Source organism: Triturus cristatus, chromosome 12 (assembly GCF_964204655.1).
Source record: "Triturus cristatus chromosome 12, aTriCri1.1, whole genome shotgun sequence".
NCBI lineage: Eukaryota > Metazoa > Chordata > Amphibia > Caudata > Salamandridae > Triturus > Triturus cristatus.
Genome location: NC_140595.1, coordinates 30,119,541 through 30,191,629, shown reverse-complemented (window position 1 = coordinate 30,191,629; position 72,089 = coordinate 30,119,541). Strand labels below are relative to the sequence as shown.

Genomic DNA, 72,089 nt, shown 5'->3' with positions numbered 1-72,089 from the left:
GGATTTCAAAACTTTTCAAACTGCATTTTTAGCGAAACAGGGGAGCTACTGGATCCTGCCCAGCCAAGACTACACAGCGGTCTGGCTCGGACTTGAGAGAGCCATGCTAAACAACCTTGAACCATTAGCTCTCCTAACAGCTAACAAACCGATTCTAGCAGCAAACCCAATACTCAAAAACACGAGAAATGCCCTACTAAAAGTAGATCAAAGGATGGAACACAGCATAAAAAACTCAAGATGGGAATCACTGTGGGCAAACGCAAGGATAAAATACAGAGGCAAACCGCTATCTATTTACTCATGGAAAAAAATAGGTATCTCCCACCCTGTCCAGCTTGAAGAGGGAGGGAAGCCCTCCACTTTCAGCATGCTAAAAAACAAACATAACTTACCAGACATAGAACTATACAACTTCCTTAAAATCAAAACAGCCCTGACCAAAGCGAAACTCTCTAATGTCAAGCCCTCAATTATCCAATACATGACTAACCTCAACAGAAAAGGCCACCAGGTATCACACCTTTATAGACTACTACGACCCAGCTCAACCAAACTTAATGAAAAGACACTCACTAACTGGGAGTCTCAACTCGGAGGCACACTCAGCGAGAAAGGGATCCAGATGCTTTGGACCTCCCCTACGCAAAACAAAATATCCCCGGTACTAGCTCAGACAAAGTTCTGGATATTACACAAAACCTACTGGACCCCGGCTCGCCTGGCAACCCTGGGCCTGAAGAACAATGATCAGTGCTGGAATTGCAATAAGGGAAAGGGGGACCTGGCACACCTTATATATCACTGTCCCAAAGTAAAAACATTCTGGGAGAAGATATTCACTTTCCTAAACAAAATGTTAGGTTGCACTCTAAAAACTGAATTTGCCACCCTGGTAACTGCTTTTATTAAGACAGAGGTAGACTCACAACAAGACTGAGACCTAATGGATCTCCTCCTAACAGCGGGAGTCAAAATGATACTCACTAAATGGAAAGACACCTCCAAGGCAACGTTCAAGGGATGGCTCAATTGGGTGACGTATCTCAGAGGCGCTGACACAGTTGCCCTACGCGACTCTCCATGGAGACAGCCCTGAAGGCGGATGTGGGCATCCCTGGACAAGTTCTTAGACCCATATGAGCCGCCATGTATAGGACTAGCAGAAAGACCCGGAAAGCAAACCCTCATGAGACACTAGCGAGAAAATAGAACTTCTGCCATGCTATATCTCTTTCTCTCTCTATCCTATTTCCGATCATTACCCCATTCTCTCTCTTGCCCATACGAGGACAGTGGATGGGGGGCAGTCAAGTTACCGGAATTGTACTACAGCTAACCCAGCCAGTTTTGGGCTGCCCTGTAACAACAAAGCGATGCAGAATATATGTTATATGATATATGCTAAATGTCATATGTTGTAAAAAAACAATAAAAAGCATATAGAAATAAAAAAAAAGAACTTTTCCCAGTGTTAACGGGTAAAAATGGCAAAATAATGAAGTAATACTGTCACAAAATGTGCCTCTTTACACCACCCAGTTTGCCTTTTCTTTCCACATAATTCTAGTGGCCTGAACCCCGAACAATGATACATGAATGCATCATTGAAGGTACCGGTCATCAAGTCCCACGTATAGGCAGAGATGAAAGAAAGAAAAGGGGCAAGCCACTAGTGTTAAAACCCTGCTGAAAGCATGAGACAAGCCATGGGTCTGACAGAAAATAAAGGCCTGTATTAGTGAAACCTCATCAAAGACTTGGCGGTGTGAGTGCGGACCCGAAGGGAAACAGCCAAGTGATGTCATTCTCGAAGAACTTGCCACCCGCAGTTCTTCGCACCACAATTAATGGTAATGAGCACTATGTAAACACATAATTTGAAGTCCAGCCTGATCCAGGGAATGCGTTTCCGGGTTGCGTCATTTCCGTTATGAGGATTAAGCCGCGGACAGTCTTGCGTATCCTCAGTAAAAATAGACATGGCGACAGTTAATAACCCAGATATGTTTTTTAGGGCACATCTTGCTCATTTTGCATGCCCATCGCTTCTGCCCTGCCTGCTTTCGGCGCCAATAAGCAGCTAATGAGAAGGGCCTGGATTGATGTGCATTGACATCCATTCCGCCCACCTGAGCTCCAGTCCTGGGATAAAGCCTTTGAGAATACCCATGCATTAGCTCCGTTGACATAATGTGCAGGTTTCATACATTCCCTGACATGCAAACCTGCAAAATTCCGTGTCAGTCTTTAAATCTTCGCCCCAAGCCTTTCAGATACATATTGTGAAAAACGTAATTTACAGCGATGTACAGTGCATCACTTGTGGTAGACTCCATCGTGTGAATTAGCACAGAAGGGGGCACAGGAACCTCGTTAAAATTAGGATAGAAACTCTTATTAGAGTGTCCAGAGAACAGACACGTTCAAGCTTTGAAAGCGAATGCATGTCTATAACAAGAAGCGTGAGCAAAAAAAGGAGACGGAGAGGGCAGAGCCAGGGAGTGGCTGAGACGTGTGGGCGAGGAGAGAGGCACGTGCGCGCGCTTTGGAGAGCAGTCTTCACTTTTCAAGCACTGCACTCGTGCTTGTGGCGCGCCGCTGCTCGCTCCCGCAAGGTGGATGCCGCCACAAGCATGAGTGCAGTGCTTGGAAAGTAAAGACCAATGGCTAAAGGCCCTCCTAGAGCAGCACATGTGCGCTGCCTAGGCGAGACCTAAAAAATTAGAATTAAAAAAGGGATATTAGAAAAGATAAAATGGAAGAAAAAAGAAACAAGTTAAACAAAGAACTAAAAAGCAAAAGGGGGTAAAAAAACAGGAAGGGGTGAAAGGAGAGGAAGAAAGGAAAGTTAGAAAAAGGTAAGACTGAAACAAATGTAAAAAGAACAATTGAGGGATAGAATGCTGCACAATGTCAAACATTCACCCCAGTACACATTCCATCAATTTGAATATTTTTATTTGGCACCCCAGTACACAGCTCTAGGCCTAATTCCATTGTTTTGTTTGTTCCCCTGCTCCCCATGCCTTTCGAGTTCAGACCCAGCCATATGCAAATCAGCCTAGACTGGGTTAAGACTGATTTACATTTGGCTGGGTTCAAACTGGAAGGGCATGGTGAGCAAAACAACAATGGATTTAGGCCCAGATCTTTGTACTGGGGTGAATGTATGACATTGTTCTGCATTCTGTCCGTCAATTGTTCTTTTTGCATTTGTCAAATTGACAAAGCCTTTGAAAGGAAGCAGAAAAAAAAAGTAACAAAACATAGATGGACGGAAGAAAAAGAAAAGTAGCCAAAGAAGAAAACAAATAAGTGAAAAAAAACATTTTCAAAAGACTATGGTCTACAGTGTCCTGCATTTTCAACTTTCCAGGGTCCGTTAAAAGCAGTGTGCTGTGTTTTACAGTGTTGCCTTAGCATTTTGGCAGCTGTATATTTCAAACCTGGTGTTGTGTGAGAGCTATTGTGCTTGAGAGCCACAGGTAACTCGCGATTGACCTGCTGAAAACCCCTGCACTATGGCATAAGCAATGGTGCATGTGGTGATATAGGCCCTGCAGAACCACTGAGAAAATGTGGTGAAACCAGTTGTTTAATAACAGATGAAGATAAAATAAATAACTATTATCTTCTGATAAAGATCAAAGGTAGCCTGAAATGCATTCAGGATAGCATTGTCTTGTTGCTCATCACAGTTACTCGTGATTGAAATGTAGATAGGATACAGAGTACAAACCATAATACAAGGTGCATTCATGAGTGCCAAAACAGTCACTCTGCACACCAGCCTCATCCTCAAGGAACTCTGTACCAAAAAAAAAAATCAACAAACAAAAAAAAAACTAAGTGAGCCTTGTACCAGCTCTCTCCTAAGAAAGTGGGACAGTTTCTTCCAGAAAGTGACTTCAGAACTGGTGTTTGAGCACTCATGTATCGAGATCATGGGTACTCACAAACGTTTTCCCGGGGCCGCAAAGTTGGTCTTTGGTGTGACTGAGGCCCACTTATGCCAGCGGCAGGGTGTAAAGTCGGTGTAGGGGAAGCAAAGCATGTATATTTAGTGGCTGAACTCAATTGCACAATGTGAAACCAGAAAACCTGGAATGAATCCTGGCTTCACGTGACCAAATTGTGTGACCTTGGGCAATTTGTTTATTTCAATTTCCATCCTTTTTCTTCATTAAAACATATAAGAGTAACTCGAAATACATGACTGTGAGAGTCCAAGCGAGCCGGCAAGCAGGAAGTGTAGAGGAACGGTCCGAGACGCCGAAGGAAGAGCGGAAGAACACAGCCGTCTAGTTCTGCGAGCCCGCCTCGCTGAGAAACTGCCGATGTCATCAGGGGTCCACCAACAAGAATGGCGGAGCGCAGGCGAGGAGGCGGAGCATGACAGGAGAGAGGCAGAGACGGTAGCGGGGAGAAGAAGCGGAAGGAGGATCGGAGCAAGGAGGAGCGGTAGCGGGAGGACCGGAGCACGGAAAGACCAAAGAGGAGCCCAGCAGTGAAGGACAAAGAACCCCTGCAGCAGAATACACCGCGGCAAAACCCGGCGGCCCGGAGATAGCAGAGGACGCCCCGGGTCCCAGCGCCACGGCCCGGGTCCTGGACCATGGCTCAAGGCAAGTGGCCTTAAGGGGATCGTTCTGGTGGTGGTGTGGCAGGGGTAGCATGGGGATGTAAACATGAACATACGTATTTTTTTTCTTTATGCACCTTCCCAGCCACAGCCCCTACACGTGACTTCCCCGCCCCTCTTTTAGCACGCGTTTCCCTGGTGGTGGTACCACTAAACAAATGCCATAACAACGACATTTTCCTAACCCCGGCTATTCTGTTGTGTTTGTTTTCCCTCCCTTCTATGTGGATTTCCTGGGGCCCGGGATGATGCCAAGAACCTCGCTGAGAGAAAAGCACTGGAAGCCGTTTTTTTGTTCAACCCCTGGGAAAGACGGCCTAGAAAGCAGAAGAGGCTCTCTAATTGTTGTGTTTGTTTTCCCTCCCTTATTGGTTGTATATTCTGCAAGAAAGAAAGAAACAAGATACATAGTATATGGAAAAGAAAGGACAAAATAAAGAAAGCAACGACTTCTTTAAATATTGGAAAAATCAAGAGACGAGTTTTTGTTTCTGTTTTTTCCTTTTCCCCTCACTTCTGCTATTCACCTGGCGAGCGTTTTCCCTTCTAATATCCACCTGGGCCAGTGGGATACCACAAAGTGGTGTCAGAAGTGGGATATATCTCCTGTCTAGACGTGTCGCATCATGACACAACCCGTGCCCATGGAGAACAATATTTCCCAGTTGGCAGAAGGCCAACGGCACCTGCAGCTGGTATTAGAACAACAGATACAAACAGCCCAGGTGGACAGGGAAAACCTACAAGGGGTCCTTGAAGAACATGCCGCCCTCATCGCTACCAACCAACAGGTGAAGGATACGGCCATCTTACGGCTAACTGACGCCATAGTGAACACTCGGGTATGCCCAAACGTCCCTGGAACGGTTCTCCAGAAATACCAAGAAGGGGAGGACCCCGATTGTTTCTTTTTGAATTTTGAGAGGGTGGCAACCACGGCAGCCTGGCCCAAGGAACGGTGGGGCCTCTCCTCTCAGGCAAACTACAAGCCGCCTATCAATCAGCAAACCCTACCGGTACAAACCCCTATGACGACGTGAAGAGGGCCATCCTTGAGAGGATAGGATTTGACCAGGAGCACTACAGAAACAAATTCCGAAAGGAAAGTGGTCTGTAGGGGACAACCCTCGAGCCCTATACTACTGGATAAGGGACATGGGTAATCGATGGTTAACCCCTCATGTCTCCACCATGGAGGAAGTAGTAGAAAAAATATACTTGGAACAGTTCCTGGATGCCCTACCACCTAGCACACGGTCTTGGGGCAAGCAACACCCAAAGCTCACCTCCACGGCGGCAGTGGAACTCGCCTGTGCCTTCCATAGGGCTCCTGACTTCAAGGCTGGCATTGCACGCTCCCAGTGTAACTCCACCCCGACTCGTCTCCAGAATATCACTCCCCCGAGAAGTATAGGCCGGTCAGATAGCAAGCCCTTCATACGACCCCATCCTGTCCCTAGACAGCCCATCCCAGCGGCAGGACCAAGTGCACATGGCCCACAGTGTTATAACTGTGCGGAGTGGGGACATATCGCTAGACAGTGTCCCCACCGTACCACAACAGTGGAGCCAATGGAGGTGGGATATAGCCATGGCAGGGTTTTCTTAGCAAAAACAGGTCCTCACCAGTATAAAAAGGAGGTGTTCTTAAATGGCAAGAAAAGACCGGCTTTGCTAGACACTGGGTGTCACATCATGGTGGTGGATGGTTCCTTGATTCCCCTTCCCCAGATACAAGATACCGAACAAGTAAGGGTAACCTGCGTCCATGGGGATACCAAGACCTATCCAGTGGCAGAAGTCCTTCTGGAGGTAGACAATGACCCCCACCTGCGGAAAGTAAGAGTTATACCTTCCCTACCAGAAGCAGTCATAATAGGGTCCGATCATCCTAAATTCGGACAGTATATGGAGGGGTCAAAACCAAAAGCCCGGACTTGGTTATAAGACGCCCCCTTTAACGGAACAGATTTAGAAACTCCAGACGTCAGGGTCAAGAAAAGCAAACGGGAGAAAAGACGAGAGAAAAAGAACTATACACAGGCGTATCTGTCACGTATTGCCTTTCCTCTCTCCCTCACAGGCCCCGATGGAACAAAGCCGTGCAGTTTCCGGACAGCCCAACAAGAGGATAAGGCACTCACGTATGCGTGGTAACAGACGCAGGAACAAGCACTCGGACAGGTTGGACCTTATTTTACAATAAAAAGGGGTTATTATATAGCGTGGTAAAGGGGCTTTCATTAACCAACTGCTTGTGCCAACCACATTTAGAGAACATGTTCTGCTGTTGGCCCACAACAAAGTAGGGGGAGGGCATTGTCGCAGAGAGAAAACATTACAATACCTCCTGGAATGATTTTATTGGCCAGGCGTGTATAAGGACGTAGCTAGACACTGTGCTGCCTGTGTCCGATGCCAATACACCTGCCCCGAGACCCCAATAAAAGCCCCGTTACAACCCCTACCTATCATTGACGTTCCTTTCAAAAGGGTTGGTATGGACCTGGTAGGACCTTTGACTCCCTCGGCCAGAAGACACCGTTATATCCTGGTTATCATAGATTATGCTAGCCATTACCCTGAGTCTTTTCCCCTGTCAACCATGACCACCTCCGCGGTAGCCCAAGCCATGATTACACTTTTATCTAGAGGAGGGATTCCCTCCGAAATCCTCACAGACCAATGAACATCGTTCATGTCCCGTTTAATGATGCAGGTCTGCACCATACTGGGAATAGACAAGCTAAGAACATCTGTGTATCACCCACAAACAGATGGCCTTGTGGAGCGATACAACAAAACAATCAAACACCTGCTCCGCAAAGTCATCTCTGAGACTGGGAGGGATTGGGATCGACAGTTGCCTCTAGTTCTTTTCGCCCTGAGAACACATGAACAGAAGTCTACTGGGTATTTACCTTTTGAATTGTTTGGGCGGAAACCCAGGACTCTCCTGGACATGGCGACAGAACAATGGGAGGAGGAGGAGGAGGAAGGCAAGCCCCATTACAATATGCCACAGACCTGAAGGCCTCCTTGTTTCATATATGGGGTTTAGTGCACGACAACCTGAAACAGGCCCAAGAAACACAGAAGAGGCACTACGACCATAACAGCCGGCTAAGGGAGTTCAGACCAGGGAAGAAGGTGCTCCTGTTATTTCCCTCCACGGAGGACAAATTACTGAAGAAGTGCCAGGGACCATATGTGATAGAAAGGAGGGTAACCCTCGTTACCTATAGCGTGCTGCTGCCCCATCGCACTGGTGGCAAGCAGATATACCACGTAAACTTACTAAAAAAGTGGGAGGAAAAACAGCCAACACTCTTAGCAACTACACCCTCCTACCTCGTCCGTACTGATGAACAAGTAGACATACCCCTCCCGCCTAAACAGGGAACAACCCCTGATCCAGTACCTATGGGGGAGGTCTTGTCAGCCTCACAAAGAGCACAGTTAGGAGCTCTGTTGAACCACTTCCCCCGGCCTCTTTTCAACTACCCCTGGCCTAACCACTTTGGTACAGCATGAGATAGTATCCTTAGAAAAAACGGTCATAAAACAGAAACCATACCGCATTCCGGCAGCACGTAGGGAAGCCGTGGAGAAAGAAGTAACCGACATCATTGAACCGTCCCAGAGCAATTGGTGTTCCCCGGTGGTAATTGTGCCAAAACCCGACGGTAACCTACGTTTTTGTATAGACTTCCGACAAGTGAACGCCATAACTACGTTCGATACATATCCCATGCCCAAAATAGACGAAATGATAGAACGGTTGGGAAAAGCCAGGTTTATTTCCACCCTTGACCTTACAAAGGGGTATTGGCAGATCCCTTTATCCCCTCAATCCAAAGAAAAGACCGCGTTTGCAGCCCCTTCGGGCCTCTATCAGTTTAAAGTGCTTCCCTTTGGCTTGCATGGGGCACCAGCTACGTTCCAAAGACTAATAGATAACATTTTAAAACCACACGGAGCGTATGCCGCAGCTTATCTTGATGACATAGTCATTTTCAGCCCAACCTGGGGGGACCACCTGTGTCACCTAGAAACCGTTTTTTCAGCAATCCAGGCAGCAGGACTCACTATTAACCCAAAGAAGTCCCTACTGGGTACCAATACGATTCAGTATTTGGGCTACACGATCCAGGAAGGCTGTAGAAAACCCCAAATAAACAAAATAGAAGCCATCAAAAGCATCCCGAGACCAACCACGAAACGTGACATCCGTTCCTTCCTGGGCTTCATAGGGTATTATCGTAGATTCATACCCGGGTTCTCCTCCTTGGCTAGCCCCCTAACTGATCTATTGACAAAGACACACTCATCACGCATACAAGTCTGGACTCGGGAGCATGAGAAAAGCTTTAATGCATTGAAACACGCTATCTGCACAGCCCCAGTATTAGGTTGTCCTGATTTTAACCAAACATTTGTCCTCCAAACCGACGCTTCAGGCCTCGGCCTGGGGGCCGTGCTATGCCAGCCAGATTCCCATGATGACTTGAGACCTTTGTTATACATCAGCAGGAAGCTCTTTCCCCGTGAAACCCACTATTCCACCATTGAGAAGGAATGTCTGGCGATAAAATGGGCAGTGGAGGCCCTGCAATACTACCTATTGGGAAGAAAGTTCATCATTTTAACAGACCATGCCCCCCTTACCTGGCTTGCTAATAACAAAGAAACCAATCCACGTATCCTATGATGGTTCCTCGCTTTACAACCTTTTTCATTTCAGACAATCCACATTCCGGGTACAAAACAAGTCAGTGCCGACTACCTATCCCGACACCCATCATCAGAATGGCCCCAACGTCCTTTCTTGAGGGAGGAGCTGTGTGAGAGTCCAAACGAGCCGGCAAGCAGGAAGTGTAGAGGAACGGACCGAGACGCCGAAGGAAGAGCGGAAGAACACAGCCGTCTAGTTGTGCGAGCCCGCCTCGCCGAGAAACTACCAATGTCATCAGGGGTCCACCAACAAGAATGGCGGAGCGCAGACGAGGAGGCGGAGCATGACAGGAGAGAGGCAGAGACGGTAGCGGGAGAAGCGGAGCGGGGAGAAGAAGCGGAAGGAGGATCGGAGCAAGGAGGAGCGGTAGCGGGAGGACGGGAGCATGGAAAGACCAAAGAGGAGCCCAGCAGTGAAGGACAAAGAACCCCTGCAGCAGAATACACCGCGGCAAAACCCGGCGGCCCGGAGATAACAGAGGACGCCCCGGGTCCCAGCGCCACGGCCCGGGTCCTGGGCCGTGGCTCAAGGCAAGTGGCCTTAAGGGGATCGTTCTGGTGGTGGTGTGGCAGGGGTAGCATGGAGATGTAAACACACGCATACGTATTTTTTTTTTTTTTATGCACCCTCCCAGCCACAGCCCCTACACGTGACTTCCCCGTCCCTCTTTTAGCACGCGTTTCCCTGGTGGTGGTAGCACTAAACAAATGCCATAACAACGACATTTTCCTAACCTCGGCTATTCTGTTGTGTTTGTTTACCCTCCCTTCTATGTGGACTTCCTGGGGCCCGGGATGACGCCAAGAACCTCGCTGAGAGAAAAGCACTGGAAGCCGTTTTTTTGTTTAACCCCTGGGATAGACGACCTCGAAAGCAGAAGAGGCTCTCTAATTGTTTATTTGTTTTCCCTCCCTTATTGGTTGTATATTCTGCAAGAAAGAAAGAAAGAAACAAGATACATAGTATATGGAAAAGAAAGGACAAAATAAAGAAAGCAACGACTTCTTTAAATATTGGAAAAATCAAGAGATGAGTTGTTTTTTTGTTTTTTTCCCTCACTTCTGCTATTCACCTGGCGAGCGTTTTCCCATCTAATATCCACCTGGGCCAGTGGGATACCACAATGACTTTTCAAAACCATTTCCTGTGCTTAGATGTAATCATTAATGGCACTGTTGTCAAGTTGGGGGTTGGAGCATGAACGTTTCTAAATTCATGTTTGAAAGCCATCACTTTAAGCAAAATGATTCTGATTGCACTGCTATAAATTAGATTTTCTACGGTGAAATGGTTCTACAGGTCAATAAAATATACTTTTTAAATTTTGAAAAGACTCACATTTGCTGTCTTTAAAAATGAAAGTGTTCCTAAAGTTAAGGGCCTAGTTATTTCCTACCCTAACTACAATTAACCTTACAATAAGTCTTTGTGTATATTTAAAATTTTCAATCATGTTATTGCTGAATCGAGTAAACAGCAGCCCAGTGCTGCTGATGCCCAGGGGGCCACATGGTACTATAACCGAGACCACGCCAACAGTTAAACAGAAAAACAATGCCTTGTATTTGTAGAGACACTACAACATAAATCCCCCTCGTGGATGGTTCTCTGACACTTTGCAAACTACCTTAATCGTCTCACAAGGCTGTGACATGTAATTGCGTTTATATATACTACCCCTTACGAGGCGTTGAAGTGCTTTTTCGGTTCATGGTGGTTTGTTCGTTGTTTAGGTCTCGCCTACGTAGCGCGTATGCGCTGCATGGGAGGGGACCTCTTGGAATCTATTTGCTTTTTCGCCCAAAAAAGTGCATGCTTTGCATTGCTTTCAATGGCAACACGTGCACGTTTTGCGATTCCCTTGTGGGAGCGAGCTTTGGCGACATCTGTTTGTAATTAACTTGCAAACCGATGGTGCCACTGCTCGTTCCCGCAAGGGAAACGCTGTGTGTGTGTGTGTGTGTGTCTGGCAGGCCATGTCAGTTTCCTTTCCTTGTGCTGTTTACCTCTGCGAGTGAAAAGGAGTGAAGTCATCTTTAGGCACAAAGAAGGAACACTGACTAATTGCGCATTTCCCACAAGACGGCAGACAGCCCAATCTCTAAAGAATAAACAAACAACATTACAGATATTACTGTTTGCTGCTGTGCCTTGTTTTTCAATTGCAGGCTACCAGCGCCTGTTTTTTCACTACAGCCTCTCAATATAATGTACTGTGCACAACGATGCTCCTCTGATTTGTGTCCGGGTGTTATTTGTACTCTGGGTGCACGTGAAGCACACGCTCTCCACATCCTGTAGAAACCCTCAACATCCTGTTGTCCTGGGCAAAATAGTTAATCTCCGCGTGCCTAACAAAATCAATGTTCCGGCTGTAACGCCACTGGTGCTCATGTAAAGCGCTCACATACTTTTGGTCGAGTCCGCGCTATATAAACAAGCATTTGCAATGCAATAGGTCTCGCATTACTAAAGGTTTGAGCAATTGGCGTTACATTATTATTTGCAATGCCAATAGCTCAAACGTTTAGTAATGCGAGACCTATTGCATTGCAAATGCTTGCTAAAACTCAAATTTCAACGTAGCATAAACACTGTTTCTTCAGCCCCTAATGACTTCAGTGCTGAAAAGAAGCTGAAAAAGCCTAGACTTTTTTTTTTAACATCAATCTTGTCTTACAACACCAAAGGGATTTGCTTTGTATTGGGGGCTTTATGAAGTCAAATGAGCATGCTTAAAGAATTAAAACCCACCGAGAGAGGACTGCAAAAGAACACAGGTGTTCTGTTAATAACATTGCGCCTAGTTATTTATTGCTTCTTAAGGCTGTAAACAAATACAAACTTCTCAGTGACACTTTGCCAATCACAGACTCAGATTAGAAGCCTTCCATGACTGAATCCAAACGTCTGGCTGTCCTTCACTGAATGCTACACCTCCTTTGCACTTAACCTGGACATTCACCTTTTCAGATATAAACTTTCTAGCGGTTGTCCTCTCACATAAGTGTACATGGAGCACTGATACTCTGCCCGAAAAAAGAGTGATGGCGGAACCAGAGAGATAAAATGGAATGCAGAAAGAAGCCAACGTGGCTGAGGAAACCATGTGAAGTAGAGGCTGAGTAAAGACAACTCTATCTTAGCCAAGATGTGCATTTCCATTTCGTCCATTTCCTGCTACTTCCAATACGACATCCTGTTTAACTCTCCTCCATGGACACAGTAAGTCAGCCACCAGAAGTGTTATCAGTGCAGAGGTTCGTGGATAGAAGCTAAAAGTAGAAAAAAACTGTAAACTTTTAACTTACCTGCCCGCTGCTGGCTCCTCTGGAGGCACGGAACAGACACCCCATGGCTTCAAAGTACAGACCCAAGTATGTAAGTATCCTGGGTCTGTGCTCCCTGCTCCACAGAACAGCTTTTTGTTACTTTATCTGTACGGAAAAGTGCCCCCAGGCCTCTTCATTCTTCGGCGCACAGGGAAAGATGTGTGTGAGCAAAGGCCCTGGAAGGAGTCAACAGCAGCTGCAATGGTACTGGGTTCGGGGGCTCGGTCTTGTAGGGCTAACTCTCACCCAGCTGTTAGTCTTAGAAAGTGCGCAGTCTGATTTGATGCGCGAAAGACGTACAGTGGCACAAAATGGATCGGCAGCGCCGCTGCTGCTTTTTAAAGGTGAACGTGGCGCCCACGTACATAACACTTATGTGTGTGCAGTGGTAGGAAATGGATCGGCAGCGCTGCTGCTGTTTTTTTTAACGGTGAACGCAGCGCCCACGTACATAAAAGACGTGTATGCAGTGGCAGGAAGTGGATCGCGGCACTGCTGTATTTAATTTTTGGGGGGTGAAACGCGAGAGATTGAATGAAAGTGGGTGCTGCTCTGAAACAAAGAGCGGAGACCCGTATATAAAACGTGTGTGCAGTGGTAGAAAATGGATCGGCATAAAACGTGCATGGCTGCGAGTGAAGCCGGAGCCATATTAATGAGCAAGCTAATGATAAAGTCCGGTTGCCAGGCTGCTTTAAAAAAACAAGCGAGACGCGGCGGAGCGTGGCGCGCGCGCTTGGCGGGGAGCGCATTCCAGGAGGGGGAGCGGACCCTTTGAAGTATGATGCCGAGGGTGCCAGTGGGCTGAAGCGCTTCCCCAAACGGATTGCATGGTGGCACGATGCACGTGATTGTGCGCGTGCTCCCCGTGCAATCCACTTTTGGGACCACTTTGAAATGCCCCTCTTACTAGAGTCTTGCATAGCGATTGCGTAAACGCAATAGCTAGGCTTGACCTAAAAACTCCTGAAAAAAATAATAAACACCAGTGACATTGTTACTTATTTGCATCGTCCCCAGTGTCATTTGGACATTTGAATGTAAAATTCACTGTTAAAGTCACATGGAATCAAGCACAAGCTGACTGCACACCAAGCTGGGAAGAATGGGGCAGGTTTTTAACACGGTGCTTCTTACTGTGGATTCCACTGGAAAATGTTTTAATGAAATCTTGTAAAAACACCAGATGCCCAGCACAGCTTCGTAGGGCTATAGTTTATACATTACAAAGACCTTGTTGTGGTTTAGGATGGATATATACAGCATGAGTTCTTGTGATTAACGGGTCCTGCTGGGCCTACCCACAGCACCAGGATGTGGCCTAATGGCTAGAGCGGTGGACCTTGAAGTTGGGGGACATAGGCAAAGTCAATATCTCTGGCTAAACACTTATAAGGTCCCAAAGGCGAGACCTACTGGCTATGCCAATGCTTGTTTTCATTTGTAGCAAGTGTTTTGCAGATATTCTGTTTACATTGCTATTAATTTGAACGGCTGGCATCACCGTCTCAGTTTTTATACCTGCCCATATTAAATAGGGTGACCAACCGTCCGTAAATTTCACGGACAGTCCGTAATTTCGGCCGTCTGTCCGTTGTCCGTGAAGGATTCTTTAACGGACGCCATTTGTCCGTAATTTTAACCGGGCACCGGTCGCACCACCCTAAAGCCGGCACAGCTTCCAACCACCTCCCTGCTGGACTCCGATGCTGTTGAGGTCGGGTGTAACAGACTCCGATACAGCACCAAAGCTCAGATACCCAGCAGCACTGGAGAGGCACAGCGGGATGGCAACCCTCACACCTTCAGCCGTTGATGAGCTGTTAAGAGGTGCTTGAAGGTGGCTGAGAGGGAGGGGCTGCAGCTTCAGGCGCAGGGGCATCTATTCAGATGCAAACAGCCCTGAATGCTCAAGTCTCTGCAATTTAGAGGGGCCTCACACATTCCCTTCCAGCCCAGGGCCCCAAAAATCGTAGAACCGGCCCTGATTACCCCCAGGCAGCACATGGTTCTCTTCACTGAGCTTAATTAGTCACTAAATTGTAAGCAAACCTCGGTTCTTCTAACATGCAGTCTATAATGGAATAAAATAAAGAAATGGCACAATCGCACCCACACTGATTAACAAAGTCTGGAGGACAATCAGTTAAATCAGTTCTCTTGGAGTATCGCCTTTAAGTACTGTACATCACAGTGGGGGATGGCAAAACTAACATTTTGGAAAGAGCCTGTCTTCTCGTTGTCTTGTTCAGGAGGGGTGAGGAGCCCTACCCCACCCTGGAGGGGCCAAGATCATACTTTAATACTGCATGCCCACCCCTGTGCCCACCCTGGTGGATCCTGTTCCCCCTCCTGTGATGGCTCCTGCCCCCCCCCCCCCCAGTGATGGCTCCTGTCCCCCCCTGTGGTGGATCCTGTCCCCCCCCCCCCCTCCACCTGTGATGGCTCCTGTCCCCCCCTGTGGTGGATCCTGTCTCCGCCCTGGGTGGCTTCTGTCCCAGTCCTGGAATGGCTCCTGCAGCGAGGGTGAAGTTCTTGATGGGCCTCTTCTCAAAAAGTCTCAGCTCAAAATTAATATGAAAAGGTGTGCGAGTGAGTAAGTGAATGGATGGGAGGATGGCTAGATGAATTAGTGAAAGGGTGAATGGATGAATGAAAGATGGAATAGATGGATAATGAGAGGATGGATGGATTGATGAGTGAGTGTAAGGATGGACGAGAGAAACGGTAAATAGATGGATGTATGGGTAGAAGGGAAGCTGGATGGGTAAACAAGTGGATTGATGAGTGAAAGGATGGATGAGTGAAAAGGTGGATGGTGAGTGAGTGGGTGGATGGATGAGTGAAATGATGGATGGATTGATGAATTAGTGAAAGGGTGACTGGACGAATGAAAGATTGAATAGATGGATAATGAGAGAGGATGGGTGGATTGATGAGTGAGTGGAAGGATGAATGAGAGAAATGGTAAATAGCTGGATGTATGGGTGCAAGGGAAGCTGAATGGGTAAAAGGGTGGATTGATGAGTGAAAGGATGGATGAGTGAAAAGGTGGATGGTGAGTGAGTGGGTGGATGGATGAGTGAAATGATGGATGGATTGATAAATACAAGGGTGAATGGATGGACGGATGAGTGAAAGGGTGGATGTAAGGATGGATGAGTGAGTGAAAGGGTGGGTAGATGGACAAAAGGATGAATAGATGAGTGAAGGATAAATGGATGAGAGAAAGGATGGATGAGTGATAGGGTCAATGGATGGATTCATGAGTGGATGAGTAGATGGATGGGTGGATGGAAGGAAGGATGGCTAAGTGAAAGGGTCGATGGAGAGAGAAAGGGAGGATGGATGACTGAAAGGGTGGATGGGCGGACGGATGAGTGACTGGGTGGATGAGTAAGTGAATGATGGCTGGATGGGTGAAAGGGTAAATGGATGTATGGATGAATGAATGTATGGTTGGTAGGAGAGTGGATGGATGAGTGTACAGCTGGATAGGGTGAAAGGGTGGATGGATGGATAGATGAGTGAAAGGATAGATGGAAGGATACATGATGGATAGTTTTGCAAATGGTTGAATATGTTTGGATATGGCTGGGCTTACTTATATACTATTGCGCGACCTCCTCTGATGTGTCTGTAAAACGTACCTATTGTCCTGAAGCTTTGTCCTGAATTTTGACCTCCTGTCCTGAATTTGTGTCCTGAATTTTGACCCTTTGTCCTGAATTTTTACACTCACCGTCCTGAATTTGCACCAATGCCAGTTGGTCACCCTAATATTAAATGACAATAAAACGGGTGTGAAAATGAGCTGCGAGGCATCGGAAATCCAACTGGCCCTGGCTGGCACTGAAAGGCTGGTTGGCAAACAGCTTAACATCTCACCAGAAGCGACGCTCGCTCCCTGGCTACGTCACTGTGGTACACCGGAAGTGGCCTGGACAGCTTGTCAACTAAGCCGTACGGAAGTGACGTGTCCCCTCGACCGGCAGGCTGGCAGTGCCGCTGTGGCACCGCAGCGGAAGTGACGGGTTGCTGTGCCCCCTCGGTAGGCACTGCGGCGCCCGCTCCCCTGCCCGACTATGGCGGCCGCCGAGGGCCCGTCCCTACGAGACGGCGCGCGCGTGGCGCTGCTCTGCCTGCTCTGGTACACGCTAAGCGCCGGCGGCAACGTGGTGAACAAGGTGCTGCTTACCTCCTTCCCGTACCCGGTCACCGTCTCCCTCTTCCACATCATGGCCATCTGCACCCTACTGCCGCCGCTGCTGCGGGCCTGGGCCGTGCCCGCCGCCGAGCTGCCGCCGCGCATCTACCGCTGGAGCATCCTGCCGCTGGCCTTCGGCAAGTATTTCAGCTCCGTGTCCGCGCACTTCAGCATCTGGAGGGTGCCCGTCAGCTACGCGCACACCGGTGAGGACCCGGGGGCACAGGGTGGGCAGGGTAGAGAACCGGGATGGACCAGAGAGACCGGGCTCAAGACGCCAACATCTCCCTAGTAAGGGAGCGGGGGGGGAGGAAGTCCAGGGTAAGCATCTGCAGGGTGCCTCCGACCTACGCGCACAAGGGGGTGGGCGCGGACTGGAACAGGGTAGAGACCAGGGGACACACGGTAGGGGCCCATGGGCACAGGGAAGAGACCAGAAGTTAACATGAGAAACCATGTGGGCACAAGGGGAAGACCAGAAGCTACAGGGAAATCATGACCAACACTACAATATTTTAGAGAGGATCCAAGGGCACAGGTAGACCAGGGTCAGCACTTCAGCATCTGGAGGGTGCTCGCCGGTCACGCGTACAGCGGTGAGGGCACAGTCGACTTTGGGGGGAGCGGGGGTGGGATGAGGGAGAGAGCAGGGGGCACGGGAGCCCAGGGTCAGTGTAGCATCTGAAGGGTGCATATGAGGTACGTGCACACCTGTGAGGGCCTGAGGAAGATGGGGGGGGGGGGGCAGAAGTCATGAAAGTCAGGGGACGGGCGGGCCCCTGTGAGTACAGGGGAGAAACCGGGAGGGACCATGGGGATCCCTTTATCATCTGGAGGGTGCCCGTCAGAAGACACCCAGAGGAACATTTCAGCAACTGGAAGGGTACCTGTGATATATGCGTACACTATTGGGGTGGATGTACACCTGTAGAAAAAAACCTTTTTAAATTCTCTTCTAAATAAATGTGGCATTCAAATCTTTCTTGACACACTTTAATTTTCAAAGAGGTGGCAGATATTTGCCTTACAGCAAAAATGCAACCCCAGTGGTTGTTGAGCCCTCTTTACGAGCGACCATCAACCACAGCACCAGTAATTGCCACCTGACAGCACCATTGAACTTCACCCCCTGTAGATGCAGTAAATACTCCCATGCCCATCAAGGGCACCTGTGCGTACCTATTACATTAGTACATTGAGTTCTCTGAAAGTATGCTTACGCTTCATGCATGTAAATCATTTCACATCATACATAACATGTACATACAAGCCTATGTATACACTCTGCAGCTTAAAATATAACCAGTAGAATGTGCATAGTGGTGAGAGCCGGAGAGAAGCCAAGGGGACACAAGGGAGATTAGACCAGAGGCAGCTTTTAGAGGGTGCTTTTGAGCCATACACATGCTAAAGAGAAAATTAGACCTGGGGCAGAATCTGAGTGTTATCTCTCTGCTACGTGGACATATCAGTGAGCGCCCGGCTATGGCTGCATGGGGGCGGGTAGTGGAATGAGAAGGAACAGGTGAACAGGATGCAGCACCTGGGTGGGGGAGGGGAGCTCCGTGAATGAAGCGGGGGAGAATTTCATTATTGTGCTTTGAAAACATATCTTGTATGTTTGTGGAATTCGTATATGCCAATCCTAACCCATGCTAAAGAGAAAAGTAGAACTGGGGCAGAATATGAGTGTTATCTCTGTGCTGCGTGGACATATCAGTGAGCGCCCGGCTATGGCTGCATGGGGGCGGGTAGTGGAATGAGAAGGAACAAGTGAACAGGATGCAGCACCTGGGTGGGGGAGGGGAGCTCCGTGAATGAAGCTGGGGAGAATTTCATTTTTGTGCTTTGAAAACATATCTTGTATGTTTGTGGTATTCGTATATGGCAATCCTAACCCAACGGCGGTAGGGCACACTGCAGGGTCAATGGTGATAGTAATTGAGCAAGCTTCGTTCTGAGAGTGTGGGTTTACTATTAATTCGTGATGCAGTGTACTTTTTGAGAGTGCCTTTTTTAGGTCTCGCCTGACCCAGCGCATGCGCTGGTCTGGCGAGACTTATTGAGAGGTCTCCAAAAAGTGCTACCAGGCCAGCCTAGAGCTACAGTGCATGTGCGCGGGCGCGCGCGCTGTGCTTGACCGCGATTACTGCACGGCCGCTTTGATGTTTGCTCGCCATCACTTTCGCGGCCGCTTGGCATAGCCAATAGGTCTCGCTTTTGGGGCCTTATAAGTATTTAGTTATGCAACTGTTGCATGGCTAAATACTTATAAGGTCCCAAAGGCGAGACCTATTGGCTATGCCAATGCTTGTTTTTTTTTTTGTTTTGATTTGCCTTTCTCCGTCTCTAGGCCCTGACTGGAAGTTTATAATTCAGATCGACAGGTTTACCAGTCGGGTGTTTGGATGCTGGGAATCTGTTTGGTCCGAATGAGAAGCCGGCATGGTTTAAGGCATTGGAGTGGGGTAGAATTTAATGGAGACCTGTGTGGCATCAGCAAACTGCTGGATTTTCTTGTCGTTGTCAGTGAGTAGATCCCCAAGAGGCTCCATGTAGAAGATAATGGAGGACAGAATGGAACCCAGGGGTAGTCCGCTTGGTATGGGGATTTTCTATCTTGATGTGTGCATTTGAGCAAACTGGATTTGGTCCAATGGACATGAGGAGAACCACTGAAGGATATTGCCAGTGTATCTTGTAGCAGGTGCAGGTCCTGTTGGGGCAGATATAAAGTTCAGAACTTGAGGAAACAAGTGAAATGTGACCGTGGTGAGTTTAAGATTCTTGGGACTGAGCGAATGACTTCTCTAATGTGATCACACATGAGAATATTAACTGAATAGACTTAAAAAAATGTTAGGTCGAAGCCGCCCAGACAGCACAGCTGGCTGGTTTGCTAATGACTTCTTGGGGACATTTAGAAAGCTTCTCTGGGAATGCATTCTGCAGGTTGCTTGCTATTGGCTTTGTGGTTTGTAACTCACATTTGATCGCTTTTGCTGACTCAATTTCTTTGTCTGTCCAGTTTGAGTTTGTCCCTTCTTTTGACCAAACCTTATTTACTGTGTTCTTAAACCAGTGCCGGCTTTCTGTAAACAGACCTTTAAATCTTGTTCTTATCTTGACACATTTGCTGTGCAATTATGCTGGCTACTGGTGGTGGGGGGATGTGGAGGCACCGGGTCTGGTAACTTAGTGGACTAATACATCCACTCTAGGGGCCTGTGTTCGACCTCATGGTCAAAGGTTCAAAACCTGGTTTGTCCACGCAGCCCTTCGGCCTTCTGAGGTCGATAAAATGAGTACCATTGAGTTGGGTAACAAGAAAAACATCTGTTATTCAGCACCAAGATACCCTTGTGGGTGAACGTGCACTTTACAAATGCACGTTATGCTTGAGGAAGGCTGTGCAATCTTTTTTTTTTTTCCTCATGTCTCACACAACATTTAAATGAAAAACAAACACTTGGAACAACGGCAGACTGAACAGATAGCACCTCTTTTACAGAGTGTACAAAGTTAGTAACGTTCCGTGCACTACTTATCCGGTACCTGCAGCTGTTAGCTACCATTGACCAGCAGTATGTAAAGATGAAAGCAAATTGAGAGGTGCACACATTTAGCAGGGTAAATGTAAAGTGAGTATAGATAGTTTCATCCAATGTCAAATGGGCTAACAAAAACCCAGTATATGTAGCATCCTCAATCTCGCAGTCACGCAGTACTGAATATATTTTAACGTACAGTCGCCACAGGAACCTTGATAAGTATCCATATGGTCCGTAAATACGGTCCAGTTAGCTGGATCGTATTTACGCACCGTGTGGAACGATCTATACTCACTTTACATTTATCCTCATACATTTTTATTCTACATTATTAAGCGCTGATGAAGTTCTAAAGTTTTTTTGGAACGAAACGTGTTGGCTGGATCTTGTTATACATTTGGATTTGAAAAGAAATAATAAACACTCAGTGTTTGGCTATACAAATTGGACTCGCACCGGTGCACCTCTCAATTTGCTTTCATCACACAACATTTAATTGTCTGTAAATGAACTGCGGATATTACAGAACGCATCAGAATTCGAAAAACACAATTGAAGCACTTTTTTTCTGTAATTCTAAAGTGTGGTGGAAACATATTTTAAGACGATGAAATCAATACACTAGGTGGTGTCATTTTCACACATTATCGCCTGTGCGGTGTATACTTTCATGAGTGAAACTGCATTTTTGTGAAAATATAATGGTCATTTTAATTGAAGGTGTGTTGTCTGTACTAGCACTCTGCTAAAACACCATCATACTTCACTTTGCCACACTACACTCTACCCTGCTCCACTCTATGCCACTCCAAGCTACACTGCGTCATTGCACTAAGCTCTATGCCACTTCACTCATCTCTACACCACTCTATGCCAACAGACTCTACCCTATACTACTCTATGCCACTCCACTCTGCCCTGTATGCGAATGCGCTCTATACCAATGCACTCTACTGTGTACCACTCCATTCTACGCTAGTGCACTCTATGCCAATCCACTATACGCCACTGTACTCTATCCTGCTCCACTCCCCTCCCCGCCATTGTATTCTACACCATTTTAATCAAAGCCAATGCATGCGTCAATCTACTCTGCACCACTATACACCGCTACAGTCTACGCCATTGTACTCTTCGCCACTCTATTCTACTTTGTACCATGTTTCTCTAGGGCACTCTACTGTGCACCATTCTAAGCCACTGCACTCCCCACCAATGCACTCTATGCCACTCTAATATACACCATGGAACTCAGGGCAACACTGTACTCTTTGCCACTGAACCGTATATAACTCTACGCCTCTGCACCATTCTATGCCACTCTACTTGGCAATACTGCGCAGTCTGCACCACTGCGCTGCACCACTCTACCCCCAATACACTCCATAACACTCAACTTTGACACGCCACTTTCCTTTACCCCACAAACTTTTAGCCATGCTGTATAGTAGCAAAGTGGCTAGAACATATTGACAAAGTCAATGGCTGTTGCATAGGCGAGCCCTATTGGCTTTGCCAAGGCTTGTTTGGCTTTGCCAAGGCTTGTTTGTCTTGAGGTTTGCAGACTAAAATATCAAATTAAGTGAAAAGTAACATTTAACAAAATGAGTTAACCTGCGTTCCAGTTTATTGGCCAATTGCATGTTCTTGATACGAGGAGCTGCAGCTAAGTTTGTATTTTTAATAAGTAAAATTCTGCTGGAGGATCCATGCTGTGGTGCTTTCACACCCTCGCACATAGCAGTGATTTGTTCCTTGTATCAGCAAGAGCTGCAGTTTTTCAAGCCCCAGTACTCCCAAGAAGTCAGCATCTCTGAATGTCAGCAGGGGTTACTGTACTTAACGCTTAGGGTGTTGGATTACAGCATGAGATAAAATGACATGTCTGTGATGTAGTGTTGTCCTTTTCCTGCTGCATGATGCATCCCACACACATATTAGCAACCTATGCCTATGTATGTCACTCACAAACCAAATCCTATTAAATGAGTTTGCAAATTAAACTATTCATGCAGAATTTTTGCAAATGCATTGTTTGCTTGCCCCTACCAGATTCAGTGAAAAATATTTTCCTCGAAAGATGTTGCTCCTGCTCACCTCAAGGAGACAAGTTATAACAATCAAATAAAACGTGTGCATTTAATGTACGTCACCACTGTGCTAAGTTACTGTACCAAATGCGGACATTTCCTACGGTTTGCTTTCCTTGTATTTTGGTATAGGTTGGGGAGACCAGGTACAGTGGTGTGTAGATTACAAAGGTCTTTTAGGTAGTGCTGTTTGAATCTCATTTTAAAGGCAGGCTGTCAGATATATGCTGATAGAGCACTCCAGATCTTTGATGCATTGCCACTGTATGATTGTTTGAGGGCGGAGCCCCTCTTAAATCTCAATGTGTTCAGCTTGAGCAGGGCTTGTTTTTTAGGTGGAGCCTAGGCAGCGCATGCAATTCTCTGCAAGGCATGCTGTAATCTAGAATGTGGCTTGAAGCACCTCCCATCATTTCCATTTGTTCCTGGCCTTCATAAATGCCTGCTTTTGTCTGATCCACATGCCTAACTAGTCCCACCTTTTTAGTTTTTTGGACCCTCCCAGCAGACTGCCCCTTTGACACATGGTCTTACTCTTTTTTAGGTCTCGGCCTGGCGTAAGCAGCGCATGCGTTGCTCTGCCATGCGGAGGCTTTTTGGAATCGATACGATTCCAGAAGTTGTCGTGGCTCCACCTACAATTGTGATTGGTGCGCGTAGTTTTGCATCATGGTTGATGCAAAACACAGTGTAATGATTGCACCGGAGGCAATCCTTACACTGAGGGTTGCCACCCTGTCCCCTTTTGGCCCCGCCCACTGGGATTTGATCTTTTACTTGCGGCAGGAGACAGTGTCTCCTAATTAGCCGCTAGGCACTTTTTACCCTGTCCGCTTTTCGGACAGCCCCTACGGACACGATGGCCTTAACTAACTTTCTTATCAGTGGAGGTGTGTTTTATTACTTTGTTTACTACTCCGGCCAGGCACAGGTCTCACAGGCGCAGGGGGGTCACTGGGAGGACAGGGGGATCCCGGCAGACTCTGTAGTCTTATAACAATCCAAATTCTCTCCCTCCCCTCGCTACTCTACCTCCACCTCACTCTCTCTGCTGTTCCTCCCCCTCCCTCGAGTGCTATGTGGAGTGTGCTTACATCTCAGACAGATTTTTATTTCAAACTGCATTAAACGTGTGTTTGGGCGCTAGTGGTGCCAAGCATGGAGAGACACAATGTTCCGCTCGTTAGGCCACATCCTAAAGCCACGCGCGATCTGAGGACCCATAAGTATACACTTCCATTGAGGCGCACTGGCATCTTTAATTAATAGGAGGCAGGCACTTTTTACAGCCCCACCCACACACACATGTCAGCTGCACTGCGCTGGACCCTTTGAGACAGCGCTCAGCCGCGCTGTATTCAACCTCTCTACTTCCAGGCACTAGCGCTGCAGTGCAACAGACGCAGCATTACAAATGCATAGTACGGGAGCCGGCCTGACCTGTCCCTGCTCTTATGTACAGCCCAGTACCTGTGCTGCGGGAGGTATGCTGCAAAGGGGACCACGTCGTTCACAGCCCCCCAACACTACGGCGCAGCACGGAGGCCACGGGCCCTGGTGAGGCCAAGGAACACGAGCCCTGTGACTGCTGCTGGTGCAGTAAAATATAGCAACTACCAGACTTCAATGAGCTCTTCCGGGCTCTGGGGCCCGCCCGCCTCCACTCCACCTGCTGCAACAAAAAGGAAAGCTCCCCCTCCCCCGGCACAACACCACCTCTAGGTCTAGGGTGCAAGATAATTCTTGAGGAAAAATACGCACCATGAATTCACATACCGACTTAGCAACGAGTCTCAGGTGTCACCCTGGGCAGAGTCACGCTGTCTTCAAGGACCATAGTTCTGTCAGCATATCCCCCCACCCCCCAAGCAGACACCTCTCTGCTGCTATGTGGATGCTGAGCAGTAGTGCGGACCCCGCCCACACCCTACAAGCCTCTACAGTTTTTAGAAGTAGCTGGTTTCCATTAACTACAAGCAATAACATAGCACACCGCATGTTTTTAACACTTAACAGAAAGCGCCTACCGAAACTGCCGACTGCCCCAATGGATGGTTGAATGTACTTGTACTGTGCATAGGTGCAGAGAAAGTCGTCGCAAGACGCTTTCGGCTTGGAAGAGGAGGTCATCAAGGTGTTTAGAATAGGAAGTGGGTGTGAGCTTTTCCTTCTGAAGAGGGCGGCAGTTCTTGGGGTGGGGTTCACAGGAGCATGGGCTGAGTTTATTTGGCCCTTGGTTGAATGCGAAGGCTATGAATTCTGCTGCAATCCAGTCCTTGTCACTTCTCTCCCCAGAACCTTCAGAGCCCCCCAACGCACCCTCTTTATTTTATGGGGTATCATACATCCCTCTAGTGAGAGATCGGAGCATTGCCCGACAAAATCTCCATTTACAAGTAACGCCCTTAGCCCCGGCCCCCACTCACGTTCATTATCACCCTGATATCGGTACGCACATACTCAGTTTACAGGCTGGCTGACAGAATCGCACCTGTGACCCGCGGATCACTGCATGCGTTCAACTCACTGAGCCATCCCGAGATATTGCATTTAGTGAATGTAATGGGTGCTCATTTACATGGTCAGTGGCTGTCCTTGGCATATGACCCGGGTCCGACTCTCCTGGACCTGCGTTGGGCATCCTTCTTGCACCGCCATCGGTGTTCTTGGCTTTAAATTATTGCAACATACACGAATAGTTTAAACGCACAAGAATTAAAAATAAGATAAAGAATTAAAAGAAAAGAGCATTGGTAAAGTTAGTATAGGCCCACCAGACCTGGCACTGAAGTGTACTTTTTTATATGTAGAAGTGCACTCATACCTCAGACAGAAGAAGGGTAGCATCTTGAAGCTTTGGCAAACAAAGATAGGTAATGATAAAGTGGACATTTTCTATCTCTCGCCCTCATGTGCTTCGCTACCCTCCAAATACCTGACAACCCAGCTCCATGTTGCTCTCCTCCTCATGGTACCTACTCTAACCAGGAACACACTCGGCAACTCTGGGCATTAAGCTTGCCTAATCTCTACAACGGCCCCCCACAGACGCCGGTGATGCCTGGTTTCACCTTGGAGATACCCAGTAAGGGACCATCTCACAGGGATAGCCAGGACGGGTTCCCCAGCGGTCTTCAGCGCCAGGATACTCCGACAGGAGTGATAGTGCGCTTTACAAGTACACACACATTTACATTTACATGTGCTATTCCCTCATGTGCTTCTCCTCCCCCAACACAGTGTTCTATGCTGTTCTCTCCTTTATGTGCTGCTTTACTCCTCCCATCACCCATCTTTTTCATTTATCCCCACGCCCCCACTCCAGTTGCTTTCCCCATCCACTCCTCCCTTGTTTTTATATCAATGACGAAGACAAAGGACAGCAACAAGAAAGTGACAGGGCGCTTGAGGTGGGTGTGTCTGTAGCTCAGGACCAAGGATCCCGAGATTAAATGATCAGGTCCTCTTAGTGAGGCAAGAATGGAGGAAGATGATAGGAGAAGCCCTAATAAGTCAACTGGCAATAATGACATGGATTTAAGGCGAGCAGCTAGCGAGCGAAGCATGGAGACTGGACTGGCTGCAGGCGGAAGTAAAACAGCATGCGGCGCAGTGTGTTATATCTGCCCTAATTGCATGCCACCGTCTATCCGAGGGCATGTGGATCTTCCTAAAGCTTGCCCCAGTCGGACCCTAAATAGAGTTTTATTGTTAACAGTTCGTGTTCGAGATGCCCATGCTACAATAAACATTTTCTATGTGAAGGAAGCAAAGAAATGTAGTACATAGCTCTCGTGAGGGTCTTGGCCTGCCAAGATAAACAGTGCAATTAAGTGGCAAGTTCAAGTCGGGTTTAGTAGTTAAATGGCAGAACCATCTGCGGCGTTGACTGGAAACCAACAGGCGAAGCCACACATCCCTTTTATGACTAATTAGTTTAGTTACGCTTATTACTTTAGTTACGGATATGCAGGAAAACAACGTCCACCGGGAGCAGTGATGTTAATACAACCCCATCCAAAAAGTTAAAAACCCACTCGGACTTTAAGTGGCAGGGAAAACTGATGGCAGACTAAACACCCCACAGCAGCGGGTCCAACAGAAATCGAGCCAGTACACAGGGCGGTGTGTGTGTGTGTGTGTGTGTGTGTGTGTGTGCATGGGGGGGCGTATAGAAGAAACTGCACGGACAGCTGGCCTGCATTTATTTTTAAACAATTGCAAATGAAACCTCTAGTTCACAACGTGAGCTTTCAGTAACATGCACTCAGAAACAATCTCACGATTCTACAGATGGGATAGCTGTAGATACAGCACTCTTGATATAACACACACACATCCTGTTCATAGAATAAGGGAGTTCCGTCTTTGACTTATTACATTTCAAATAATGAGTTATATAAAGGAGAATCGTATTCCTTATACGAAATTATATTGTCCCTTGGAAGCAGCCAAGGTAGACACGCAAAGCAAACCAGCCGCCCGCTCTCCCAGCAGCGACACAGTGACAAAGGAGGCTGGCTGGTACCTTTCCAGCCCAGCAAATAAAACAACAAGCATTTGCAATGGTCTCGCATTTGACCTATTGGCATTGTAGATTACAATTCCTTTTATTAATGTGTTTGCTTTTTAAACAAATAAATAAAAGGCATCGTCATATACAATGCCAATAGCATAAACTCTCGCAAATGCGAAACCTATTGCATTGTAAATGCTTGTTTTTTTGTAATACCGCGTTTACCTTCAACAATGGCTGACGCGCTTTTCATTTCTCTGTTCTCGGCGCTTTTCTGTTCTCGGCGCTTTTCATTTCTCTGTTCTCGGCGCGTTTGCAGTTTTATGCAAAATGTGTCAAGATTTCTTAATTGACTTATTTTCAAAAAATTTTTTTTAACAAGTTTACTAACAATAAGGTTCAATGTCCTTTTATGTTTTTTTTCAACGAACTAGCCTTTCCGGTCAAGAGGTAGGGGAGATGGGAGAAACCTTACGCTGCACTTTGCTTGGATATTTCTGCAACAATATGGGTATTTTTCAGCAGTTAAAACGCATGCATGATTTCCTTAAAGTCGACCAGCTGGACCCCTTCAAGTCGACACCCTCTCAATGGAAGTTCGATAAATTCGTAGGAACCCACATGCTGTGACGCCTCGTTTTATGGGGGTAACTTAATGCCTGAACTGGACTTGAAGTGTTGATGTAGTTAATGTTCTTAAATGGGGGATTGCGCGCTTTGCAACTTGAAGGCGCTATGCTGTGCAGTTTCAAGTTGTGCAGTTTCAGGTTATTTGCAGCCCTGGTTCGGCTTCACCCCCAAGAAGCAGCAGCTGTCTCCTTTCACTACTGTTTGCAGTCTTTCAGCCCTACCTCCCTCCCGGGAAGGAGGGTTTGTTGATTTTTATTTCCGGGGGGGGGGGGGGGGAGGGGGGGGGGGTTGCACACTTTTAGAGCTCGATCCGTCCCCCTTTCCTATTTTTGGCGGGATTTAAAGCTTACCAGACACAGAACACTTCCCAGCAGACACAGGTCACTGCTCATCCGGTACGGGACTTAAGGGACTTGCCTCACCTGACACAGGTCAGTGCTCACCAGACAAAGGAGCCCACTCACTAGACAAAGAACATCCCTCACCAGACTGGAGACTCTTCTCACCAGACACAGGGCACCACTCTCTACTACACTCTACTATCTCTACTACTCTACTACAACTCTACTACCACCACTCTCTACTCTCTCTCTGCTACCTCTCTCTCTCTGCTACCTCTCTCTCTCTCTCTCTCTCTGCTACCTCTCTCTCTCTCTGCTACCTCTCTCTCTCTCTGCTACCTCTCTCTTTCTCTGCTACCTCTCTCTTTCTCTGCTACCTCTCTCTTTCTCTGCTACCTCTCTCTTTCTCTGCTACCTCTCTCTTTCTCTGCTACCTCTCTCTTTCTCTGCTACCTCTCTCTTTCTCTGCTACCTCTCTCTCTCTGCTACCTCTCTCTCTCTGCTACCTCTCTCTCTCTGCTACCTCTCTCTCTCTGCTACCTCTCTCTCTCTGCTACCTCTCTCTCTCTGCTACCTCTCTCTCTCTGCTACCTCTCTCTCGCTCTGCTACCTCTCTCTCGCTCTGCTACCTCTCTCTCTCTGCTACCTCTCTCTCTCTCTGCTACCTCTCTCTCTCTGCTACCTCTCTCTCTCTCTGCTACCTCTCTCTCTCTCTGCTACCTCTCTCTCTGCTACCTCTCTCTCTGCTACCTCTCTCTCTCTCTCTCTCTCTCTGCTACCTCTCTCTCTCTCTCTCTCTCTCTCTGCTACCTCTCTACGCGCACACACACACACACATATATATATATATATATATATATATATATATATATATATATATATATATATATATATATATATATATATATATATATCTCCACTTCTCTTGTTTTCGCTGCAAAGACCCGAGCCACTTGCAATGGCGGGCCACGGCGGGGCAGCGGCTCCCAAAATTCCAACGATATCGTTGCGATGCTTTCACAAAAACGATGCCATGGCCACACAATTCGTCTCAGCGTGTTTTTATTTTCACGATTTTATGTCACTCTACGCGTTTCGGAGATCACCTCCTTGTTCACGAGTAAGGGCGTACATACAACAGCTACATTTAAATTAATCATGTGACACCAACATAGTAAACAGTGAAGACAGATTCTTAAATGCATGGTTTTCGGAGCTAGGAAAACAGACTGATAAGTCGGAAAAAAGTAAAACTGTGCAGTGTTTTGTAAATAATTAATATTGTGTTGCTAAGGAGACTTATCACAGCATCAATCAAGAAATACATTTTTCTAGTAATAGCGATCGAAAATTCAATTTTATACGCAAAATCTAAACCGAAAAATAATAATTCCGTAATGCCCCAGTGGGCACACAGTAAGTCTTAAATCGGTGACTACCTCATCAGCAGTTACACATTGCAATTAGTCAAGCCCGAGTGGGCATTAGATAGTACTCATCAGTATTACCAAAACATAGAAGTAAAGGATTTGCACTAAATACTAAGACTATGTATTCTTGTTAGAAAATATTGCAGTCTTCCTTAGAAATGTCCACACTATCTGCACTTGAAAGAGAATCACATCAGTCGTATCCAACTCTCTCTTAAACCACATTAGAGACCTGCAGACATAATCAAAATAAGGTGTAATTAAACAGTGGAAAAAATAACATATTGTTTACATAGCCAAATAATATTTTAAAAAAAGAAATCAGCATAAAACTAGTTTTAAAAGGATAGAGCAGTACATCTGTTTTTACATCGGGTTTCAACGGTTTCAGAAAATCATTACAATAATTAGCCCAGGTGAACAGCTAACCCTTCATCCCCATTGTGTCCTGCCGGTTGCATAGTATGGTATTTTATAATCATTCTCGACTCAAGTCTTCTTAGTTCTTGGATTCTATCACCCCCTCTCTCTCTTATAGGGATGCTGTCTAGGACACAGAAGGACAATTTAGAGCTGTTTTGATTATGGCAGGCTGTGAAGTGTCTAGCAATGGGGTATTGCTTGTCATTATTTTTGATGGCCCTCAGATGTTCCAATATGCGTTTTTTTGCCTTGTGGATGGTACTCCCTATGTAATATTTGTCACAGGGACATCTGAGGGCATAGACAGCATATTCCGTGTTACACGTAAAGTGTCTCAGAATTTTAAAGGGTTTCATCTCCTGAGATAATAGTACTTCCTTACAATTCTTGCTGTATTTGCAGGCTTTACATTTTCCACAGGTATAAAACCCTTGTATTGTGCTTGTTTTAGTGTTAGTGGTTAATAAAGTTCTGCAGACAGTATCTTTCAATGACCTTGATTTTCGGTAAGTAATCTGGGGAAACTCCTCTATATATTTGACCAGATCTTTATCAAGTTTTAAAATTTCCCAATATTTGTTCAGTGCAGTTTTGATCTCAAACGATCTGGTTTGATAGGTGGTAATGAATCGTACAGTGGGTGTTGTTTCATTAGTGTGTACTATTGGTTCGGTATTTTTGTTCAGTAACTCATCTCTTTGTCTTTTGTCAACCTCTATGCATGCTTCATTAATACAAGTCTTACTGTAACCTCTTATCTTGAAGCGTTCACACATTATTGATTTTTCTTTCTTTAGCCCTTAAGAGCTCTCCAAGTGGGATGCTGCTGATTAATGATCTAGGATGACAGCTATCAGCATGTAATAGACTATTTCCTGCAGTGGCTTTTCTGAAAAGTACAGTAGAAATTTTGTTGTTGTCAATCTTAACTTTCAAATCCAAGAAGTCAATATTTTCAGCGTGAATATGGCTTGTGAAAGTAAGGTTGAACGTATTTACATTAAGTAATTTAACAAAAGTGTTGGCTTCTTCAATACTTCCTTCCCAGATGCAAAAAATGTCATCTATGTATCTCATCCAACTTTTCACATTGGTGTTAAATTGGTCCAGGTTGCTGACTACTTGCTCCTCCCACCAGCCAAGGTAAAGACCAGCAAAGCTGGGGGCGAAGCAAGTACCCATAGCAGTCCCCAAGGTTTGTCGGTAGATCTCACCATTGAAGAGAGAGAAATTTTGTGTCAGACATGTATAGATCATGTCCAATATCATCTCAGTGTGAAATAATAATGATATAGATCTGTGTCTTAAAAAATGTCTGCATGCTTGAATGCCAAGATCGTGGGGGATACTGGTGTACAGACTATTGACATCCAGGCTCATAAGTAGCCAGCCTGGTTGCCAATTGATCGTCTCAAGCTTTCGTAGGAAGTGTCCTGAATCTTTTAGGTAGGAAGGGAGGGTTTGTACCAATGGTTGCAGGTAATGGTCAACATATCTTGAAGTGTTCTCCAAGCAACTACCTCTGGAGGACACGATAGGTCTTCCAGGGGGATTTGTCTGGTCCTTGTGCAGCTTAGGCAGAAGGTAAAGTGCAGGTATTTTAGGGTGCTTGCATTTGAGGAAATTGAATTCATCTTGTTCAAGCAAACCTCGTTCATGCCATTCATTCAGATTGTCTTGGTGCTTTTTATTAGCTAAATCAGATTTCATCCTGTTGCTTGTTTCATATCTAGTTACATCTTGCAACTGGTTAAGTCCCTCCTTAATATACGCTTCTTTAGACAGTATGACCACATTGCCCCCTTTGTCGGATTTCTTTATCACTATACTTGTATCATTTTTTAGTGATAATATAGCATCCCTTTGGGGTCTAGTTAAGTTGTTCTTTCTGTGTGATTTCACCTTGGATAGTTTAACAAACTCCCTGGCTACACCTTTTTCAAATAGATCGATTGAATCATTGATAATTTGGGGTAAAAACATTGATTTCGGTCTAAGCCCACTATCATGGTTCAAATCCAATCTAATATTGTCATTAATCAAATTGAGGTTAGGAGCTCTCTCTGCTACCTCTCTCTCTCTGCTACCTCTCTCGCTCTGCTACCTCTCTCTCTGCTACCTCTCTCTCTCTCTCTGCTACCTCTCTCTCTGCTACCTCTCTCTCTCTCTCTGCTACCTCTCTCTCTCTCTCTCTCTCTCTCTACTACCCCTCTCTCTCTCTCTCTCTCTCTGCTACCCCTCTCTCTCTCTCTCTCTCTCTCTCTCTCTCTCTCTCTCTCTCTCTCTCTCTCTCTCTCTCTCTACTACCCCTCTCTCTCTCTCTCTCTACTACCCCTCTCTCTCTCTCTCTCTCTGCTACCTCTCTCTCTCTCTCTCTCTGCTACCTCTCTCTCTCTCTCTCTCTCTCTCTCTCTACTACCCCTCTCTCTCTCTCTCTACTACCCCTCTCTCTCTCTCTCTCTCTGCTACCTCTCTCTCTCTCTCTCTCTCTCTCTCTCTGCTACCTCTCTCTCTCTCTCTCTCTCTCTCTGCTACCTCTCTACGCGCGCACACACACATATATATATATATATATATATATATATATATATATATATATATATATATATATATATATATATATATATATATATATATATATATATATATGTGTGTATATATATATATTCACTGAAAAAACCATAGGTTTCACACATGTTATAGTTAGCTGGACATTTTACTGATAAAAAACCAATGAAATTCCCCCGTTATAGTTACTGTAGGCAACTATAACTCACGCGACCGCAATCCTCTGCTGATGCTAATACTGTATTTAGACACTTATTTGTCCATGTCTTCTTCCATTAAATTTTAGCTATACATATATTACAAATATTTTTTTTTCATAAAGACACATAAAATAAAATAGAATGTTGCGGATTTCCTATGGAAACGTGGTCCTAACTAGAACTACCTACTGGCGACCGCCAGTAGGTAATACACACGTGTGTGTATATATATATGCATGTTATGTACATGAAATTTTGAAAAACACTAATAAAAGCAAAGCTAAAAAGCTACCCAATTACAAACAGAAGTGCTTTAACTTAGAGGGTGAGACCTATTGCATTTTCAATGCTTGTTTTTAATTTACGTTCTTTTGTGCGCAAAGGTTTTTTGAGTTGGGGGGGGGGGGATCTGCTGTGGGCTTGTGTATCAACATGGCGTCCTCTGCACATGCGCCACACTTGGATTGAATTTTCAAACAAGTACATTTGTACTACAATCAGCGCGACTGCCGCCGCGCTTTATTTTTAAATACGGCAGCCACGTGCCTTTTATTTCGTCATCGTTATATAAAAGAAGAAGAAATGCAATGTGTTATAATAGGCCAGGTGCAGTAGATATTTTGTTTGGTAAAAGGGGGTAGGTGGCATTAATAATTCTCAAATGTGTGTGCTTAATGTACATAGAGCAGCTAAACGAATTCAAGGAGTCACCCAAAATTCAGGTCATTCCTCTGCACGGAGAGCTGCTGACCACTATGCCACACCAGGAGAGAGGATATTGGGGACTGCATTGGCTAACATTTCTTCAAAGAAGTGCCTGGTGTGTTAGGAAGGAGCACCTGATGCAGGAAGGCTGGGAAATGTCCCCAGCCATCCTGTAGACTCGCGGTCATTCGTCAGTCTTGTTTTTTTCCCATGCAAATAAAAAATATGGAGAGGTGAGTTTTGGGTCATTAAAAATCATCTTTCTGTGAAGTGTTATAACTCAATATGTATTTACATAGCTCTAACTTTCACAAATGCAGGACCGATTGCGTTGCAAATGCTTGTTGATCTGTTTGTGCCTGAAAACGGGATATTTTGGTTTGCTTTTGCGGCTTGCCTTGAAAGTAAAAATTGCAATATTAAGTGTTAATCACTTGTCTGTTTGAGGCCAACCTAATGACAATGGGATCGCTATGACGCATTAAGATTATATTTTATTGACGGGACAGAGGACTGCTTTGAGGGGAGCTAGGCACAATTTCAGCATGGTCAGTGCTTGGACGTCCATCTTATATTCTTTTCTTTGTCTTTTTTGAGGGTTGGGGGTTGACAACTGAAGGCTGTACAGACGTTTTAGTTGGAATCTGATCTACCATTCTATGCCATCCTTTTGCCGTTCGGGTCAAGGTGCGGTAGCTTAAGATTGAAACTAAGAGATTTTTCACAGTGGTGATGAATTTTCATGTGAGAACCGTGAATCCCCTGATTTTGACCATGGGTTATGTGTTATGTTATGTTAATTTATAAAGCGCAACGGTTACCCTGAGGTGTCCTGGCGCTGTTACCAAATCCTAAAAAGCTAAAAATACCCAGGAGTAGACTGTGGAATGAGCCGGTTTAGAGGATAAATAACCATGTTTTTAATGCCCGTCTAAAGGACAACAAATCTGGCAGATTTCTGAGCTGCGCCGGAAGGTTGTTCCACGCCTTAGCTGCCCCCAAGACAAATCTTCGGCCTCCCCATGAAAGCTTTTTTATTTTGGGAATTGATGCCAATTTCGCACCCAATGACCGCAGATTTCTAGTGGGTATATACCACTTTAAATGCTTTCGCAAATAGTCAGGCCCAGTCGCATGAAGAGCCTTAAAGGCAGTGCTTAATGTTTTGAAAAGTATCCTTTTCCTGACTGGAAGCCAATGTAGCTTTTGAATTTCTTTGGAGATGGGTGCAAATTTAGGGATCCCGGTCAATAGTCTGGCCGCTGCATTTTGTAGCCTTTGTAGCTTGTTCAGAAAATGTTCCTGGACGTTTAAATAGAGACTGTTACAGTAGTCAAGTTTGGACATCACCAAGGCCGAGTCCACTGTTTTCTGGCTTCCTGCCGGCAGGAAGGGCAGAATTTGTTTCACAGTCCGCAGCACAAATGACGTGGAAGAAGAGACTGAATTAATTTGGGCCCCCAGATCCAGCTTGTCATCTACAATTACTCCCAAGTTTTTTACTTTTTGAACTGGGACTGGGAGGTTTCCCTTGCTAGCAGGCCACCAATTGTCATTCCAAAAGTTTGGGGTGTTTCCAAACACTATGACCTCTGTTTTATCGGAGTTCAGCTTTAGGCAGTTTTCCGCCATCCAGTGACTCACTGCCATCGTGCAATCATGAAATCTGTTTACCATGCTGCCCTCCTGTCCTGGCTGCAAGGATACCACAATTTGGGTATCGTCTGCGTAGGAAGTTAAGTCAAAACCCAAGGACTTAATAATGGGAGCCAGTGAGGACACATAGATATTGAACCGGGTAGGGCTCCGGGACGAACCCTGAGGGACTCCGCAAGGTAAAATAAACGGTATTGCACAGAATTCGTCCATGGAAACCACCTGGGATCTGTCAGCAAGGAAAGATTTTATGAGATTCCAGTCTTTGGCCTGAAGTCCGCATGCCCAGAGCCGATCCAACAAACGATGGTGGACTGTGTCAAAAGCAGCGGATAGATCTAATAGTATCAAGGCTGCCCTTCCTCCCGAATCTACCGCTCTTCTGATCTCATCCGTGGTTTTCAGAAGTGACGATTCTGTGCTGTGGCCACTTCGAAAACCATACTGCGTTTCATCTAACGTCTGAGATCTGAGAAGAAAGGCCGCCAATTGTGTATTAAGGGCCTTTTCCACCATTTTGGCTGGTAATGGGAGCCTAGATATAGGGCGGAAGTTAGAGGGTTCCAATGGATCTAAGTTGGGTTTTGTAAGAAGGGGTATGGTTGATGCCTTTTTCCAGAGCCTGGGAAAACATCCGGTCTCAATCATAGAGTTAAACACTAGAGTCAGAGCTTTATTCAAAGGTTCAGCTACTGACTTAGCAATGGACACCGGGCATGGGTCATACGGTGATCCAGATCTAGCTGTTTCCAGGAGACCGCGTACTTGGTCAAGAGATAGAACCTCAAATTTCTCTAGGAATACCTTGGGTGTATACTTCCCCCTCTGATCACCCTCGTCCCTCCCCATTGTCTGAGAACCATTCAGGGTAGAAAAGATCGCTTCAACTTTATTCAGGAAAAAGGATGCGATCCTTTCACAGAGTTCTGTGCTTGGCTGCAATCGGACAGGACGTGGGGAGGACAGGTCCAGAACAGTTTTAAAAAGGGCTTTAGCTTAGTCTTTAGCAAGCTCAATTTTATTAACAAAAAAATGTTGTTTAGTGACAAACAATAGTTGTTTGTAATTTGCTAAGCCTTTCCTATACGCCACCTTATCAGATTCCTTGTAATCTTTCCTCCATAGACGCTCCAACCGTTTTACAAGTATGTTTACCCTGTTTCAGTTCTTCTGAGATCCAGGGGGCCGACTGAGTGAGACTCTTGGGTCTAATGCTCCTAGATGGAGCAAGCTTGATACAGGCATTATTAACCCAATTCGTATAGGAGATCGCCCCTTCCTCTGCTTCTAGACTTGCAGGAGTAGGGGAGGCAGAGAGGAGAACTTGGAGTGCTCCTATATCCATGTTATTCCAGGGTCGGAACTCGATCTGTTTCTTGCTCTCTGTCCCCCCTGGGACGTGTCCCTGAATAGCAAGGTCAAACAAGATGGCCGAGTGATCAGTCCAGATCAGAGGCCTAACTTCTGTGACCTGCAGACCGGGGTGGTTGGAAAAAATGCCGTCAAGCGTGTGTCCTGCCAAATGAGTAGGATCCATAACTTGTTGTGTAAGTTCCACGCTATTCATAATATCTAGAACAGTGGCTGTCTCAGGGTTTAGGAGCACCTCCAGATGATAATTAAAATCTCCCAACACTGTATAAGACCTCTGACAAATACTGTCTTCCAGCAAATGGCCAATAGCTGAGACAAAAGTCTGTTTATTGTTCGGGGGTCTATATATTAAGATGCCTTTGAAAGTGTGGTGGCTGGATATATTAAAGTTAAAGGCCAATGCTGCACACCCCGCATTGGCTATAGCGTGAAAGATTGCCTTAAAAGAGCTGGGGTATATTATAGCCAACCCTCCCCCTTTTTTCCTCCTCCCCCCTGTTCAGTACGTGACACACAAAGCCTGGCGGTGTAGCGTTTAACAGATCCAGCCCGAGGCATCATCGGTCCAGGACTCGGTTATAAACGTCAGCTGGATATTGTTATCCTCGATGAAATGTGCACATTCAGTACTGTTTAATCAGGGATCTAGCATTTACCAGTGCACATTTACAAGCCTGGTCCTGGGCCTTTCGGTTCCAACGCCCAAACTCCTGGGCGTTCTCCTTGTAAGGTGCCAACAGTAACGGGTCTGGTAGCTTGGAATTGCAGAAGACACATACCCCCGATTGTGGTAGCTTTTCTGAATGAAATGCCCCCACCTCGCAGTTAGGTTTCCTCCCTCTCCCCTTTAAGCTCAAGAGGGCCAATTTCGAGTAGACAATCCGAATGGGAATACCTGTATCAGGTGAACCAGGGGCTGAGGCACTCTGCACGTTACGGGCGTAGACGGGCTTGCATTTGGCGCGCCACCGGCGCGCTCGCACCATAGCCCTAATTTTAGCGCGTGGGAGTCAGACGCTAGACTGCTCCCCACGCTACACCCAAGATGGCAGGTGCGCCGAAAAGGCTCCTCTGCAGGTAACCTCGCCGCTTTCCCAAGGATTTTTGTTATTAAAAGCCAAGTGAGGAGTGTCTTAGTTTAAAAGCACCATAAATATCGCCACTTAAATAGCCCCAGCAAAGTGAAATAAAAGCACAAAAGTATTTCCACCATTTAAAATAAGAAGTACCGTTTTAGGATTAAAAACGAAGGATTAAGAATGAAACTGTAGTCGCACAAGCACTGCAGCAATCGCCCTCCAACTCCCGGCTCAAGCCTCAGGAGTGGGAATCCTGTCCTTTGTCTTGGGGTTGGGTTCCAGTCATTCGTCATCATTTTGTTGTATGTGGCTTCAGCTTTAGTTGCATGTTTTTAAATCTTTGTTATGCAGCTCTGAATTTACATTCTCAAGAGGGTAATGGTCCCAAGTCTGTTGCAGCAGTTAGTTTTGGTAAATAGCAGAGTATCCTCCACATATTGTAGAAAAGCAATACCATGTTTTACCAGATCACCTTGGGGTTCCACGCAGAGATTGATGAGGGATGGTGGGTGAGGTGGGAGCCTCAAATATTCCATAAGGAATTTTCACAAGAGTAGAGATTGTATTCTTTATTTTTGGGAGTTGTGTTCGGTCAAAAGGATGGAACCTAAACCACTTGGAGTTAAACTGCCAAGGATGTTGGCTCCCTACTGCAGTTGGCTGTCGAGTGGCTACTTACTTTGCAAATGTAAAATTACATTTTAACTTGAGTCACATTTTACAACTGTTTGTAAACTGAAACTTGCTGTTTCACAGGTAACGGCAAGAAACAGCAGTTTCATCAGTGTTAATACCGTGCAGCACAGTACTATGCTTCGTTGAGACTTGTTTAGAGCTCGTGTTAATGGTCAGGCAAAAATTAGTGTCTTAAAGTCAGTGTGTGGCAAAGTTGAGAATCTTTGCTTACTCCTGCTTTGATCTTTTTAAACTTTGTGAACAGAGCAACATCACAAACAAATGTTGGCAAAGCCAATAGATTTAGCCATCTGATGGCATTATTAGACCCTTATGGCTTTGCCAATGATATTTGCTAATGCGCATTGGCATAACAAAAAATGCTTTAAAAAATGCTGTCACATATGGTATTAGCAATAAAAAGTTTAACTGTTTTATGCATGCACATGCCTCTCCTCACAAGCACACCTATGCATCATGATGCGGGACCAATTTGTTTTCATTTATTTCTGTTTTTATTTTTTAATTTACCATTTCCGGATGGCTGATGACTATCTGGGATCAGTAAATATTTAAAAAGCATGCATGAAAGTGCATTTGAGAGAGAGAGGAGTTTCAACTTTGAGGGTAAAAAAGCAAAAACTGGAATGAGCTGTGGGGAGCAACAGGCGAACCGGGTAGTGGAAGTATTTTAAGAAGAAGCAGCACGCAAGGGAGAGGGGAAAAACACTTGTGTGGAGTGATGAAGACAAAAGAAGTTCCCTGATTTTGTGCTGTGGAAGGATCAAACTCATCCATTCAAGTTCAATGTTTTATTGTTTCAGTTAATTAAAACAATAACTATATACATTCTAAAAACAGAAAAGAACAGTAAAAGTTTTTTGTAAATTCCTTATGATTTAAAAAACTTTTGTTAGCAGTTATAAATACTAAAATATATATAAAACGTCCATTAAACAATTAATTGATCACTTAATAATATTCAAATGTTTAAACAATACATGATTAACATTAGTAGATCTGAAGCGTTAGTTGGCCTATAGTCCGCTATGCTAAAGAGAATACTTTTCAAGTGTTCTTGACATGCTTTCCAGTGTTTTCAATATACAGTACTACTCTCCAAGGCCAATCAGTCTTGTTCACTGTTACCAGGCAATAGCTCGAGATTCAGTTTTTAGAGCTTGCTTGTGTACGGTAAGGAACTTTATTAGTTGATAGTTCAGTTGGATCCAAGCTACATGTCCTTATTCTTCTGATGTTCATAGCGTTTTTTAATAAAGTGACTTGTGCATTTAACAATTTAGGACATGTGCAGATTAGATGAATAAAATCCTCTTTACTGCTTCTACATAATCTACATTCTTTCGGCCTTTTGTGGACCCATGATGGCTGGTCCGCAATGGATGGCAATTTGCCTAAACGCAGGGCCATTAGTTGTAACTTTCGATAGGCCGAAATGTGATATCTAAATATGGCGCTGGGGTGAGTGTTTTATAGTTGGTGATTACCATCCAGGCTGGCTTTCTCTTACTGAAGAGGTTTTTTTCTACTAGCAAAGAATTAAATTTAGTTGATTTATTTATAGCTTGTTTGAAGGATGAGTAGAACAGGCTAGTTTTCCAAAGCTCACCTGTGCAGGTTGCTGATAAAGCTTTTCATAGGTATTTGTTGTAGGGAGACTTTTCATCCTTCTCTAGTTCCTCCCACTGAGCCTTGTTCAGTTCCGATTCTACTGCATTTTGCTTCAATCCGTACCATTGCTTGATGGTTGCGTACATTCTCCCCAGCATTTCGTTGGTTACCTCAAATTGTAATCTCGCCTGCGCTGGGGAGGCAGACTGATGGATTTGAAAGACCCTTTTGTATGTTGAGACTTGTAATTTATTAACAGGTTGGCGTCTTTCCCATGCAATGCCCTACTGCCGTATTACAACGTTGGTAACATTTTGGCTGATATTACTGCTAATTAGGGGTTTGAATGAAGGCCCCTTAAGCTTTTTTTGCTAGGGACCTGAAGGCAAATGATAAGAGTGTTTGTCCTCTGAACCATATGTCCTTTTTGTTCCCGATGATTGTGCCTGCTGTCGATGTAAAAACCCAGGTACTTGTAGTTAGAAACTGCCTCTAGCTTTTTGCCCTATAATTGGAAATGCTGTTTAGCCGTCCGGTGCCTACTGATCAGCAATATTTTACTTCTGGCTGCGTTTATCTCTAACTTGTTATCGGCTATGTATTCCAGCATTCCTGCGAGCGACCTACATAGGCTGATTTAGTGAAGCCCATCAGGACCACATCATCCGCGTATGATAGGTGAACTCATCCATTCAAAAGAATGGTAAAGCGAGAAACCCAAGAAGATGATAGAAACCTATCAAGCAAGCAAATGAGGTTGACAAGAAACCCACCCAGCTGTAAGGAGTGGACAATCCCAAAGCTTGCTAATGTTGTGGCACGGTTCACCACAGGAAAACATAAAAGTGAGACCCGAATAGCGAATGTACTTAGTAAACTGCAGGATAAAAATCCACAGCAATATCCGCTTTTGGTGCTGGAGATTTCCTCCAAGCATCTTGCTGTAAATGTTTACTTTTTTTGAGCGCTAAATTTGAACTTGTCTGTGCAATTTATTGTATCAACATTCAGAAAATTATTAAATCTGTCATGTTCGACATTTTTGATTCACAGAAGAGGCTGAAAGTTTATCATAAATTTAGATGACCTTGTGTAACCAGCATGCTTATTTCAGTGACCAACATTTCTCATCTTAAAAGTAACTTAAATACCGTGATGTCCGTGGACCTTCTTTGAAAGATGCCCAATAAAGTATGTCTTGTCTGGTGATGTGTAAATAAGGAGCACTTTTCTAGCGATGCATGCAAGTTCTTTGGTAAAACGCCAGAAAGGTAATGGCAAGGAGTAGAGCTGAGAGTTTTTGTCATTGTAGTGTTTATTCTTCGCTTTCCTTGTGTGCTTCATAGCATACTAATCATATTTGCAGACTTTTTTCCAGTGAGAACGCACTGATCAAGAGGCTAGTCTGTTTGTTCTTTTAATTTATTAAATGAAATTCTACATTGAGGCCTCTTTTCACAGCTTATATTTATGTTTTGAATGTATTAAATGAGTGAATACCATTTCTGTGTGATAGGTCTGTCTAGATCGCTGTGTTGTGGGGCTGTAGTTCGCAGATTGGATTCAGGCTACATCGTTTGTTATCTTTATTGTTTGTTATTAAATGTATTTTACATCGCATGGGAAATGCAATATTGAATGCTGAGATTCGCACAGAAAGTTAATATTCATCATTTTGTTTTCAGTCACTTGTGTCTTTCAACACCACTATAAATTACTTTTGTACACCTGTGTATTATACTTATTTTCTCGATTATATTATTTGGTTTATCAACATTGCATTAAATGCTAAGTTTGGTACAGAGCGAAACTTTGTCAGGCGGAACCCCCTCCAACCTGCCCACATACAGTCCGCAAAGGAAACCAATCACTGGTGGACTAAAACCATACCTGCATCAAGCGGTTCTTGATCAAAATGTCGAGGGCGCGCAATTGGCACTCACAAACCAACTTCTGCAGTGTTCTATTGTGCTAATTATATGTTTCCGAAACAATTATATTTTAATATATTATATAGTCCCTTAAGAAGCCTACAATTGTTTTTATATTTTCCAACACTCCAACAAATGATTTTTGGTATGCACATATATGCATAATTCCATAATGATTTTTATTTTTCTAATTTGATATCGTGCACGAATAGCCCAGGGAGGGGTATTTCTGCTTATAGGGCAGATCGCCTGGTTCTCCCTTTATTGAAGGGTTTCTACAATCAAGCAGTATAAAATATTTGATGCAATCTAAGGTTTCCACACCCAGGTACTAATCTCGCAAGTATATCAGCCGGACACTCTGGCTATCGACATTCTGGTAGGAAGGGAAACGTTGCCGTTAGAAGCAAACATTCAATTTAGAGAAGTGCTTCACTTCTGTATATTTTGGTTGTGTGCCTTTGCTTGGTTTCACGCTAGAACTCCATTGCATGACAAAACGCAGTGCCTAATGTAGGCTCCTGAGTGGAGAAGAATTGCTTTGGTTCCTACAGTACTTGCGATCTCAATTTGTGGACACTTAGGCGCTCACTCGCGGTGCTTCCCCTCCGGCTCTTAACTTGCAGCTATTTTGTTCCAGTGGCTTTAAAGTAGAGAATGTTTATGGTTGGAGGCTCTAAGACTTCGAGCTAAAACCTCAAATTTCGCTTTTCACATGCTTCAGTTTTCACTTGTAATTCTTGTCTATTTTGTCTGAGGACTGTTGCGTGGGGTTCTATACGGCATCTACATTTCTGATCCTGTGCCTCTTCCACTGGGTTCTGCCTAATACTTAATGCATTTTCTTTTATTTTGTTACTAAATGATCTGTTTTCTCTTTGATATATTGCTCTATTCCAGACATTCTGTCAAGTGCTCAAATGTGCGCCAGTGCGTTTGCTCACGCAGAAACTAAATCATAATTGACCCATTGACTTGCTACTCTTCATGAAAATTCGTATCCCTGGTTGCATATCTGTACACTCCACATCATGTCTTTAAGCTACCCTAAGCTTTCACACATTCACCAACTCTGCCAGAAGCTGCTATGCATCAGCAACCACCTCCAGTGGCTTCAGGTTCATGTATTAACTAAATACATGTGGATCATAATCGTATCCTTCTGCTTACATGGCTTGTGGCTACGTTCTTAATTTACTGTCTTGTTGGCGTAATTCTCCAAGCATTCTTTACTCTTGGAACTACTGTCTGCTTTCATTGCTGCGGAGGTAATTGTTACTTGCATGTAGTTGTTGGTAGCTGACCCCTGCCGTGGACTTTTTAAAAAAAAACTCTTATGTTATGTTAAGGACTCCTCCATTATCTTAGTAGCTCTTTTGCTTTTTCCTGTGTGAATCTCTTTAGGGAATTGAGTATTCGAAATGGACTCCAAATGACTTACTAATGAAGAATGCACACTTGATTTGGACATGGATCAACTGGTTCTATTGATCCAGGACCATTTAAGGCTCAAAATACTCTCCTTCATTTGTTTACTTTTCCGCACATTTTCTCAAATTAAATATAGGACTCTGTGTTCCTTGCCTGGCAGAAAGAGTAGAATGTCTTTATTAATCTATTGAAATAGAAGTTAGAAGAGGGGCTGCATAGCGCCCTAGCCAACGCGGCACCCCTATCTGCTGACTTTGTCAAGGAATAACCTAAATGATAACTGAGGAAAAAAAATATTGAGGTGGATTGAACAGTCCAGATGAAGACTAAAGTTTTACACAGTGGACTTTTGACTCCAGCCGATAATTGTGAATTGGACAACAAATTGAGAAAAATTAATGAATCTTCAATTTTCAAAAGGAAAATATAAGAACACAATCCTGTACCCACAGAATAGATGATACTTTAATTGGGAAAGATAAACAGCATTCCTCTAAAGGGTTGTTGTTCTAGGTATGGTCGTAAACAAGGAAATCGTGGCTATCCGGAGTCCCTTGCTCACTTTGCCACTGGATTCAAGCAAGCCTGGCTGAAGACGGCTGAAATGCCAGAAACCGGTCCTAGGATGCTTGATTCTGGTCCAGGGAAGACATGGCTTGGCAGTTCGGGCTGGACTGTTCCCATGAGGCACAGGGTCAGACTGATTTGCATATGGCCATGTCTGAACTGGGGTGGTGGAGTGGGCTAAAGAACGGTGATGGATTAAACCCAGATCAGTTGACTGGGGGTGAGTGCTTGCAATGTTCAACACTCCGTCCATCATTTCCTCTGGTTTTGCTTTATCCGCCAGTTATGCCCAGCCGTGCCCGTCACATTACTTCATACATCACAGAGGAAATTGATGACATCACTTGAACCGCTCAGCCTCCTTGCATCACATGGTATTTTGGGTTCTTTGAAGAGATTGCACTTCTGCCCTGCATGCTTTAGACGCTTTGCCTTGTTATTGACTATGCTTTGTTTTCCTCCACCACCCCAAGAGCCTTCTGTGAGTTGCCATTTGTGTAAACCTTGCTCTGGATAGGCTGTGCGCCCACCTTTGACTATGCACTTATTCTAATGGATGCAGAGCTTGGCCTTCAGTCAGGCCATATGCTCCGCACCCCTTCCGACCAAAGACACTGATAATATAAACTCTGGTGGGCACAGGGCATGGCTTTTGGTAAACCCCAACATCATTTCCCACAAAGTCAAGTTGTCATTACGTTTGTCCAAGACCATCACTCAGCATTTTTACTTCCAAAGCGAAATGGGCACTTGTTAAACCGTTTGTAATTTAGGTGTTGTTGCTACAGACTCCTTTATAAATGAGGCTGTGTGACTTCAGTGATGCCATTGATAATGTGAAAGATATAATGCAATTTGTAACATTGAGTAAGGTCATAAACAATGTGTTGCAGGGATTTCCAGGGTCAATGAGGTTTCTTTTTATTTATTTTAAATCACAGCCCTTTTGGACAGAATTTGTTTGGGGGGGTGGCTTTTTTTTGTATTCCTAGAGAACAATCATAACTCCCCTCTCTCTTTTTTTATGGTGCACTTTAAGTCCCTGCTCAGACTACCAACTGGGTATAGATGGCTATGCCAAGAGTGCACTGGGGACAGTTTTGGCCATGCCCTGCATACTGTCCCCAGAGCCTCCTGGACATCAGGCGTTGACGGTGCCCTGTTACTAATAGTGTCCTTACATCCTATACCTGAGGAAATCGAACGGGATGAGTGAGATTATTCAAGTAATCTCAGCCACAGATATTTACTTGGGTACATCTGTCCATTGTGTTTTTTGGCTCACCATGGCTCAAACAAGAACCAACGTCTACATCCATGACCCTGCTACAGTAGGAATAGTTTGGCCCGAGCTACCAGGCTAGCTACTCCCTGAACAAGAGCATAAAGAACACCAGACCTAGACTTAGTTTGGCTTCTGCAGTAAGGTATAACTTGAGTCTTGTGGCACAGTAAGCATATATATATATATATATATTGCCTCTTTGCATCGTATTATAATGAACACGCTGCCTCCTGGTGTAGCTGCACTCACGCTGCATTGGGTAGGCAGCCCATTCACCGAAATACCAAGCAGCTGCTTCTAAGTTGCTCTGTTTCACAGTGCAGGTAGAATACCATCTGCAATTTAACGTGGCCACAAAGATCCCTCAGCAGGTGACTGCACATGCCTGCAGAGTGGTGTTGGAGGTAGCGGAGTGTGAGACCTTCTTTCACCCCTCAAGAATGTTGCTCTTATGGGTGCTCTATCAGTGAACCACATTTTTGGCTCACTCTGTCAGTGCTCCTGACAGAGTGGGCATGTTTCTCTGTGCCCACGTCTGTAGTAATGTATGGGCACAGATGCAAAGTGATTCCCTCAGTTTCATGGGGCTGCACACTCGTGCAAATGCACGAACACCTTTCTCAAGATAGTGCTAGCACTACATGTACACCTTCGCTGTCAGTATTGATGTCAGTATTGATGAAGGGGCAACCCCTTCTGAAATACTAAGGTGTCATGGGAGCTCACAAAGCGGGCCCACTCCTGTTACACACTAATTAAGGGTATAGTACTCTGCCATTCTTTTTTTTTACATCTAGCTTATCAGTAATTCCCTTAAGGAGGAATTGGATTTTTGTATAACCCGCTTGAAGATTAAAGATCAAGCTTATCTGAGTGCGTTTTGCTTTTGGAGCAGTTTATGCCGATTGTTTGTATTCGATCAACGTTTTAATCCTTGAATGTTTTTTCTACCGTTGCAAATAATACCTTTATACACCCTGGAACTGTAAGTGTTAGGAGTCTCAACAGTTGGGGTGAAATTTACGTGTGAGACTATGCTTCTTGAAGTTAGACCCAGTGAGAGAGAAACTCTCGGGCAATTAGACATATTCTTTGGGCCGTCTGTCTATAGTATCTGCCTTCCCAACCGCCACCCCTCTAACTTACTCTCTTCTGGCACAAAGGTGCTTTTCTCTGCTCTCTTGACCTTCGTTTGAGCTCCAAGAACTCTTCCTCTGCTGTCTCTATCCCTGGTGCAACGGAGCAGCCTCAGGCCCAGTGTGCTACCTTCTGATGCTTGCTGCTGTTTATCCGCTCTACAATTTCCATACAGCTGCCCTCTGTGTCCTTGTTAAAGTACTGTACAGTGCACGATCGTGGTAAGGGTGGGAATGTGGGTTCATTTTATACACTTAATTAAACTTCTAACTGTCTAGTTTTTATTTTAGTTTTGTATCTTATTTTCACTTTCTACTCTAGCTTTGACCTATTACTGGCATTGGCCAACCGTGTTGTCTTCGCTAGTAGAATATAATTTAACAGCACATGGGGCAGTGCTCTGTCCTCAGTTCTTCAAGGTCATTGTGGCATCTCAGGGTCTTTCTCTAGGTTAATACTATGGTTGATCTGATGAAATATTAGACATTACTCCCAGAAGAAGTAGCCGTCCGCAAGTTATACATACAAAGGACTATACTCTGCCCTTTTTCTCTTTTCAGTAAAAGCAACCATGCCGATATGGGTAGTACTGCTGTCTAGAATTATAATGAAGGAAAAACAGACAACAAAGGTAAGGCTGTTCATGCCAGGCCTTGGCCAGAGCTTTGCCTTGCTTCTGTTTGTGATGCCAAATGTATGTGCTTGAGCATTAATTTACCCTTAAATCTTTTTTGTACCTGCCCTGTTTTAAAGTGCACACACAAGCCCCCTTGAAATGTTTTCACATCATTCTTGGACTGTACTCTGGAGAAATTAGTTGTTTGTTCAGTGGGTGCTTTGTTAGTGGAATGAGTAAATATACAGTTTTTGGCGAGAACTTTGTGAAATCCTTTTTGAATGTGGGTACTTGACGCACTCCATTTTAAATATTTGTTTGTCTAATGCTTTATTCATACAGTGCAGTTTTTGTTGTTGTTTTTTTTTGGTTTTATATACCGCGAACTAGACCCGAGACAACGGGTATCAGAGCACTTTACATGAGTACGAGTTTTGTTGTAGATGGACACATTCATTTTTGTTAGGTACGGGGAGATTAAGTGATTTGCCCAGAATTGCAGGATGTCTAGCGTCATTGCGGAGGCTCCAGCCTGGTTCCCCAGCTTCGAGGGCGACCGCTGTAGCTGTTAGGTCAACTCCTCTCCCACAATTCACTCTTCTGGTGATCCCTCCATGACTAGAAGAGGAGAGGGTACCTCGTGTGTTTTGTGGGCGCTTAGCCTACCATTTGAGGTTACATGCACAATTTCTTTAATTTAAAACGCAAACACTTAGGAGACTTGCTAACGTGCCCTCATAGCACTATGATATTTTACCACTAGTTTATTGGGCCCATTGCACCTCCATTTAGCACCGTGCTCTCAGCCACAGAAGCAGAGCAATCCAAGGCTTGCTTGAGTAGTTGGCGTGGGCTAGACACTCGAAGAATGCAAAACACTGAAATACCACTCAAAGATCCCACCTCAGCCAGTGCATAACTGTATAAAAAATACATGCTTTAATATACATATGCCATAGTATTATGCAAGCAATAAGGATATACAAAGAAAACCAGGAACGCTCCAGCTTATTCCTTGCCCAAGATCTGACCCAAATGTTGTTGTGGTGTTTAGACCTATAGTTAACTCACTACTGGAGGGTGTCAACAGTGTTCTTCAATGGATTGTCTTTGTGTCCACGGGCCTGCAGTCTATGGAGATGGTCCTCCGTCTCAACAATCAAAAGCACAAGTGTGTTCTTGTCATTTCTCTTCATATCGTTGGTTAGCCAATGGCTCTAGTTGCTACTCTTCAGAGGTATCCGATATCTTTTGCCTGCACTAAAGGCGGTCTGTCGTGCTATTCAAAGTGTACGTGTTACAAGGTTCAAATATACTTCTTATGAAACTTCTCTGAACCCAGTGAATTAAGTGCCACCGTAAAATCTAATGAAGAAATGGTCCCTCCGAAGGGTGTTTGGGCTGCATCGTTGCCTGATGATGTGAGGGGGTCACTAGTCAGAAGCTTCTTAGCCCACAGGGCAGTCCTTGGATCTCTGTAGATGGTCTGGTGTTCGTTCACCAGAATCCAAGTAGACCGCGCATGGTATTTAAAAGACTCCTTAACTTTTTAAACCGTTGGTCCTGGTTGGGTTTTCTCTGCGCCAGGGGTGCAGGGTCATGGGCTCGACGGTCAAAACAAAGCAGAAGACAAGAGATGGCAGATTAGAGGCAGGTATCGTGAACCGTTTGACAGATTTACATGCAGTTGGAGGGCCTAGAATCTGCACATCTTTGCCTAGTGACCCTTTTCTGGGGGAAGATAATGGAATACTTGTGGTTCTTGAGGATCCTGAAGGTCACATGGGGCAGGGGCAGGTTTCCCTTCAGTGCAGGTGGGATCCGGGGCAAATCAGGCTTACCAAACTCATTGTGAGGGACAAATTTCCCAGGGAGAGCTGGCTTTACCCTGTGTAACAGATGGGTGGGCTCTTGTCTTTGAGCAGTGAAAACCTCTGAACCGCTCCCAGAGTTCCTGGCGGGTACCTGTGCTAACTCTTTCTGCATGCAGTCCTGCGTCCACTCTCTGAGAAGGCAGGGTTCTCCTCCATGTAGGGAAGTTTCAGCAGCCTTTACAACAGGATGCATGTTTCATACTTCGCCATTGGTAAGGGGGCGTGGACAGAAGTCGAAAAGGCTGTGTCTGGAAATTGGTGCTCATAAATTGAGAGGGTGCACAGCTCTGTTCTTGGTCATAAGAAGAGCTTTTCAGGCTGGCCAGCATTTATCATAAAAGTTCACAAATCGGCTGTCTTGTTTAGCTCAAATTCTGTGAGGCTCCCGCGGTCAACAACAATAGGAGCCCCTTCTGGGTTTGTTCCAACTGACCCAGGAGCAGATGTGTGTTTCGCCCAGACAGCAGGTGTTCTCCTTTTTAGATGGAGTGCAGGTAGGAATCAAAGCAGCTGAGTGTGCTCTTGCAGAGGGAAGGTGCCGAACATCCCGACCGCTCCCCACCACCCTGCCCCCACCCCACGGGTAACCCCCCACAGGTTACTTGGTTCGAGCCTCCAGGTCACCTGTAACTGATGTAAGCTCTGACAACCCCTTCCATCAGTTCAGGTCACCTCACGTATGGAATACAAAATGAAGACACAGTCCACACACCCAGCCTAAGAACCAAGGTGTCCGTGCACCTTGTAGCCTATACTAATACCGTGTCAGTGAAAGACGCGGTTAAGGGAGGCCGGCAAAAACTTCGATCTGTGTGTGTATCACACTGTCACCACCGCATGCCTCACAAAACCAGATTAAAAGACCTAATTCTGTTTCCTTTAAAGATGGAGTACACTTTGGGCGCCCCCCTCACTCTTGTTCCCATCTGTGGTCTTAGTCTATTTTAACAGGGAGCCCCTCTGAGAGCTGCCATGATTACCTGGCTAACCGGGGCAAGTTGAAAAAGCACAGACACGATAGAAGAGATGACAGGAGAATGTGCCCTCCTAAGCCGTGGAGGGGTCTCTTTGTTTCATTAGGGTTTAAAAAGCCTGGGCATCTTTTAGAAGAGTGGAGGATGGAGCCCCTCCATTGGGATGCCATCGAGAGAGATCAAGGTATTCTAATGTTTAGCTAATACTACTCATACGAAACATACCCTCAAAAATTGGTTTGATTGGACTTGGAGAACAAAGCCTACATTCAGATTGGCAAAATGATTTGCAGTTGCTTCTTTCAGCCCTCTGTTTTTTTCCTAGGTTTATTTGTCTCTGGTGCCTATAATCAGCGGTGTCCTGCTCGCCACAGTCACAGAGCTCTCTTTCGACATGTTTGGCCTCATCAGTGCTCTGGCTGCCACACTCTGCTTTTCTCTTCAAAACATCTATTCCAAGAAGGTGAGCATTAATGTGGCTGCGAATAAATGGTGTCAGTTCCACATGCTGTAGCAAACAACACCGGTAACAGAATATGATTGGGTTCTTCGTTTAATGGCAAACTGGAGTATTTCTCAAGGCAGTCGATAGCATTAAATAGTGGTCCATCATCTGTTGGAGATGGCTAAATCTGTAGCTTTTGGCCATGGCATGGCCCATTCTAAAGATGACGTCCGTGCAATGTGTTGGAGTTGCTGTTATTGAGAGTGCTCGATATGCATTTTTGATGACTGCTGCAGTGAATCCTTCTTGCAAATTAGATTAACTGGAAAAAATGTGCCGCACAGCGCATTTCAAAGTATTTGGACTCATTATTTTACTTTTATTCAGTTATAACACTCAGACCAGATCTCATCTGTTGGAATTAGGTTTATTAAACTTTGACAACATGTGATGCCGAAAGACGTTGCTTGGCCTAATGATTTGCTGCATTATAGGTGCCCAACTTTCAAATAAAAAAATATTTGTATTGCTAGCTAATGGCACCTCATGAGTGTGGAAAATTACTTTTTATTTAAATGTCTTATTTACTGTGTGCCTTCTCTTGGCTGTTTTAAGGCTTTGGGTAACAATGTGAACTGAGGCACTGTGGCAGTACCACTCCTAAATCAGATATCAAACACTTTCATGGGTTGTAAGTTTTCTGAACATAATCACTTGATATCTAATTTTAAGAGAAAATAAAGTGAGACTGTTTTTTTTGTTGCAGTCAATTGCTTATATTCATGATAGATCTCTGTTTGAGTGGCTCGGTCCGTCTATTTCCTATATATGTTTGGGTTCTGAGTGACACACTTATGTAAAGGAAGAGGTAACCAGTAATGCTGGTAAATCATACAATAGGCTTGTGCAATTGGTCCACATGCTTAATTTGCTGTTCATAATTTAAACAAAATTGGGAGCCTGTAAGATTCAGTCTGGTTCGGTGATAGATCTGCATTGGGACTCATTATCTGTGCGCTAGTTCCCAATCTCAGCATCACCTCCGCTGCCTCAATAATGGCAACCTCTCATTCAGAAGCTCTTAGTGTAGTGGGTGCAAATTACCCTCTACATCCAGGGATTTGATACGTGCATTTACTCACACTTTTCTTTAATAGGTGATTACATTTGCCGTGGTCATATGGGTGAAATGCTTTCATTTTGTTGAGTATTCTTTAGGTTGCTTGCTCTTAGCATTGATAAATTTTGCTTTATTGTCCGTAGCATCCCACTATACAGTACACAAGCGGAAACGGAAAATCTTGTGCTCCTTTGCACAAAAGGCACCCAGAGATACATTCGGTTGAGAGGGGGAAAAAAGGATTGTGCCTGTGAAATTTGCCTCAAGCTAAAAGTATGTCTCATATGTCCTTCCATTCTGATTTCTTCTTTGACTCAGGTCTTGAAGGACACGCGCATTCATCATTTGCGACTGCTGAACCTTCTGGGATTCCACGCCATCTTCTTCATGATCCCCACGTGGGTCTTGCTGGACCTGTCCTCCTTCCTTATAGACAGTGACTTGGTAAGTTGGTGCATGCTGGACCAACATGGTTCTGTGAGGAAATTTTCAAATACAAGTGTGAAAGGGTTGTTTAAGGTTCTTGATGCTGGGGAGAGCTGCCTCATCCAAGCCTAAAGGCTTGGTGTTTCCACTACCTTCCACTTGCAGCGTTCTCCTACCCGCACTGATGCGTCAGGTGTTGCCTATCATGCATGTGTCACTTCATCCTTTAGTACAGAGGCCCTTTACCTTTTGGCTTCTATGAACCTCCAGTTAATCACTAATGTTAATGCCAAGCCATCCAAATCTGTACCCGAGCAAGATTGTGCATCTTGCAGTTTGGGAAGTAAAACTAATGCCATTTGGAACAACTGTCAGAATGGGCTGCACAGTTGTAAAGTGAAGAGCTGAATTGATTGGTAGCATCCTGTTGGTAGAAGCTTTGGTTGAGTGATATTGCAGTTCCATTCCTGTTCTTCACTGTTGCCTATAAAGTTCATATTGGAAACAAGAGCAGACATGGCAGCCGAAGGGAGGCGTGTTTATTTTATATAGTTAGATGAGTGGCTCACCCATATTGTCGGACTGGGTGTGCGTTAAGATGTTGACCACTATTTCTTAGCAAAATCTCTACAAGTTCAGTTTTGTTATTCTTGACAAACGAATGGTCCAGTGCCGCAGGCTGTCATTGGTATTCTGTTGTAGACCAGCAAATGTGAGTAAGGAAGGTCTTGCATTGGCTGAAGGAGGCCTGGGTTATACGGTTGCTTAAAGATGAGGGAGCCATATACCCCTCAATTACCTGCAGCATTAAGGTATGTGGACTAAGTTGTTGTTATGCGACTGTTCCCTCATCTAATAAATCATTCTTTAGCTGGAAAGTGTACAGATTACTGATGATCACCAGAGTTTAAGCTGCAGTTCCACAAGCTGTCAATCTCCAAGGGACAGGTAGGTTGTTTGATTCTCAGCAATATATTACATTTCATCACATTATTCATCATTAAAGACCGTGGGTTACATTAGTGGAGATCGAGCTGTGCAGTGGAAGCTAGAGAGCATTCATCTTCTTAGCACAGCTGCTGGGTGTTGACACATCTGCTGCTTTTGTTGTATCGTCCTAGTGATTATGACTGAGACAGTGCATTTAGGAGCACATGGCTTGATTATTGATTTAGTAGTGGCTAAATAGGTTCTTTTTTTTTAATTAATATTTTTATTGTCCATGACAGTTCCTTTAAAATATTCAATACATACATATCTTGGCAATGAAAAGTGAAATTGATTGAAAGCAATACATAATTCAGTTACAAAATGTATCCAATATTTCAATGTTCATCCTGTCTCTAGGAAATTTGTTAGCGCTCCCCAAATTAACAGACCAGTACGTTTCTTCCGACCCCCCCCCCCCCCCTCAATGCATACAAATTCCACTCAATTTCATAAATACGATACAGCTTAGCTCTCCAAAATTCAAAAGTCGGAGCCTCAGGTGATAGCCATTCTGTAGCAATACATAACCGTGCCACAGTCATTGCAAGAAATAGAAAATGCTTGTAATCTTTTAATACTAACTAACTATCTGTTTTTTGGCCTATTCCCAATAACATAAGTGTAGAAGAAATCTTGAAAGGACATGATAATACCTGCGACAAAAATAATTCAACTCCATTCAAAAAATGAGATAATTTTGTGCAATAAAAAAAAATATGCGCCACATCAGCTTCTGGATCCCCACAGCGAAAACATTTCCCATCATATTTATTTCCCCAATTTTCCATACGTTTAGGAGTATAGTATAGCCTAAAGACCGTCTTGTAAACTTGAGCTTTTAAGTTAGCGGCCAAGCAGATCTCTTTTGACAAGGATAAAGATTCCAAAATATCAATTTGGGGATCTCCCAACTGATTTATCCAATACTGGTTATATTTTTGGATATCATCATGTCTATATTCCATCAGGGCCAAGTAAAGTGGGGCAATCCTTTTTTGAAGACGGATCCCTTCTAATAAGTTATTAGGAGACGTCGCAATCTGATTTTTCAAACAAAAATCTCGGAGTTGAAGATACTTAAAAAATGAAGACTGTGGTAACTGATATTTATCTACCAATTCAGCATATGTCACTAATATTGCTTTATTATCATATAAACCCCCAATTTTAGAGACCCCTTTTCTAACCCATAGCTTTGCATTATTATCCCAAAAGACCGAGGGAAGTACTTTATCAGCGTCAAAGGGAGTATAATATGTAATTTTACCAAGTTTGATCAGTTTCTTAACATTTCTCCATACTCTAAACGCTGAAACCAATACCTTTAAAACGGGTGTGCTTGTAATAATGACCCTCCAGTTCCTTTAATAAGCAGCCTTTTGCATGTTCTCCCAGCAATAAAAAAAAAATAGACGGGGCGTCCGCTTCATTTTTCGGCTGGTCGCCTGTCAAAATATAACTCATCTTTTGCAAAAAACAGACATAATAATAACTTAGGAAGTCAGGCAGATTTCGTCCTCTTCTTTCTTCAGGCAGCAGTCAACCACTTCATAGCTCTACGAACTTTACCCGGAGCCCAGAAAAATTTCCCACAAATAATTTGTAGTTGCTGAATTTGTTTAAGTGAAAATTCGAGTGGAATACTTCGAAATAAATATAAAATCTTAGCAAGAACATTCATCTTGATGATATTCCCTCTTCCAATTATTGATAATTGAAATCTGCTCCATCTATCTAACGATTGCTTAATTTGATGTATAATCTCTTTCCAATTACTATCAACTTTCTCTAGCATTTGAGTTTTAATTTTAATACCTAGATACGTAACCTCCTCTGTTACTCGAGAATCAATAAACTGTATACTTTTTGTGCACAAGACTTGGGTTTTGGCAGAATTTAATTTATACCCAGATATAGCTCCAAAAGCTCTAGCTAATGATTCAATCTCCCCTATTGCCTCCCTCGGGTCAGTTGTCGTTATAGCTATATCATCTGCATATGCAAATACAGAATGTGAAATACCAGTGGCCAAAAAAGGTTTAATATAGGGCGATTTCTGTAAACTAATAATAAAAGGATGAATATACAACGCAAAAAGCGAAGGGGAGCAGGGGCACCCTTGTCGTGTACCTCTAGTTATATTGATCTTTTCAGATTTAAGGCCCATAGCAACAATTCTTGCATTAGGTGCTTTATATAAGACCTGAATTGCGGTTAAAAAAGCTTTCCCAAATCTCATCCTTCTCATCACTTCCCATAGATAAACCCACTGTACGCGGTCAAAAGCTTTTTCCGCATCGAGCAATATCAGTGCTAAGTCCCTCTTTTCCACTTCTGCTATATCAAATAGAGTAATAACTTTATTAATATGAGAGACCGTTCCTCTTTTAGGTATAAAACCATGCTGAGTGATTGTTACTAATGACGATATAACCTTGGATAAGCGGTTCGCGATCATTTTAGAATAAAGCTTACTGTCACAATTAAGCAGAGATATTGGTCGATAAGAGCCTGGTAACTCCGGTGGTTTCCCCTTTTTACTAAATACAACTATTGAAGCTTCGTTCCATGTGTTTGGAGCAATTCCGGTTTGTGCCATCCTAAACGTTTCTAACATCACAAACTTCAATGACTTAAAGAAACATTTATAAACCTCCCCCGGAATAAAATCAGGACCAGCAGCTTTGCCATTCGGTATACTACTAACAGCACTCTCCAATTCTTCCATGGTAAAAGGAATATCCAGAGCTTCTGCCGCTATTTTAGTTAGTTGATTTGATATACAGGCTTCCGATATCTGAACTGAAGTAGACTCTGACTGCTGAGTGTAAAGTTCCGAATAAAATTGATGGAAAATATCTAATATTGCCGTTGGGGCTTCACGAACCACTCCAGATTGATCCTGTAATTTCGAGATCAACCGCAAAGTCGCTTTCATTTTCAATCTTAACGCTAAAGCCGACCAATAGATTCTCCATATTCATAGATGTGTCTTCTATTTACTAAATATTTTCGAACAATCTCTTCAGCCCACACCCCTGTTATAGTCGCTTTACATTGTGCGATTTTTGCTTCCATTACGGAAATCTGCGTTAAGTTATCCTTTTTCATTATAGCTTTGGCAAGATCTACTTCTGCGGCCTTTAATAGTTCATAAAGCTCCCTCATTTGAGACCGTAATTTATTTTGATTATATAAGCCGAAATTTATCGCTTCTCCTCTAAAGCAGGCCTTAAAAGTATCCCAAACTATTGAAATGTTGTCAGTGCCTAAATTAATGTTAAAAACTCTGTCATCCACTCTGTCATATAAATTCTATATTGTTCGTCAAGACAGAGCTTCCTATCAAATGAAAAGCTTCTTATGCTACTGGATTCCTTTAAAATTGAGCATTCTATTAGTCTAGGAGAATGATCCGATGTAACTCTAGGGAAGGTTTGTATCTTTGTCTGACTTTGTATAGTCGAGGACGTAAAAAAGTAATCTAACCGGACAAATTTCTTGTGTGGTGCAGAGTAATGCGTATATCCCGGAAGGGTAGGATAACGTTTACTCCATATATCAACCAGACCGTGATCAATTACTAAATTATATAAGGCCTTAAATACTCGCGGTTTACGTCCTTTATAATGTTCTAAACCTGCCATTAACTCTCTAGTATTCAAATTGATATTAAGATCTCCACATAAAATTAGCGGAGTACTCCAATTGGCAAGTTCAATATTTAATTGCTCCAAAACTTCGGCCTCATCTATATTAGATCCATATATTGAACAGATTGTAAGAACCGCACCACGTACTGTAATTTCTGATATGGCCCACCTACCCCATTTGTCAGCTAATTTACGACCCGCCATGCAATATCCAGTTCTGGAAAGGATCATAACACCTCTAGTGTTATTAGTTTGTTGAGAAGCTACAATCAGCGTATAACCCATGTCTACTATAAGTGTCCTTTTATCCCAAGATAAATGAGTTTCTTGTAAACATAAAATATCTGGCTGAATAAACCGTATTTCTACGGCTATTCTCCGCCTTTTATTACTGAAATTGAGCCCTGATACATTAAATGAACAGATCTTAATACTACGTGCCATACAAAATTTTTCTCGAAGTCCCCAAATAACCATTAGCACTACTTAAACAATAATTCAGCAAATTTAAACTCTGAATGTAAATACATGAAACAAAAATATCCTTTTCATTGCCATCACTCTCACGTATAACTATCATGGAATTTCTTACTTTACTCCCCCACCCACCCCAATCCCTCCACCCTGCCCAGTGTCTCTTGCCCCTCCCCATCCCCTTATCTCCCCCCAGCCACCGCAAGAGTCTCCTCACCCCTCCCTTAATTCGTGCTTTAGGACACAGTCCTGTAGATGGAGATGAGCATCAGCCCTCCTCTGCCGACCCCACAGCTCAAATGAAAAAGAAAAAAAAAAAATAGTGAAGCCCTTCCTGCCGTGCAACCCCTATAGTTTTCTGAATCTAAATCATTAATCTATAATCTTAAACAAAGCATACACAGGAAGAGTAATAATAGTATAATACAGTTACCCTGATAATGGGCATTCAAATCAATAGTTGTTGACTAGTACACAATATATATAAAGAATTGAGAATCCTTCAATAGTTGTAAATATTCCTTAGCTAACATAACATACGCCTGAGCGCCCTTTTTTTTTAAATGATTCCACTAGCTGTCGCAACTGCCACCGAATGTCCATTGTATGCTTTGAGTAATCCGGTGTAGAGAAAAAAGTAAATCCGACAGCCATGGATTGAGGATTTGGCCGAGTTTGCAGATAGATGTCTTCTCTGGCTCAAACTATTGAAAGCAACAAGAAATGGTCTAGGTCTAGTTAAATTCTGGCCAGGGCGAGGTTGAATATTAAACGGAAATCTATGAGCCCTTTCAATTTCCCGTTCCCAATCCCATTTATTCAAGTTTGGAAACGCCTTCTGAAAAGATCTACTACAAATTTCCGTGGATCTTGCCCTTCATTGCCTTCAGGAATTTGCATTAATCTTAAATTATTCCGTCGAACGATTTTCCATATCAGCCAGCTTCCACAATACATCCTCTTTATTGCTACTTAGAGTCTCAGTGACCGTTTTTTGTTTAATCAGTTCATCCTCAATATTAGAGATCCTAGTTTCAGCTTCCGTGAAACGTTCTCCAAAGTCCGACTGTGCTTTCACCAGCCTTCTAATCGATCCTTGTAGTTTACGACAGGAATTTTGGATTTTTTGGTTTTCTAAAGCCGTCTTGTCCATATGACTCAAAATAGTCTGATATATGGTTGCAAGAGTAATATCCCCCACTTGTTCATCTTGAACATCAATAACTCCCTCTACCGTAGATGTTTCAGCGGCCCCTCTTACAGTGATTGGGGTGTCCTCCTCCCCGAACTCGCCGCTAACATTCACTTCATCCTCATCTGACTCACATTCACGCTCAATGGCCATTTGTTTTGAGTACTGCGTAGCCAATTCTTCACAGGAGGAGGCAGAGTTCTCTGAAACCGAATAAAAGTCCCCAGACTCAAGTTCGGAGGATGCAACTAAGACAAGTTGTTCTTGGATCAGCTATTCCCTCGTTTTTTCCACCTCAGACGATATGAGCCGACTGCTTTCTTTTCCCTCTAGACTGACACGAGGTGGAGTTTCTAAAATATTGCTATCGCTTGTGCCCCCAGTCATTGCACTAACAACAGCCGAAACATCGCTCCGAGGCGTTGCGAAGACGTTATCTGATTGAGGCTCATTGGACATCATATCTTTACGTTTTTGTTCTGCGGTGAGAAACAAAGTCGCTATAGCTTGTTTGGTTCTTCCCGAGGCCCCAGATTTAGAGTTCGGAATGGACTCCTTCTCACCTGCATTAGAGGACATTGAATCAGTAGGGTGTCCCGTCTTGGCTTCTTGGCTGCGAGCTTTTCGTGTGTGCTTCGGGGCCATTGATACTCTCCTCCGGCCGGTCGAAACTCGAAGTCAGTGCTCACTGAGCGAGCACCACGCAGTCAAGTCGCAGCACCTGTGGGAAAGCTACCGCCCAGCCCAGCTCTCCGGAGTTTCAGCAGTACAATGCGGGGACTGCCTCCGACGATGTTGGCGTTCCGGTTAACGTCCGTGTCCGTGTACCGCACTTCAGGCGCCCCCCGGATTTTCTCAAAAGCAGCCTCGTGCAATTACCACAATGTTCACGTACTGGGGATGATTTTTCGAAGTATCTTATTCCGGAGCAATATTCAACGCTTGATCATAGTCGACATCAGGTAACACACGGCAACTTATCCTAGAGCTGTGGTTTTCAGAGGAGGATCAGCTCAAGCTGCCGACACGACCGATCGTGCAGGCGCCATCTTGCCTGGCTAAATAGGTTCTTATACCAGATAACACTATTGCGGCACATCCTCGCAGTGATAAAGCGGTGCTCAGAATCTCTGCTGCCTGCGCTTGTGGTATTCTACCCACAGCCTGCTGCCTAGTAAATCTAATTTTCAATTGCCCAGAGTCAAAGCATGTGTTTCCTTTGCATCACTATTCATGTGAACAACATAGTATCCCTCCCTTAATTCAGAGGCGAGCAAAGCCTGTGGATCTTCCTGTCTCGGAACAGTCAATATGAAAGAGCTGCAGCTTTAAGAAATTGCAAAATTGCGCAGACCAGTAAGGATGTTATCGTAACAAGAGTCTCCTCCTACTTGGTTGCTGGGCATGCAGTTTCAGACAGAAATCTGTCTTGGAGCATTTAAAGGGATTCAAACTGCAGCCTAGCCTGTGGGAGGTTTGTTGGTCATGTCATCGAAGATACTAAACGTTCTTTTTTTTTTAAATAACATTACACAGTGTTACCCATAGCTTAGCACTCAAGTGAGGCTCAAATAGGAAGTGTCCTGATTTGTCGCATTTATTTACTGGCAGCATTCCATATGTGGGATATTGAACCCACCCCCTCCTATGTAGCATGCTCATCATTGGGTTCAGTTTCACGCTAGGCAGGTGCTGCAGTGCCTAGCTGACCCCCAATGGGGGTGGGGTGGTTGGGGAGGGCACTGTTGATGGGACACATGTTCTCTGCCCATGCTCATTACATGTGCATCAGTGATTAGGTGGGCATTAGTGTGGAATAGGTGAAATATTAGTGTTCTTTAAAATTGCCTTGGAAATCCCCCATGCGTTTGCTTTATTGGAGGGAGGGGGCTAGGGGGGGTTCATGCCAAGGTTAAAAACAACAAACAAGAGGGCCAGTAGAATCTTATTTGTTTGATGGTCCCTCTTTATAAGTCTACATGTTCCACGCCTCCGGGTGCCGAAACACGTCATGTGATGTTTTTGTCCAGGGCATTCTTTATATCCACCAAACCATTAGCAGGATACACTATTTTAAACTATCCCAGCTTTGTATATAATCATCACTCATGAAAAATTCGGTGGTGTGATACTGTCCGACGTGAACTCGCATGGAAATGGTCTGGTGGAGCCTACTCTGAAAAACCTAGGGCCCCACAGGAGTATAATGGAGTCTGGCGAACCCTTTAATGAATTGTGTTCTCAGAGTTGCCAGTCCTGTTACCGATTCTTACTGGTGATTATATACAAAGTAGGGGTAGTTTAATATAGTGTGCCCCCCTAATTTTAAATTAGAATTGGCATAAATCATGAATTTCAATGTTTTTATTTTTTAAATCGGATGGGTGATGTATACAATTCTCCATGTATAAGTGGATGCAGTAGAATTGCTTTACGGCTGCCGAAGAACTTTTGCATCTGGCAATTTCGTTCTTCATCTACAGCATGGGGTATTTTGTATTCCATTTAATATTATTACATGTCCTGGGCCTCAGTATGATTTCCTTTACTGTTGAACTCTTTTCCTGCCAGGCCATAACTATATCTTTATAATGAAGCTTTTGGTTTTTTTTCTTGCTGTTTTGTTCTCTAGAGTGACATGTCCCATGGAACCTGGACGTTACTGCTTCTCGTCATCAGCGGAACCTGTAATTTTGCACAGAATCTCATTGCGTTCAGCATTCTGAATCTAGTCAGTCCACTGAGCTACTCTGTGGCCAACGCCACCAAGAGAATCATGGTGATCAGTGTGTCACTTCTCATGCTCCGCAACCCTGTCACTGGCACCAATGTCCTGGGAATGATGACGGCCATTCTAGGCGTCTTCTTGTATAACAAGGTAGGTCATTAGGAGGGAGTTACTTGGTTTGTGGGTGTTTTTATGTTCTGCTGCTTTAGACTCTGCTGTAAAAAAACCTGCTGTTACCTCAATTTTTTCCACATATCGCTCTTTGGTTTTCAGACTTATCCGCATATAATTGGTCAGCTGATAATGTCAACTCATGCCCATCTGACCGGCTAGTTCTCACAAGCCCTGTATGCCTCCAGCTTATATTTGCCTTCTCGCTCGCATGTTTTCTAATGTCTGCTTCGGATCTTTTTGGATTCTGTGCCTGTTTTTTGAAGCCCCTAGAGCTAAAAAAAATTCCTCACGCCTGCTTAAAACATTAGGTGCAAAGAATAGTCTTTGCTACGTTTATCTGCAATCTTGTCTTTCACAAGGCAAATAAGCTATAGGCCCACAAATAAACCCCAAAAGATAACCATTGTAAACCTTTGCATTGTCAATAGCGCTTCTTGTGTCCACTGGTGTGATATATTCATATATTACTTCTTACAATTTTTTTCCAGGCAAAATATGATGCACACCAAGAATCTAAAAAGCAACTACTTCCCGTTGTTTTGGAGGACAATCACCTGGGTTCGCCGGAGAAGCTTCAGAATGGGATTGTGGCCTTCCCACAACACGGGGATTACCAGTACGGGCGAACGAACATCTTGACAGATCACTTTCAGTATAATAGACAAAACCACCCAACCACATACAGCTTAAATAGATACGACATTTAGGCTCTTGGTGCCCCCAGGTGGGAGCAACTGCTCCACCAGCCTGTCTCCCGAAGGCCAGCACAAACATCGGACGCATCAGTGATTCTCTAAGCACCTAATTTTAGTTTAGCTTTGCACGTTGGGGAAGTTTGTGTGTTCAGACCGGCACATCATTGTCTGCTAAGCAGATCCCCGTAGCCAGAGGAACAGAAGTGATCAAGGACAACGGTGCCTAGATGTGAAAGTTTCATGTTGGTTGTATATTTGTTGCTAATATTGGCAGAGTCTGATTCGCATGCAGAGGTTAGGTTTTTAACAGGGTACACTTGGCTAGTGTCGTCCTTTGTTTCTTAAATTAATTTCTGCAGATCTCATCATTTTTATAGCATTTTTTATATTTTCCATGCAGGGTGGGATAGGGCGTGAGGATGTATTCCTGTGAACTGTAGCAGAGTACTGTAGGCTGGAGACAAACTGGAAATGTTGGCTGTTGGTCATGCTGTGTTTATAACTTTGTAGCCAACACCACCTACTACACCTTACTGAACCCAGATGGAATCTGGTGGCAGATTGCATGAGCCTCTGTATTCTAGAGGTGCTGAGCTTGCCTGCAGATGCCGCCAGCCCCTAATGAAGAAGAAATATTGCAGATGACTCTTATAACCACCCCTTCACCAATCTTCATAGCGCTCTGTGGTGTTCAGTGGTGATAAATCTCTTGCATCTATATAAAGTTCATATCAGTTTGTTTTGAGTGAGAGTTTTGTCTGGAAGCAGACGAAGTCACGCAGGGTACATGCACTTAACAAGAAAAGTTTTTTTTGCTGCTAAGTAACTTTTTTAAAGTTTTTGTACTGACCCTAGGGATTTTATGATCGTCTAAACCCTGAGGCTCGCCATAGTTAGTGACACCAAAGGGAAATAGTCAAACTGTTAGCTGTATTCTTGAAAGAAAGTGGCCAGCTGTCAAAGTTGAGATTCAGGCTATTCCTTGCTGAAGGCATTTTAATGGAAGAAGCTGTGCTGTCCTTCTCTGTATGAAAATGCTCAACTTTTAGATGAGTCTGATTTTGGAAAAACAAAGAATTTATCCGTCACGAACAGCAGTTCTTGGCCATTGATTGGCCAATTTTTCCATAAGTGAAACTCCCACAAATAGAAGACACCAGATTTTTGAGCTCAGAAGAGGAGTTACATGATCAGATTGGTGGGCCTCAGTCACACATCTGAGCTTTCCTGCAAAGAAGACCTTTATGAAGTCTTGGGTGTAGCACGTTTCTATATTCCAGATTAAGGTCATCCGTAGTTGTTACAGCAGATGTTGAACCTAACTAGACATAGAGTAACATCTTCCCTTATTTTACTCAAAGTTGGGAAAAAGAAGTCACCCATGACAGCGGCAATCGCAGGAATATTCTTTGTGTCCTGTAATTCCATCAGATCTGTAATATAGACCTGTGTTAAGGACAGACTATTTCTCATGTTTGGTTCTGTGGCTGATATTGGAGGCCTCTGATGCCATCCATGGAGGTGGAGGGCCATTCTGTAAGTCTCATTTGAACTCCAGATTGTTTTTTGTGGATCTGGAGGAGTCTTTTTTTTTTTTTTTAGGCGTCAGTAATAACTGGTGTGATTAAAAACATTTGTGAATACCTCTTCAGTTTACTTTTGTAGATGAGAAATTAGGTATGTCCGGTTACTCAAAACATTTATCATCCTAATAGGATTAAATAAGCGCACCAGAAACACGTAAAACCAAAAACAACTGTAAATCTCTGAGCTGAAAATGCATCCTTAACTTTCTTTGCTTTTGATATTAATGAAACAGTCACATTTTTCAAACAGTTATGTTTTGTTTTTATATCGCAATGTTGGTAAGAGTTTTGTTTGTTAAATCTGCTAGCAATTCCATTCCCTGGTTGAGGAAATTAAGTGTTTTTCAGTCCTGGTTTGACTGTACAGCAATGCTGCTTCTGTTTAGGTTCATTGCTTACTTTCTGGTGATGTGAAGGTTGCAGTCTTTTTATTTTTCATTAAGAGGGACAACTTTTTTTTTTCTCCAAAAAGATTTGCTCGTTTGCATTGTAGTCTCTTAAAAACTTTATATAGTCAACTGAAATAACGGGCTATAAAATGGCAGAATAGCTTTGCTCTTTTAAAACAATGGGAGTAGGTTACGATTGATCAGTCTATGCGCGTTACCAGCTCTTCCATAAGGATGGTCTTGTACAGTAAGAGGCTGCCAATCTGAGCCCCTATAAGTAATGCCCTGGTCGCCAAAGCCTTTTTGGCTAGGAGTTACTACTGATTAAGTGGAGCTTTTGTCCACACACGTTGAGACGCCTACGTTGGTAGCTTAGTTCTATGTCCCCCACTACCATGAATTGTAATATAATTAATTGGATTTTGTACAGCGAGTGTGAGTTTATTAAAGCACAAATTATGTGACAGATGTCCTGCACAAAAATGCAAACTTCCTGTTGCTCGAATACAAGTTTGTAGCAGGCCTGCGCTGGTTCCAGTTTGGAAAGAGCCTGTTTTTAGGAAAATCATTGACATTCAGGTGGTCACTGTTCACTGTGTGTGCCAGGGAGAGAATAGTGTAGGTGAGCAGCCAGAACCAAGATAGTTTTTTTTCTGGCTCTGGATATCAAGCAGAAACTTGAGTTTTCTTATAATTTTAGTTTCATTGAATGAGCACTTCTCACATTGCACACACCTTTATACGGGAAAGAAATAAAGTTGTGAAGAAAAGATTCTCTTACAGCTCAAACACAGAACGGTTATTGGGTACCTCACTGTAACACTGATCACAGCTGCTGCGTCCGTTTGAATCCAGGTAGGATGGAGGGTCATACATATGGAAAACCATGCTTGGAAGAGTTCATTGAAGGCTTGTTATCTTATAAGCTTTTCCGCTATTTCACAGAAATCATTGGCGGTTTCTCTTTTTCATGACTCGTAGAACTACAGTGGAGTAAAATTGCATGGAAGTCCAGCTACACCATACTAAAGAGGTGTCTAGCAACTGGCTTTAGGAGCCAGCAGTGATCTATTGTAAAAACTCACCTAAATCGAAAGAAGAGTGTTGCCTGTTTTCAAATGCAATGTAGTCATCAACCCTCTGCTCCTCCCTTCCGCTTGAGGATTGCAAGATTTGAAATTATTTTCCTGCATTTAATGTCTATGCTTAATGGCATGGTAGATTATGTAAATATTACAGTTAATAGATTTTAAATCTAAGCTAAAACTGAGTTCATTGGAACACCTGTTAACCTCCCTTGGATCACTCAAATTATACACCGTTTAAATGTTAAAGGCAGCCACAATTGATGCTGTCCAACAGCAGAGTATGACTCCCTCTTAAACCTGCATAAAATTCTCCTGGTTTCCCTTTTTCGACTTACTCCGACTGGCCCCAAGCAATGGCTAACTCTAAATTGAAGCCTAATGCATGCGACTTTCAAATCAGGATGGAGTTTATGACGTGCGCGCATTGAGTACTGTTCTTTTTTGTGTAGATTTTCTTTTCTTAGACGAGGCACTCAAGATTTTCAGATGTAAATGAAGAAATGTAATATGTATTGTGAAAGGAATCTCTTGTCTGTGGGAGATCAGTTACATTTAGAACTGTGAGGGCACTGGACAGTCACAGAGACGATGGCTCTGATTGTTTGATGCATCTTTGCCATTTGTTAAAAGAAGATGAGTTGTGGTCCAACACGGAATGTTAATGAAGCAATGTTCGGTATAATGGCTGCCAGAAATGCACTCTGTGGTGAAAACAACAATAACCAGATTAAGAATACTTATGGCGTCTCTTTGAATTACTTCTCAGAAGCATAGGAAAAGTTGTAAACACAATGGTTTACCTAGATCACAATGTCTACATGAAAGTTAACTTTTGTGTTGCTGATCATACAAGCTTTGCTAATTTTCTTTCTTAGTGTTTCAGCTACAATGTTAGTCTGTACTGTACCATTTCTCAAATGCATTGAAGATTATCCCAGGTGGCCTTCCGGAAAGGTTTTTTTATTTTTTGGATCTATCAAGCTAATGTACTATAAAAGATGCAGAGATCTTTGTGGCCAGTCAGCAGTGTTCAACCTGTTAAATAGAAGAACGGAATTTTATTATTGTTTGGCACATCCTGTAAAATGTCAACTGTTCTTACTTTAATGTTGCATCAGCCATAGAGTTCCTCATTTGCTTTTGAAATGTATCTCAACCTTTAACTAGACATCCCAGTGTTGTACACTAAAGTTACCTAAATTACTCTGAAAAAGAAGCGGACAGTGGCAAACGGAGGTCATTGCTCAGTGCGCCGCTCAGTAATGACTAAATATACTGTTCCTCTTTAAGTATGTTGTGAGTATATGTAGCATCCCTGGTGTTTATGTATATAAGTGTACATACCCTTATGAAGTAAATGGTCTAATTCCAGGACACTTGATAAATCTACTGTATATAAAGGTCTGGCAAGCAACAGAGAGAATCTGTTTACCAACACTATATGTAAATCAATTACATCAAATAAATTATTAAAATATGATAGATATGTTAAGAAGACAGGTGGGTGATTCTGTTCAAATATCTATGAACTGATACATCCAATAACCAGATTTACTTCGCAGGTTGGCATTTTCCAATTTGAGAGAGTTTGCTGAAAATACATATTTCAAGACCAGGGTGTCCTGCTTCTGTTTCATATGAAATTCAGTGTCTCTTGTGTTTGCGATTTGGTGACAGAGCAGGTTCTAGTTGGTCTGCTGATGGGGTGTGCTGTTTGTTGATATGGTGGTACTTGTGTTCTTTTCTCGTAAAAAGTGCACAGATTCAAGTTGGCGTTTCCAGTGGACAGGTTTTTCCCTCAAAAGACGATGGGAAGAAAACTTTAGAGAAAGCTAAAAGGTGTGTGTAATAGAGCACTGCACGTTGAGTCATGCCTGCATGCTTTATGCCTGGAGAAGTGGTGGTGTGATAAGATATTTGCAGCTTGTTCGTGTCATACGTGCTTTCAAGCGTATTCTTCAGTGTGAAATAGGAAGCCATGCACCCTCCTCCCCTGGAGTTGCAATTGGTGCACAGTTTTGCTGCAGTATTTGAGCAAAGCATGTGTTTGTTCCCCCTTAAAATGATTAGTGGGTGTTCCTAGAATGCCTCCCTGCACTCTTTATTGGTGGGCGCAAGTGGCATGGTGTGGAATAGTCCCTGCTATTCGTGCGTCATCCCTACCTCTGTTGTGTGACCCTTGATAGTCTTTTTAGAAAAGGGATCATAGAAGTGAGTTCAGGTGCAGTGTAAGGCTATCTTGATGTGGGTTGCCTCGCAAGCCACCTGTGAACCTTTCGTAACATCTATTTAACTTTAGTAACAGTCTGCCTTCTTATAGAACATGCCTAATCCTCATGGCTCTAGTAGACCAGACCTGGCTATGAAGTAGATGTAATGTATATTTCAGATCATGTTTTGAAAAGGTGGCATGTGGTCAGTAAGTTAAGCATGCCTTTCAGGGTTTAAGTTTGGAAGACACTGGGGCATTCTGTTAGTGCTCTTACACACACTGGTCTGTGACGCCATCTTTTAGTCAGGCGGCACTTAGTTATTGTGGTGTTAATAGAAATAAAGTTATTGGCTTATTGATTTAGTTCTCATCAGTGTAGTGGCTGCTGCAGGGTTGAGACTATCTTGTATATTTGTACATTTCTAAGCCTCGGGTGTGATTTTTGACTGGTGGATGCTTTGCATCATATGAAGCCGGAGCCAAAGTGAAGTTTTTTCTTGGAGAACTAAGAGCAATATTGGGGAAAATGGAAAAGCAGTGACTACTAAATGGGGAAGCACAAATTCCCATTCAGGTGAGCTAAAATGGATAATAGCGCACTGAATATGTATCTTTTGTACATTCTAAGGCCTTGCATCACAGACCATAGACACAGAGATGTATTGACATGGACAAGATCCTTAAATGTCACACTGCCTTCCCTTGTTTGACTTCGGTACAGCATCCTTATGTAATTCTGAATTGATATGCTGAATAGAGCTTAGTTGAGTTCCCTATTACATGCCATAGCGTCTCCTGAAGGATTTGTCATTTCTATTTGGGGATCCTAGCCAGAAGGCTACCCTAGAAGCCACTTACAGGCCTGCTATTACGAAGTGGTGTGCGTTTGTTGTTGGGACTTGACCTCATAGTATCATATTGATCAGATGTGGGCATTAATACTAAGGTGTCTGGACCACGGTGAAATGTATTTGTGTCCTTCGAATCACAAAGGGGATTTAATGTAGACACTGGCTGCAAGGTTCGAGAAGTAAATCCTTCAGTGATTGATCTTACAGGGTGGGTTACCGGTAAATCAATTTGAAAGTATATGATAAACGAAAGATGAACTATATATCAAAGCTTTACATTGAGTCCTAGATGCTGTCAGACAATCAAATTATATACTTTGAACACTGATTACATAGGGAATTGTGAAGGATATCTGGTTATGATTTTATTATACTTCATGATTCCTTCCTCTTTGTTGTGGCCTTCTACAGGCGCACACTACTGCTGACAATCCCTAGTTGGTGATAGGCTCCTTGTGTAGGAACTAATGCCTTATTCAACATGCTGATATTTTTCAGCTGAGGGGTACATGTGCATAAACTTGTGCAGTGCTAGTCCTTTTCAGGATCCCTCTCAATTCTGATTCCAAGTGTGGGAATACTAATAGATTTGGGTGCTCTACAAGTGTTTCAGAACCCCTGGGGCTGGATTTCATAGGATGCGCACTTTGTCTGTTTGCGCTACTGCGCAGCTTTAAATGGGTGTGCCGTGCGCATACTGGGAAAGTGCGCCATTTGCAGTGAAGGCGCTGCCCTGAGGGCAGCTGCAAATGCAGCGCATTCAAGTGTACTACTGAGTGGCTGCTTCAAAGCTGCTCCGTGTTTCACAGTGCTGCAACAGGGCTACATGCCTGCACTTTTAAGAGAAGAGAACGATCTTCTTGCGGGCGAGTGCAGTGAGTGACTTTACCCACCTGCAAGGAGATGTCTGGGGGGGGTACGATAGCTGCCTTTAGGAGGCACTGGCACAGAGGCCACGCACCCATGCAAATGAGGGAATGCCCTTTAATGATAGTGCTGGTGTTAGATATGCGCCAGCAATATCTGTACTACAGAAGGCGCCGCACAAGTGTCTGCGACCCCTTTTGTAATACTAAAGTGCCCAGGGAGTGTACAAAGCAGACACACATGCCCGCTGCACCCCTGGAGCACTTACTATAATACAGCCCCCGGTATGTGTGCCCCTTGTAGGTGTATGACTTTTTTTAAAAAGCCTTTCATACAGAATTGTTCTACAAATTACATAATGCTTCTGGAAGTCTTTCCTAGACACATCGGAGCAGTATCTGGAAGCTTCTCTTTTAGATATTGTGATCTAACTCTTCCTGTTAACAAACTCTATGAAGTCCAGAGAGCACATCCTATTTGGCAAAGCATTGATTCAGCTACAATGTTTGTTATTGTGATTTGTGTTGCGCAGACGACATCCCTAGTCTAGTCCCTGCACCACCATACGGAGATTCACTAAAATAATACTTGACATTAGGGGATATGTATGAGCGATGAGACCATGTTACAAGAATGGTTGTGGAATCCTATTAGATTCTAAATATTAGTTCAGCATCCACAGCTATTGATAAATGTTTTCTCATAAATCTAAGTAACTGCTGTGCATCAGAAAAACTGTAGCACTTGACACACTGGGTAATTTTGAACACGACCCTAGCCAGTGCACACATGACCAGATGGTTATAGACCCACAAGCCACTGCTTTGTCATAAGACATTGAAACCTTAATGCTGCTCTCTTTACCTGTGTCCCATGGAAAACTATCTGCGCAATTCATTGCCCCAACGTATATCCTGTTCAAAGGCTGGCTTCAGATGTTCTGTGTTTTTTGGGGGGTTTTTGCAACGTGCATTTCCATTGAATCACACATTCCCGCAGGAAACGTCCATAGTCTGTGACTTTTTAGATAGCCTGGTAATCTCAGGAACTTCCTGAATCATAAGTGCAAGACAGTGCACGTTTTCAGTTTCTCCTTTTACGCTTCAGACAAACACAGGTTGCGTAGTACTCTCACTGGACTGCCTACAACCCCCTACCTCCTGCTCCCTTCCCATACCATTCGTCCACTAGTCTAGTCTCTTCCCCATGGGCTTCATAACCTGTTGCCTGATGCTGGTCCCCGCTTAGTGAAATTCCTGTGTTGCTTTAAGGATGATTGTAAGTTTCAAGAGTGAAGTATCGTGTCCAAATTTATGTAGCAGCTAAACCCAACAGGTTTTCACGCACTTGGATCACTGTGAATTGTTGTGAAAAAGTAAGGGCTTGTAAGGACAAGATGGCTTGTTAGTACGCTGCCCTTTTCCGTCTCCAGGTCCACAGTGACTTTTCCATTGAAATTATAGTTCCTAAAGTAAGGTAGTATATTGGGGATCAGCAGCAGGCATAGGGCAGTTCTCTGTTTAAAAAATTGTTGCCAATTCATAACTTAAGAATCCTATTGTATGCAAGAGTGCTGCACAGGCTAGAGAAATTCTTACTAATCAAAACACTTGTTTCCATTTAATGTATTGTGGCAGTACTTGGCTTTTAATGGGATACTTCCCTCTTTTTAAAAAAAAAAAAATTATAATCACTTTTAAAGTGGTCATGAGGGTAAACTAAAAAATTAGCACCTTACAGGAGGGAGATTTTAGCAATGTTGCATCTCCTTTTGAGGACTTTTTGCACTTAATATAAAGTTATCTCGTCACATTTCACCCCATCCCATAAGATTACAGTAGAATGGGCTGCCATGAAACTGTCTAGGAATCAAATAATCCTAGGCTATTGGTTTCTGCTTTTCGGCAAGCAAAGCTCATTTTATTGAAGTACAAATTAGGATTACTAGATAACTGGTTTCAGTTCTTCTCAAGAGATTGAGATCAATGGTGCAAGTTAAATTGACACATTCTCTTTTATATCTTCAATGCAACGAACTGTGGCTATGATCATTTTGGAATGTGACAACTTTTTTTTAACTGTGAAATGAACAGGACTGTTTGCTTAAACATTTGTTTGTCTGTTCTACGTTTTGTACATAAACCAGATTTCGAAGGATCGAAAACTGTTTATTCTCCAGATTTTTTTTTTTTTTTACTTTGTACATTTAGGGTTTGTTGGATTTTAGCTTGTAAAGGTCTTTAAAAGTTAATTTGAACAGCTTGCGTTTTAAAATGTTTAAAAAAAATGTTAATTGTAAATAAAGCAAGGCAAAATATAAATTTGATACTTGTGTGTGGCTTCTGTTCTTTATCTTTTTCGACTGGGATAAGTTGATTTTGTGCACAGCAAGAAAAGCACCTCAAAGACTGTACATGCTTGAATACACAGATTACGGATGCAACCAAGTGCTTGAATAAGGCCATTTTGTATTGTTAATTATACCACCCCTTACCGCAAATCTGCACCAAAGTTCGGAGAAGTGTGTGAGTCTCACTTTGAAACTGCCAGATTTTGTGCACTGTGATCACGAAGAGGCAGTTCCAAGGGAAGGAGCAAAAAAGAGGGGTTTCTTCATTGCAGTGGGACTTTTCAAAGGCAACTAACTCCACGAAAAATTCTAACAAGACCACGAAAATCCACCAAATTTGAACGGCTTGTGGAACTGACCCTTTTTTGGTACCATTTCCAGGTTAGATGAAATACGATTACATTTTTCTTTTTTTTTTAACAAAGGTCCAAAAATGTAGCAGCTCAATATGCATATGTGAGGTATAGATACATTGGTCTGCTTTGGAAGATTATGAAAACTCCAAAAGAAATGACAAGAAGACTTCTGATTGTCTGAATTTTTCTATTTCCCAACAAAGGTGACCGTGGTTGGGTGGAATATGCTGCCAAGATTTCAGAGGGCAGCCACCTTGTTCATCTCACATTTGACTACAAATGTCAAGTTGTTCGCTGGTCAAAGGATGGGAAAATGTAAATTAGTTGCTAACTCTCTAAGCTACACCATTCAAACATGGTACTTCTGTTAGAGTTTTTGTATAATACATGTGGGGCTCTTTTTTTTTTTTCTTTTTCTCTTCAGTTCTGAGATTCTCACCGACAAGTGAAAGTAGTTCATTGAAATTGGGCCAGGGCTTAGTATTGTAGGTAGGCAAATCATACTGGATGGTGGTCAGCATGATTATAAACTCCCGGTATAGTAGAAGGCATTTTCTTTTTCACATTGCAGAAAACCTGTTTTTTAAACAAACATCCTCATATATTGTGTAGGAAGATACAAATAAAAGGACTGCAGGAGAGCAAATGGTGCATGGAACACCCAAAAGCTGAAGGGTGGAATCTTTAGAAAGCGTCAACTTATGGCACTGGTAGCATTCCAATCCATCGTGGCATGGGCTACAATCTCTCCCTGGCCTGATAAGCCCACATCCCTGGTATTGCCAGGATAAGGGTGGATTAAAAATCCCAAGCCATTTTGCTGTGACAATAAGCATCGGCCCTTAGTCTAAATCATGCCGCTTCTGAAACCACAGATTACACACACGTT

General features: G+C 43.8%; 1 protein-coding gene across 1 annotated transcript; it reads left to right on the top strand.

Annotated features, from left to right (window-relative positions):
- Positions 1-16,674: 16,674 nt before the first annotated feature.
- On the top strand, positions 16,675-66,061 carry SLC35E1 (solute carrier family 35 member E1). The gene is made up of 6 exons (XM_085638995.1): positions 16,675-17,125; positions 46,701-46,771; positions 49,930-50,067; positions 51,488-51,613; positions 60,537-60,782; positions 61,295-66,061. Exons 1-6 carry the CDS (start codon positions 16,798-16,800, stop codon positions 61,511-61,513), a joined length of 1,128 nt encoding a protein of 375 aa, XP_085495121.1. The 5' UTR covers positions 16,675-16,797; the 3' UTR covers positions 61,514-66,061.
- Positions 66,062-72,089: the final 6,028 nt, after the last annotated feature.

Bases quoted from the DNA above. Each gene is read 5' to 3' on its own strand.
- SLC35E1 (XM_085638995.1), top strand. From the start codon at position 16,798: ATGGCGGCCGCCGAGGGCCCGTCCCTACGAGACGGCGCGCGCGTGGCG. The intron at 17,126-46,700 runs GTGAGGACCCGG...TTCTCTTTTCAG, and splicing joins CGTCAGCTACGCGCACACCG to TAAAAGCAACCATGCCGATA. The intron at 60,783-61,294 runs GTAGGTCATTAG...ATTTTTTTCCAG, and splicing joins GCGTCTTCTTGTATAACAAG to GCAAAATATGATGCACACCA.